At 36.2% G+C, this 62,248-nt stretch overlaps 1 protein-coding gene across 1 annotated transcript; it reads right to left on the bottom strand.

Annotated features, from left to right (window-relative positions):
* Positions 1 to 7,784: 7,784 nt before the first annotated feature.
* LOC149193844 (putative protein phosphatase 2C 44) lies at positions 7,785 to 39,000 on the bottom strand. The gene is made up of 3 exons (XM_089407451.1): positions 38,938 to 39,000; positions 8,155 to 8,428; positions 7,785 to 8,029 (listed from the first exon to the last, which is right to left on the bottom strand). Exons 1-3 carry the CDS (start codon positions 38,998 to 39,000, stop codon positions 7,785 to 7,787), a joined length of 582 nt encoding a protein of 193 aa, XP_089263577.1.
* Positions 39,001 to 62,248: the final 23,248 nt, after the last annotated feature.

Below are 62,248 nucleotides of genomic sequence, written 5' to 3'. Positions count from 1 at the left end.
GTCATAAGCATATGTGTAAGTTAAATAACATACATTGCCAATACAATAGAATTTTCTACTATATTAACATCATATGCATGAAAGCGTGCTAGCTCCCACTTTATTATTGTAAGTGAAAGTTCCATCCATACATACACCATTGACGACCAGTAGCCCCAATAGTGGAATAATACATTCAAGAAGACATGCTCCCCCAAATAAGTATACGCTCTCTACGTTATGGAGAAGCCAAGACTCTTCCCAATACTCCAAGGCCTTCTCTAAGCCTAAGCCTAGCTAAATTATGTGAAATGAGGTCAACCTAATCGAATAAATACTCTCTTTTGTAAGAGTAGTAGAGGACATAAAATATGGATTTCAGGACATTTGTCGCAGTTTCGCACCCCATCATTGAGGTAAAAATCAAAAAATGTATCCAAAAAACTTTGAACACTGAGAAATGTCTACAAAGGATACATCAAGAGCAACCTGATAAGTTGGTGAAATGAATTCTTGAATGCTCATCACACCTTCTTCTAAGTTAAGGAAACAATTTTCTTCCGACAACTTTAATGACTTATTTAACTATGGTAGCTTAAATATACTTTTGAATGCCTTGGGAGTGAGAGGAATTAGGTTCTTCTTCGCTCCTAGCACAATTCTTCTTGTTCTTGGATCAAAATTATTTTCACACAAATAAAAAATTTCTTTGAAGTAAAAAACATATGGAATGTGTGCAGTATTCACGAATCCACTTGTCTAAGTTTTGTTGTTGTTCTTCTACTCAGTGGGCAGTTTATGTTAGAAAATTATATATTACAGAGCAATGGAACACATAAAATATTGCAGAAATATAAACACAGAAAATGCATAAAACAAGAGAGACACAGATATATGTGGTTCACCCAGTTTGGGCTACGTCCATACCGAATAGCCAGTCCTTCCTTTCTATTATCCAACAAAATGAAGAGACACAATCTACAACAAATCCATTGTAATATCCTCTGTTTTCTCTCACAGTCTCACCTCTTTGCTTCTCGCTCAAAGAATATACATCTATTACAAAGCCTCAAATACAATGCCCTCATATGAGGAGAGGGGTTACCTTCTAGGGAAAAAAATCATAAACTAAACATAAGTTCTACTATCAAATCATCCACCTAATGAATGGCCCAGATTGACTAGAAATTACTATACTTTTACAAGGCAATTTTACATTTGTTTTTAGCTTCGGGGGCGCTACCCCTGAACCCCCGCTAGCCCCCAAACCCGTCAACTGGGGGGGATCAGCCCCCCCGGAACCCCCGGTGGGGGACAAGTCCCCCCCGCGTGGAGGGGTGTACAAACTTCCTAGGGTATACGTCCGGCTGAAACAATGACCTATGAACAATCATGCTCCACATCCAACAATCTCCCACTTGGAGAATGATTGTAGCAACTCCATCGTTGCTTCATTTGCTGGACAATGACTCCTCTTTCGACCTACCTGTTTCTCATCTTCATCGTCATCCTTGAAGACCAATTGAAACTAAGCATATTCTCAGTTTCTTCCGGCTTACAACTTTTGTTAGCATATCTGTAGGATTCTTGCTAGCGTGTATCTTTTCCAACTTCAACTCTCCATCTTCCAACACTGATCGTATGAAATGGTACTTGAGTTGTATTTGTTTAGTCCTGGAATGAAATGATGAGTTTTTTGCAAGATGAATGACACTTTGGCTATCACTGTATAACATACCCATATCATGCTCCTTACCCAATTCACCCATAAACCTTTGTAACCAAATCATTTCTTTACTAGCCTTTATACCAACAACGTAATATGCTTCTGTTGTTGAAAGTGCAACAACACTTTGGATTTTTGAAACCCAACTGACAGCCGTTCCACCAACAGTAAATACATATCCTGTAGTGCTCCTCATATTATCTCTGTCACCTACCATATCTGCATCAACATATCCCTATAGAGAAATGTTTTAACCACTAAAGCATAATGCTTGATTTGTGGTACCTTTCAAATATCTGAGAATCCATTTCACTTCCATCCAATGTTCCTTTCCTAGATTGTTCATGTACCTACTTACAACTTCCACTGCATGTGCAATATCAAGCCTTGTGCAGACCATTTCATACATTAAGCTTCCAATTGCTAATGCATATGGAACTTTAGACATATAATCCATGTCTTCTTAGGTCTTTGGGCACATTTCCTTAATAAGTTTGAAATGGCTAGCAAAAGGTGTACTCAACTGGTTTTTCATTGTGCATATTAAATGTTTCAACACCTTTTGTATGTACTCATTTTGAGACAATGTTAATTTGCGATTTCTCCTGTCACTAGTGATTCTCATACCAAGGATTTGTTTTGCAGCTCCAAAATCCTTCATTGCAAATGAATTTGCCAATTTTCTTTTGAGCACATTTATTTCTTGCATGTTAGACCCTGCAACAAGCATGTCATCTACATACAATAACAATATAATATAGTTGCCATCATTTTGCTTTTTTAGATAAACACAGTGATCAGAGTGACATCTAGTATAACCTTGTTCAGACATAAACTTGTCAAATTTTAGATACCACTGCCTTGGAGCCTGTTTTAAGCCATACAAGCTCTTATTCAACCTACACACTAGTTTCTCCTTCCCTTTCACCTCATATCCTTGTGGTTGCTGCATATATATCTCTTCCTCTAAATCCCCATGGAGAAAGGTTGTCTTTACATCTACTACTCAAGATGCAATATTCAACTACTACTAGACTTAAAATAGTTTTGATTGAATTCATTTTAACAATAGGAGAAAATATTTCATCAAAATCAATACCTTTCTTCTATGAAAATCCCTTCAACACAAGTCTAGCTTTGTACCTCTGTTTTTAAACATCTTCTTCCTTCAGCCCGTAAACCCATTTATTCTTCAATGTAGTTCTTCCTACAGGCAACCTGACTAAGTCCCAAGTCTAGTTATGCATTAAGGAGTCCATCTCTTCTTCCATGGCTACCTCCCAACTCTTTCTGCTTTCAACCTGCATTGCTTCTTCATAACATTCGGGTTCACCAGAATTAGTTAACAATAAATAATATAATGAAGGAGAGTATCGTTCAGGGGGTCTACTTATCCTGGTAGATCTTCTAACACCACTTTCAGGTGTTTGGGGTGCCTGTTGATGTTCTTGTGGTTGTTGATTATTATTATTTTCAGGCACCTTTACTTTTTCAGTGATTTCATCAAGAACTGCATATTCCTTGTTTTCTTTTTCTTGTTTCTTTTCCTACAACTGATTCTTATACAAGACCTTTTCATTGAACATTACATCTCTTCTCCTAATGATTTTGTGATTTTTGTAATCATATAAGCGATAACCAAAATCATTAACACCATATCCAATAAAGGTACATTTCTTTGACTTTGCCTGAAGCTTTGTTCTATTTTCTTTATCAATATGGATAAAGGCCTCACAACCAAAAGGCTTTAAAAAGGAGTAGTTTACCTTTTTACATGTCCATGCTTCCTCTGGAACACCACCATCCAAGGAACTTGAAGGCCCTCTGTTTATTAGATAAACAACGGTATCTACAACATCTGCCCAAGACTGTAAAGGCAATCCTGCATGCAATCTCATGCACCCTGCACGCTCCATGATTGTTATGTTCATCCTTTCTGGCACACCATTTTCTTGTGGTGTTCTTGGAACTGTCTTCTCTCTGTGAATTCCATGCTCTGAACGGTACCTATCAAACTCTTTGCTACAATATTCACCTCCATTGTCTGATCTAAGACACTTCAACTTCTTTCCTGTCTCAATCTCAACCAAAGCTTCCCATTTCATGAAAGTATCAGATACATCAGATTTATTCTTAATACAATAAATCCAAGCTTTTCTAGTTGCATCATCAATAAAAGTAACATAATAACGAGAGCCACCGAGAGATGATACCTGAGAAAGTCCCATACATCTGTATGCACAAGCTCTAATTTTTTTCTCTTCTTTTCTTTCCCAACTCTGAGAAATCTAACTCTCTACTGTTTTCCATAAATGCAATTCTCACAGAAGTCCAAATCAGCATTCTTCAAACCCGGCAAGAAATTCCTTGAGTGAAGAATCTTCATCCCCTTTTCACTCATGTGTCTGAGCCTATGATGCCATAATGTTGCATCTGCTCCTTTGGAAGTTAAAGCATTAATAGAGTTAGAAATACCATTGCATAAATACAATGTACCAACCTTTTCGCCTTTTGCTATTACCAGGGCTCCTTTGGTGACCTTCCAAGCTTTATCTATGAAAGTTGTCACACAACCTTCACCGCCTAACTGCCATGTTGAAATCAGATTTTTCTTTAGATCTGGAACATGCCTTACCTCCTTTAGTAGCCATTGGTTTCCATTCTGTTGTTTTACAAGAATCTTACCCATTCCAACAATTTTTCAGGGATTATCATCACCTAAACGAACTTTTCCAAAATCTCCTTGAACATAGTCACGAAAGTATTTCTTATCAGGCGTTGCATGGAATGATGCCCCTAAATCTACCACCCAGGAATCAATAATATTTTCGAAAGAAAGAATCAAAGCATCTTGTAACACCTCCCCTGTCACATTTGCTTCATGATTGTTTTCTTGCTATGCATCTCCTTCTTTCCTTCCGAGATCTACAGTCTTTCTTTAGGTATCCTTTCTTTATGCATTTCCAGCACACTATCCCTGATTTGGACTTGGATCTGCCTTTCCTTGATTTGCTGCGATATCTTGAGCTCTTTCCTCTTTCCATTTTTCTTCCCCTAGACTCTACACTCAACGCATTTTACACCATACAAAACTTTGAAAATAGCAAGTGACAACCAATACAACAAATGGCAGATCAGCTGTAAAATCATTTTACTGGATGTGCATCAGATTCAGAAATCTCATCTGATATACAATTTTTTTCTAAAGAGTCATTTGATAACCATCATATTTATATAAATGAAGGAAATTATCAAAAATGATAACGAGTTGTCGCAAATGCAATTTTTGCAATAAGGAAGCACTATTGCTTTATGCCATGACGTAATGCTACTACTGGACATTTTTTCTTTGGATAGGTGCAAAAGACACATGAATATATAAGTATAGGAAATATATGAACAGTTTAAGCTATTTGAAAAATAGTCGATTTACGCATGAAACATATTCAACTAGAAATATGATGGGAAAATCAAGAAATTCATTATGTGTGAGAAGTAAAATGTTGGAGAATCTTCACCTTTGAGGTTTGAGAAATGGACACGGTGATATATCACAACTAGAAAAATTTTGTTCATAGATGCAAATCATTGTTACAATTAACAATATATATCATATGCCAAAGATAAAACACAGGAAATTAACCCATGAATTCAATGCAAGTAGAAACACCATAATAGAACCAATAGATGAGAAAACGAAATTGTTTCACAAGTTACAATCAAGTTAGGCAACTGACATAAACATATGCAATTTGGAAAATGGAAGGAAACTTTGAACCTGCTCCAATTTAATGTATAATTTTAATTTTTGATTGACTAGCAATAGCAAAACAATACATGTCACAATACAAGCAACTATAAAATTTAAATAGATGTTGTTAAATTCACAGAGACCTTCCAAGTATTCCTTATGATTCATAGATGCTAAACCAGGTAGACCATCAGCATTGATTACAAGTATTCCCCATGATTCATAGTTGGTAAACCAGGTAGACCATCAGCATTGATTACAAGTATTCCTCATGATTCATAGATGGTAAACCAGGTAGACCATCAGCATTGATTACAGTTCATAACCCCAAAGGAATCGTAAGAGTTGAACGTGTGACATCCTTTGTTGCCCTGCCTTTCACTTTTTCCTTGTCTGTCTAGCCCTATAGCCTGAGTTTTGTGTATGTTCTAGGAAAAATCACATTGAAGACTAATAAGAGCACTGGGCCTTTTGAAGGATTACTGATTGACAAGCTCTACAGATTTCTCCAAAACAATTGCAGGTTGACTCTGTCTCCCTACAATATACCACCTATGCATTTACTTCAAGTCAGAATGGTGCAAGAAATTTAGAGTTCGTTCACACAAAACTATTAGAAGACAATGAAATTATAAGCTTTTACTCATAATACAGCTTTTAGGGCCTTAAATTTCTTGATCACTCAAAAATAAGATATAATTTTGTACTATTGTTACTATTTTAATAGATTTATAACATTTCAAAATGCAAATTTCTGTTGAGATCAGAAGAAATAAGCATTGAGTTTTTTACCATTTCTGCAATAAATCATGAATCATGTAGAGTGAACTGGTACATGCATGTTTAATGTTTTGTGACTGGCGGAATGGAAAAAATGATAACAACTCATTACTTTTCAGTTTCAATCCTTCTTTTACAGTAAGACTCTTATCTTTTAATGAAATGCAGAGGCTGGTAACTTAAAATTTTCAAGAAATCCCAAGTAGAGTTTGTTAAGAGGGAATTTTAAATTTTAATAGTAACTCCTTTTTATCCTTTGTCCTCGGAAATTTGTATTGTTGCCACTTTAGCAGCCATTGTAGCCAGTCAAGCATTGATTAAAGAAACATTCTCAATCATAAGACAGTCCATCGCTCTTAGTTGCTTCCCTTGAGTGAATATTGTGCATACCTCACAAAATTACGAGAGTTAGATCTATTCACCTGAAGTTAACTATGTTCTCGTGGTTATCTTCCTTGCAATTGTCGTAGGATTCCATATAATCCTAAATATTGAATAGTGAAATATGACAGAATGAAATTAGATGTCCAAATAATAATAAATATGACTTGGAACTCAATCCTTGAAAATATTTTTTCCTCTCGTTGGCCCATTATCAGCTCAACATTGGCACGTTTGTGGCGGTTTACAGAGATGATGGCTCGTCTTTTGACTCTCACTCTGACCTTGTTATTGCTCTTCCTCAAACTTCCCAAGTCCTAGCTACTTCCACGAAACATTTTCTGTGCAACACTACTACTGGAATGCTTTCCTCTAACTTACTTCATTGTCTAGGGGTTACACTTCTGGATTTGCCACCCTTTTGAGGCCACCCGGACCTCTTTTCCATCTTATTCTCTACTCTTCCTTTCTTTCCTTAACATAGATTTTATACTATTTCAGAGATTCTCTAGGTAGTCAATCGTTGTTATTCTCAGTCCTGTTGACCTCTTTTGGTCATTTGAGCTCATTACATATTTTAGACTGTTTCAGAGATGCTCTATGGACCTCCTTATTGCTATTGTAAATCGTTGTTCTACTTCTTCCCAATCTGTAGGTTTAATTTAGTTTGACATAACTGAACTTGCTGTCAATCTTTTTTTTCTTTTGGAGAAACCATGATCTCGATTGAAACTTTAGAATATTTGATCTATATTCTTTGATGTTTTAAAAGTATTTATGTTAATAATTACATATCATTTCCATAGAAGATTTTATTTTCCCAACAATCATTGATTCAGCGGGTGAGGTCGACGAAATGTTAAGCCAACTACCTTACCTCCATTCTCGCTATAATTTTCCGCATTCCTATAGCATAAGTTAAGGGGTGACACTACGTGAAATTCCAGGGACTGGGCAGATAAATACCCCTCGAATATGGCACCTAGGGAAAGGAAATCCTCTCTTTGCAGTGCAGTTACTTGGGGCATCTTTCTTTAAGCACTTCAAAAAAAAAACCTCTCTGGTATTCAGATGAAGTATTAGAGTAAAATTAATGACAATACAGTAATCCAAAAATTTCCTAGATGCTTTCTCCCATGAGATGAGTTTGCGAAAAAAAATATGCATCTAACAGTAACTATGAAAATAAGTCAATGATTGGAAAAAATGCCTTGCCTTCCACAATCCATCACTAGCCAAAATGAGAAATTTTGTGGTTGCATCTATGGTCATGTCTCTCACATCTGGTTCTAAACTTAAATGTTGCTTCAGACTCATGTCACCAAACGCACGAGCTACATCAAGCTGACCATTAACTCGAGGTACATCTGCTAATATATCAAAAAGAACGCCATTAAGTATACAGTTTCTCCCTGTGACCATTCAAATGTTACTCTTAAGCTAGAACATTAAGATATAATTATAAAGTTACAAATCAAAAAATTATTCAAGTATGTTCTCATTAAAATTAATCTTTGCACAACATTTGTAGTGGTACCTGGCAGGAGTGTCACAAATCCACCCTTCTCGATGTTTTGAAGTTCAATACTTGGCTCATGATCAATAGTCAGCTGAATAGTAGTGCCGTTTTTACATATAACAACCCTGGAATCCCATATATTTTCTACAAAGAGTTTTTTCCCATCAACTAAAATAGCAGTTATTGTTGTGGAGCCACCGGGCCCTAAATCAACTGCCTTTGCTAAAAATTTCCCATCAGTCCGGTTGTATGCATTCTTGATGGCATTTTCTGGGTCTGTCCAGAACTTTGGCTTCGTTATTATCAGAGATACTTGTCAGCATTAAAATACTTAATTAGCATTTTACACCATACGAAACTTTGAAAATAGCAAGTGATAACCAATACAACAAATGGAAGATCAGCTGTAAAATCATTTTACTGGATGTGCATCAGAGTCAGAAATGTCATCTGATATACAATTTTTTTCTAAAGAGTCATTTGATAACCATCATATTTATATAAATGAAGGAAATTATCAAAAATGATAACGAGTTGTCGCAAATGCAATTTTTGCAATAAGGAAGCACTATTGCTTTATGCCATGACATAATGCTACTACTGGAAATTTTTATTTGGATAGGTGCAAAAGACACATGAACATATAAGTATAGGAAATATATGAACAGTTTAAGCTATTTGAAAAATAGTGGATTTACGCATGAAACATATTCAACTAGAAATATGATGGGAAAAACAAGAAATTCATTATGTGTGAGAAGTAAAATGTTGGAGAATCTTTGCCTTTGAGGTTTGAGAAACAGACATGGTGATATATCACAACTAGAAAAATTTTGTTCATAGATGCAAATCATTGTTACAATTAACAATATATATCATATGCCAAAGATAAAACACAGGAAATTAACCCATGAAGTCAATGCAAGTAGAAACACCATAATAGAACCAATAGAGGAGAAAACGAAATTGTTTCACAAGTTACAATCAAGTTAGGCAATTGACATAAACATATGCAATTTGGAAAATGGAAAGAAACTTTGAACCTGCTCCAATTTAATGTATAATTTTAATTTTTGATTGACTAGCAATAGCAAAACAATACATGTCACAATACAAGAAACTATAAAATTTAAATAGATGTTGTTAAATTCACAGAGACCTTCCAAGTATTCCTTATGATTCATAGATGCTAAACCAAGTAGACCATCGGCATTGATTACAGTATTCCCCATGATTCATAGATGGTAAACCAGGTAGACCATCAGCATTGATTACAAGTATTCCTCATGATTCATAGATGGTAAACTAGGTAGACCATCAACATTGATTACAGTTCATAACCCCAAAGGAATCGTAAGAGTTGAACTTGTGACATCCCATTTCTGAGAAGTTCAATGTATAACTCCAAGGCCAATCAAGCCAACCCCAGGGCTCAAAAATAAGATAATAAAAAATATATGCATTTGGTAACGAGGCGTGATACCTATCATCCAGCTCAGAAAGGATATAGGTTGGTAACAATTGAAATAGACTTACAAATTAGCTAATTTAGAGAGTTTCATTGTGGGAAAAATCAAGAATCTCATTCTAGATTACGATTTAAGTTGGGAATCAAACCCTACTCAACTAATGAAAGGACTGAAATTTGCTAAACACCTTTCCAGCACTAATTTAAATATGTAGACTATAGATTGGTACTACCCAGGCACTGCGTAGGTGACATTATCAAGCAGCACATCAGTAGCTATAGAGTGATTGATACAGATGTGGATGCTTCTTCTGCCTCCTCTACTTTTTACATCTATACCTAATGACAAGTAATGGGCACTTCCACAGTATGTTGTAATTGGTGTACTTTTGAGCCCCGTTGACCTCTCTTTTGGTCACCCACTGCCATTAATAAAACTATTCTTATCTTATCTTCTGTCGTCCGTTAATAGGAAATGGTACTGTAATATAAAAACAATACTAAATAGCCAGGACTAACTCTCACCAATTTAGATCCTCATCTAGGAGTGAGCACTTAGTGTCTATACTTTCTTTTCTATATTTGAGGCCAATGTACATCGAGAAATTACACTGTAAAATACCAGTATTCAAGAGACATCTGCTATCAATTCCATTTGAGCAACGACAATCTCAGTTACATACCATGAACCACATTATCCAAATGTACATCAAGAAATTAAACTGTACAAAACAACTATTCGAGCGACACCTCCCATCAGTTCCATTTCAACAAAAGCAATCTCGGTTATTTACCCTGAACCTCAAAATTTTGATGACATGGTTCATGATATACAATTGAGATTGATGTTTGCTGAAATGGAATTAATGGAAGGTGTCACTAGAATAGTTGTTTTCTTATTATTGTTTTGATTTAATGTTTCGTTATGCATACTAAATCTTTTTTTCATATAAAACCAAATTTCAAATGTTTACTCATTTACAAATACTACAACACGTACCCCTTTTTCGGATTGATGTTTATGAGTAGTAGGCCAAAACTTGCCAAACACTTCAATTTCTTTTCAAAAATTTCAAAGATGCCCATTTGAAAAACCTTAAAATAATGTACAAAAACATGTTCACATAAACAACAACTACTACATGGATAATGGATAACCTCTACCTGACATTAACTATAACTCATTATCATCCACCCATGCTTTCAAGAATGTCCATTCACATGTTGCTATTCTTCCACAAACTACTATTACTTAAAAAATATCCATATTCAAAACACACATAACTAATAGTTTCAAGTGTAACTCAATATCATCCACCCTTGCTTTCAACAATGTCCATTCACATGTCACTATTCTTCTACACACTATTATTTACAAAATATCCATATTCATCATACAAATAACTAACAATTTCAATTGCAACTTATTATCATCCACCCTTGCTTTAACCAATGCCCATTCACATGTTGTTATTCTTCCACACTCTATGCCTTACGGCATTTCTTTTGCAACATCAGGTGCAAATGCTAGTAATTTAAATGTTAAATATAATCCTAGTGTATTATGTATGGCATAAGAAAATAATATGAAGTGTTATCAACCAATTTCCTTCCTTATATTTATTTGTAGTCATCATTATGTTTTTTACCCTTTTGTGTATATTGGGCCCTTCATTTTGAGCTTGTTGGAGCACAAACATTGGTTCAACACTAGTAATATACCTCCTCCATTCATTCTTACTGTATTGTTTGGTGTTCAAAAGATCATATTAGCCATTTCTAACCAACGTCCATATATTTTTTCTAGAATATTTCATTCCCTAGAATTTTTTGGTATTTTTTTCTCAAAAATTATATAGTAGAAAAGTTCTCGCATCACACATCAAACCAAAAGGATACAAAACAACACACACACTTCTAGTATGTACAAGGTACAATCACAACTCAATCAAAACAATCATGTCAATGTGTGTCTATTTTGGACACAAGAAAAGGATTCTTGTACATGAACTTAGGGAGGAATTGAGGTACTGGTCACATAAATCTATAAATGATAAATCTATTAAAAATTTAAATCATGATTCATAATTCATAACTGAAAGACAACTTACAACTACAGGATAGTAAGATAACACACTGACAACTGTAGTTTTCTCATTAAGTCATCAAACCAAAATGTGTTACATAGGTAGTGTTGGTGCAATGCCAATGACAAATAGAAATAGAAAATATAAAACAACTACAGGTATACAAGACTCAAGGCATCAATCAGCATCACTGTCCCCATCATCATGGTCCCCATTGCTCTCCTGTGCATCCTCCTCCTCCCCTGTATCCATAGTCACCTCTGCATCTGCTGGTATGGAGGTTGACCCCTCTAAGTCATCAAATCTAACAGGCTCTAGCACTGGATCATTGAGATCCATGTTGGCCAATGCCAACTCAACAGTGGTGTCCAGACCCATATCATCAGGAACAATGTTACTTGGGAGCGGGAGCGAAAGTAGGGGGCGGGAGCGAAAACAGGAGCGGGAACGACATATTCAGAAGCTCTTGGTTTGGTGCTCTTGATGAAATATGAGTTCCATACCCTAATACATGAAAAAATTCAATGGAAATATTGCAATCCCCCAATCCTAAAATCCTGAAAAACTGATTAGTCTGCTGGATTTTGAATGAAATCTAAAATTCTACTTTCTCCATATGAAATCCAATGAGGCCGAAACCACTCTCAAACATCCTGAGTCATTTCATGGTAATGTTAAAAATTTAAGTAAAAGGATGAAAATGACGATTAAGGAGAATGTCACTTTTACTTTAAGAATTTAACATCAGCATGAATAGCATATCAATACTAGGGCCTAGACTTGATCATGAAGCTGCCAAAATGCTCTACTCCTTGCTACAATAGCACAAATCACTTGCCAAATGAAAATATTAATGAGCAAACACGCCCTTTTCATTCCCGCACTGAGCTTAGCGAGCCCTGGAAACAGGAAATTGTGTCCCAAAATCACTACACGCTTTTAAAAATCGTGACACGACCTCGGATTCGACGTGTTGGAAATGAACACGACGTGTCATATGATTTGGACACGAATCCGGACGGAATCATGTCGGATTCGCTGGATTCGGGATTCGTAGGGGGTTTAGGATGAATCTGGTGACTTAGATTCCAAGGGATCTACCCCTCTAATAGTAGTCAATAAGGATTTGCGCTACCTGAGGCAGGACTGAAAAACCTCTAAGGAAGACATGACACATGATGCTTCAACTAACTCTTCAATAATATTATAATGTTGGGAAGCTCGCACATCAAGATTGTTTGCTAACTTTTGGAATACACTGTTAGGTGGGTGATATAGTAGTTCCATAGCCTTATCTGATCTGAGAGATCTAGTGGAAGCGAAAGGGGTGGTCAAGTCCTTAGAAGTAGAACTTGACTCAGGAGGGTCATATGATTTTTCTCTCATGGTAAAATAAATGTGAGAATTAACATGAGGACCTATGCATTGTTATTAGGACCATATTACCATTTCCCCGCATTACCCATAGGAGGAGGTGGAGAATCTTGTACAACCTTTTGTTGTTATGGCAACACTTTTGATGGATTTTACTCATTGTTAACAAGATTTATTATTTCTTTTTGACTAAAGTTGAAAAGTGGAAATACAAAATATTTGATAAATGAGTAAATATTATTTCAAGGGTGTTACCAAGCATATTGCTTGAGGTTGTATATGAGACAAGTATATATTGCTAGAAGAATAGAGATTGAAAGATAAAAAGTGTAGCAATAGGCATCAACATATAACATGAAAAATTTCAAACACTTTTCAATAGGAATCAACCACTAAAGGGAAATAAACATTGTCCATACAACATACGTGGGGAGAATATTTGCTTTGTAGTTGTTGTATTGAAGTGGCTTGGGAGCTTATACATGGACCATGACCATTATCTTACACCTCTTTTAGGCCCTCGGGGACTAGTTTTCATCCTTGAAAAATGTTCAAGGGCCTAAGAACCATCCCTTAGATGGTCTCCATGAGTACCACTAGGCCAACTATTCACCTTAGAGGCATTGGAGGGTGGTTTTCTACCATGTGCATAGTCTGTATTATTACTAAGCCTTAAAAACCACTCGTACTAGACCCTAGCATGATAATGGTGTTTCTCCTTAGATGATGTCCAAGGACCCAAGCAAAGCCATCCTTGTCGGGAAAAATTATCCTCACATTAACACCCATACACCATCTATATACCTATGGTTTATAATGATGGAAAATAGTGCTCCCCATCACTTAATTGTGCAAAAATCCCCAACTAACCTAGATTCCATGTGAAACATGTCCTCGATATTAGCATATCACCCTACATTATCCATTAGCTCATGGAGATAGAGGATTCAAGGACTCTCACTTGATGGTTGGGGACTATAGTCCATCGAGAGGTCAAATTTTGGGCTAACTGTGTTAAGGACACCTTCAGGTCAACCAACACTAATGCAATGTATTAGTTGTTGGTACATCAACCTGTCAAAATGGCACAATACTGAGTAGTAAACATTAGTAAGTAGGACACTAGTGGCCAACAAGAAACCTTGGTATCAATAGAGTAATGATGTGGTGAGTGGACGTGGATCTGGGGATACAACAGTCAACTGTGTGGCAGTTGATTTGACATGCTAACGTCTCATTATGATGTGGCACCAATGTGCGTCTAGATGACATGACATACCAATCTGGTAAGTGATGTGGCATGTTGACATGGCAATGGAAGGTTGACCAGGCACCGAGGTGATGTATAGGTGGTAACCATATAGCGATGACATGGATGTTGGGCTTTTGGATGTTAATATATCAGCTAATTAGTGTCGATGACACTCTTTAGCCTCTTCTAAGGGCATGATCGCTTGATAGCCCGACCATTGGCCTTTCAAGATATCGAGTATTGAGACATTAGGGCTTCAAGCTATAAGCTCGTCTGTATGTTAGGTGTCGAGTATCGAGATAGTAAGTATGTATAGAGCATTAAGTGTCCTGGGGGGATAGCAGCTTAGTGATCTGGCAGATGGATAAGGTAGGTGATGGAAAGGTAATTGTGTTAATTGATGACCCATTATTTGGTTATGTGAAGACCGAGTAAGCAAGTTTTAAACTAATGTGATATTTCCCAAGTGGTCGATAGTGGATATAATAGCCAAATTAATTGAATAGGTAAGCTAAAATGAACATGGCCTAATTATTCAATATCTCTTGTAATGGAACCAAAGTTATGTATCGCATGAATAGTTATAGGTAAGAATTCTTATAAATTATCTTGATTACTATGTCACATATTGAAATCTTTCATTTCACTAATAGTTTCATCATCTGTAATAGATCAAATAACTATGACTTTAGGCAACACTTTTGATGGATTTTACTCATTGTTAACTAAATTTATTATTTCTTTGTCACTGAAGTTGAAAAGTGGAAATACAAAATATTTAATAAACGAGAGTAAATATTATTTCAAGGGTGTTACCAAACTTATTGCATGAGGTTTTATACGAGACAAGTATATATTGCTAGAAAAATAGAGATAAAAAATAATTAACAAATTCCTAAATTCCTTATTTATATTAAAAAAAAAATCTCTAGTTTTAATTTTTTTAATAATTACTAAATGTGTGTTTGAAGTAATTCCTTATTTGAAATAAGGAATTTTTTTTTTTTTTTTTTTTAACAATTACTAAATTTATTATTTAACATAAATAAAAAAATTGAAAAATCTATTTTTTTTTCTTTTAATAATTACTAAATATATTATTTAACATAAAAAAAAAATAGATTTTTCATTACATGCGTATTGAACTTTTACTTATAATTTGATCAAATACTATTTTTTCCATATATAAAAATATACATGTTTTTTTAAAATTTGAAATTTTTCATTCATATACCCGATATCTATCTACATGCACGTTTTTGTCAGTAAATATAAGTGACTTGGTTAAATTAGTTAGTGAACTAGGTGAAAGTAGTTAGTAAACTAAGTGTTGATTACCACTCCATCTGATATCTAATCTGATGTCATCAGACAGTTCCCGCTGTAATGAATTAACAAATATGCAGTTCTTAGCTTTTAAATTTATTTCCATTAATGCACCCAACGATTCATTAAAAGCACAGAGATTTACAAATTCACAAGCAAGATATTTACGTACAGGATTCTGTCTGATTTTCAGAAGAACAAATCTTCAAAAGCAGCACAAGTTTTTGGTTCAGGTTTTTCCCTTTTGGAAGTGAGAGTTCATGGAAAATATAGGTTTTTTCCACTTCTGATTGTAATTTTAATTACCTGTGCACTTTTTTTAAACAATTTTTGCCATGTGTTTTTAATATACTTTCTTTTTCTGTTAATGAAAAATACCTTTACACAGAATTTGTTCATCCTGGCTGTAAGTATTTGCAATTTGCTTAGTTGATATAGGTTTGATCGCTTTCTTTAGTCCTATTAGTTGATACGCATGCAGATAGCCACCCAAATTGTGTTGGAAAGCTGTGCAGTTAAGAAAGACTGGGCAATGAGACAGGATTTGGAATCACTACGGGCTTGATTTTGTACTGTGACTTAGAATTTCTTTGTTTTCTGCTTTAATTGAATAACAAATTTTGATTTGAAACTGAGCAACAGTGGGTATTTCCTCCCTCACTTTTTTCTCATAACAATTTCAAAGAGTCCTCAAAAATATTTAGGGCATCAGCTACAGCCTCCCAGTGATCCAACTTTCCATCCTCATCCTCACTGATTATCCATCTTGCTTTAAACTATAAGATGTTGAAGCGATGTTAGATCTATTCTTCCAAGTGAAAAATTTGTCCCTACCAATGGAAAGAAATTAAAATTCTAGATATCGACTGGAAGATTTAGATTGTAGCACCAAATCCAAAAGAGATAAATCTGGTCATGTTCCTTCTTCCTGTATACAAAAATGAAAACCTAAACCTATGTCAAGGAAGAAGCATGGTAACGAGGAAAGCCTCCTGAATATTTTTGTGGGTTTGGCTTAATGAATGATATGGTGTAACACACTCATATAGCTGTTTCCTATACAAAACAAGTAGGCAACAAGGACACAATAGAGAATTAGTATATTTTTTTAAGTGTCACAAGCCTATGCCTCGTAATCTAGAAACCACATAATGGATTGACACCCATTGAGATTTGAGGACTCCCAGGCCCGAAAGGAAAAACCCTTCCGAAATTTACAAGAACACAGTTATAATTTATGCCAAGTTTAGAGATTGAAATTGAAACTTCTGTTAGTGTCCAAGAAACACCAAAATAGGTCAAAGGGATTGATGACTAAAAGTTAGCCAGTAGGAAAACAAATAGTTAACTCCTCTGTTTCACCCATAGATCCAATTTAAGGCATTGTTCTTATTGATTGGGTGAGGTATTCTAAAGAAATCTTCTCATAGCCATCAAGGAGGTAGCTGGGCTTAAAGAGTGGGGATTTGGGCGACAACAACACTCATCCAGAATACTGAAGGAAAAGATACAAGATTTAGAGATTGTAAATGTTTTACTGTCAGAAGAGATTATAATTTTGTGCTTTCTTCCTTCTCTTGATTAAAATGTCTCTCCCCTGTAGGGTTCTATACCAGAGGCTCTTCTATTTATCTAGCTAGGAAGTCGAAGTCCAGTCACAACCTTTTTATAAACCTTTCATCCGGGCAAGGAACCAATTCTGTTGTAAGGGTGGTCCATTGCTTATAGAATTTTTTGCTTTGTTGTATATGGAAATATAATGAAATCTGAGGGTAGCCGTGGTGGGCTATCTTACTACTAGCCCCTTCTTTCCAACACATAAACATAAAGCAAGCGATCAATTTACTTTTTATTTCCCCCTTGCTAGGCATACTACTGTCTCGGGTCTGTGTTGAAGGTTCCTCAACTATGTGGGGCTATGTCAGAATGTCGTATGAACCTATGGTGTCTAGAGTGAAGTTATACAAAACACATGATCACATTATCCATCTTGCTTTAAAATATAAGATGTTGAAGCGATGTTAGATATATTCTTCCAAGTGAAAAATATGTCCCTACCAATGGAAAGAAATTAAAGTTCTAGATATCGACTAGAAGATTTAGATTATTGTTAAGCTTAAGTTGATAGATACCTTACGTTAGCTTTTTTAAGTTGTAACAACATGAACCTTGAGAACATGTCCAAAAGTTTTTATGTGCTATGTTGTCTAGTTACAACTGCTTGCATATGCACCCCTCACTAGTGTCACAAAAACGCTTCGCAATTATGCACATGCAACATAAAACACATTCACAACCTATGACAGGACTCTACAAGTAATGCCTTGTTTGATTGTAGCACCAAATCCAAAAGGGATAAATCTGGTCATATTCCTTCTTCCTGTATACAGGAACGAAAACCTAAACCTATGTCAAGGAAGAAGCATGGTAATGAGGAAAGTCTCCTGAATATTTTTGTGGGTTTGGCTTTCTGAATGATATGGTGTAGCACACTCATATAGATGTTTCCTCTACAAAACAAGTACGCAACAAGGACACAATAGAGAATTAGTATATTTTTTTAAGTGTCACAGGCCTATGCCTCCTAATCTAGAAACCACATAATGGATTGACACCCATTGAGATTTGAGGACTCCCAAGCCCGAAATGCAAAACCCTTCCGAAATTGCCAAGAACAGAGTTATAATTTATTCCAAGTTTAGAGATTGAAATTGAAACTTCTGTCAGTGTCCATGAAACACCAAAATAGGTCAAAGGGATTGATGACTAAAAGTCAGCCGTAGGACAACAAATAGTTAACTCCTCTATTTCACCCATAGATCCAATTTAAGGTATTGTTCTTATTGATTGGGTGAGGTATTCTAAAGGAATCTTCTCATAGCCATCAAGGAGGTAGCTGGGCTTAAAGAGTGGGGATTTGGGCGACAACAACACTCATCCAGAATACTGAAGGAAAAGGTACGAGATTTAGAGATTATAAATGTTTTACTGTCATAAGAGATTATAATTTTGCACTTTCTTCCTTCTCTTGATTAAAATGTCTCTCCCCTGTAGGGGTCTATACCAGAGGCTCTTCTATTTATCTAGCTAGGAAGTCGAAGTCCAGTCACAACCTTTTTTATAAACCTTTCATCCGGGCAAGGAACCAATTCTGTTGTAAGGGTGGTCCATTGCTTATAGAATTTTTTGCTTTGCTGTATATGGAAATATAATGAAATCTAAGTGTAGCCGTGGTGGGCTATATTACTACTAGCCCCTTCTTTCCAACACATAAACATAAAGCAAGCGATCAATTTACTTTTTATTTCCCCCTTGCTAGGCATACTACTGTCTCGGGTCTGTGTTGAAGGTTCCTCAGCTATGTGGGGATATGTCAGAATGTCGTATGAACCTATGGTGTCTAGAGTGAAGTTATACAAAACCCATGATCACTGATTATCCATCTTGCTTTAAAATATAAGATGTTGAAGTGATGTTAGATCTATTCTTCCAAGTGAAAAATCTGTCCCTACCAATGGAACCACATAATGGATTGAAACCCATTGAGATTTGAGGACTCCCAGGCCCGAAATGCAAAACCCTTCCGAAATTGCCAAGAACACAGTTATAATTTATGCCAAGTTTAGAGATTGAAATTGAAACTTCTGTCTAAAAAGTGAGATGAAATGAAATGTAAGATGAGTACAAGATCAAAAAGAAATTAAATGACATAAAATAGACATAACAAGTATATTATTCCAAGAAGGAAAACCCGGTAAATTTAAGGAGATCAATGGAGATATATAGCCTCACCAAAGATATACCTTCCACGAGGGAGTATTACCTCCCGAAGTTTCACTTGGTGGAAAAGTCCTAACCATAAGGGTGAAGACCCCATAGGCAACTTATACAAGCTACCTATTGTTAGCTTAGTAGGCTTGCCTTTCTCATTTTAAGCTAAGGAATAAGTTCCTAAGGAAGAGTCTGAGATTTTCTATTCATAGATTCCGACTTATCAAGGTAGGTTTTGCCAGCAAATCAAGGTGAAAACTATATATGGAATGCTTTCATTTTCTTTATTGGAGTTTGGGTTAATGGGGGATGCAGAATTGGCTTCAAGGAAAGGCTTGACAATCAAAAGTGATGACCCATGGTCTCAGCATGCGGTGTCTGCCACAAAACAGCAGACACTTAGCATGCTGTATTTAAAATTTTTATCCAAGATTGATGGCTTATTTTTTGCATTGCATTTGAAAAATAGTATTTTGTTTCGGTTGGGGGCACCTTCTTTATTTGTGTTAATCATTTTACAACATGTCTTCGATCTCCATTATTTTTTCGTACAACTATGTCATGTGTTTCAACATGAATGTTGCTTTAAGGAGGCAGTCTAATCTATGAAAACATGTTTGGATTCATGGAATGCTTGTTGTTCATTCATGTGAAGTAGTATTTTCCCTCTTCTATCACTGTTCAGTGATCCATACATTACAGATGGTAGGTAGTTTGCAAAGTGGGTTCGATCATGCACTGACATATTTTAGGGTGCCAGGTATACTCACAATTGGTGGCATCTAGCGTTATGTTACTTGGAAGGCCATGCACATTTGAGTAAAGTGCTCCGTATATATGACTCCCATATCTTGGCTTCTTTGTAAAGAGAGAATTTTGATCCTTCACACGTCACGATTACTATAACCTTTCTCCATTTTTGCTAAATTGGGAGTGTGACCTGGTCTAAGATATTCTTAAGATTACTTAGCATGCGGTGTGTGCCACAAAATAGCAGACACTTAGCATGCTATATTTTAAATTTTTATCCAAGATTGATGGCTTATTTTTTGCATTGCATTTGAAAAATAGTATTTTGTTTTGGTTGGGGGCACCTACTTTATTTGTGTTAATCATTTTACAACATGTCTTTGATCTCCATTAGTTTTTCGTACAACTATGTCATGTGTTTCAGCATGAATGTTGCTTTAAGGAGGCAATCCAATTTATGAAAACATGTTTGGATTCATGGAATGCTTGCTGTTCATTCATGTGAAGTAGTATTTTCCCACTTCTATCACTGTTCAGTGATCCATACATTACAGATGGTAGGTAGTTTGCAAAGTGTGTTCGATCATGCACTGACATATTTTAGGGTGCCAGGTATACTCACAATTGGTGGCATCTAGCGTTATGTTACTTGGAAGGCCATGCACATTTGAGTAAAGAGCTCCATATATATGACTCCCATATCTTGGCTTCTTTGCAAAGAGAATGTTGATCCTTCACACGTCATGATTACTATAACCTTTCTCCATTTTTGCTAAATTGGGAGAGTGACCTGGTCTAAGATATTCTTAAGATGACTTGCTCTTGGTTTTCATTTGCAATTTGTTGTCTTTTGGGTTCTCAGGTTTACTTGAATGCTATAGGGTTGCTGTTGAATATTCATGTGCATGGACATTCTGGTATTATTGATGATAGAATGGGAGATCTTTCATATCACCTTCTGGATCAAGTGAGTACTTACAATCATGATATGCATATTGGAAATGCATGGTCCAAAAGGATTACACTGATGTCTGATAAGTTAATTGCTTCACCTTGTCCTATCTTATTCTGAATAAATGTGATTTAAAACACTAGATGAGATTATGACTATAACAGACATTTACCTATGCAGATTTGACTTCATGATTTATATATTAGACCAAAAAATCAAATTTGGATTGACATGTAAATATCAGAAAGAATTATATAGCCATACAGAACAATCACCAAAGAAAGGGGCTTTCTAGAAACATGGGAAAAAATAGATTACAAATGGATGAAAAGACTATTGTTTGAGTGAGAAGTTAAGAATGATTTAAGTGTTGCAACCCCAAAACCTCAGTCAATATTAAATTGACATCATGAAGTAAGAATAGGTAGCATAGCACATCTACAAAAGCTTAAATATTTACATAAGAAAGACATGTTATCCAAGATAAGAAAGGTTGACTCAGACCCAAAATGCAGCTTGCAATGAATTGTGATCAAGGCTGGCATCAAATCACAGTGCTGAAATTGAGATGACCAGGGAGGAAGCTCTAGTCACTGGACAATGTAAAACATGGCTAACAACCATGAATGCAACTTCTAAAGTGAATATGATCAGAATACATTTCCACAACATACGTTTATGAACCCAACTGCCAAAGTGATACTAGTATATCATGAAAAACATGAAATCTGGAGAAGTAATTGCTCTCAAAAGTTTGTGTCTATGCAATATATTAAAATACAAACACATTTAATAATAAAGGAGACTAGAAGCAACTAATAGTTTGAGTTGGTAGCAGGTAGTTCAAGTTTTTTGTTTCTTCTTCTTAGGGCGCTTGAGGGGGGATAAATCTGATTTTTGGGGTTTGTGGAAATAATAACATAAACAAGCTATTGTATTTCCCAATGCAGAATCTCGATGCAGATGGAATGAAGGGATGATTGATAAACCCTGGAAGCAGGTATACTCTACAGAAAATATTGGCCTCTGAAGGTTCATTTTGGTTTGGATACTGCACGCCTGTAGCATATAATCTCACAGAATCAGCTAACTACAGATCCCAATTAGGCTATTCCTCCTGTAATTCAGTGGAACCTTGTTGTGATTTCATTTCTTGGTATTGCTAAGGCCAATACAGATGTATAACAACGCTCGACCTGGAATTGTTGGTTAAAAATTGATGGGTTTTAGGCTTGATTGGACAAAGTTTGATGAGAATTAAGGAAATACAGGTTCCCTGCTAAGTCTTCGACAAATGTCCTAAGAATGTGAACGTAAAAATTCACTAGGGAATTAGAATTTCAAGTGTAATAAAAAAATACAGTATGGATAGCTTGATTCAATTTCATAGCCAATTTCAAAGGAAAATATTAATTATGCCTGAGAGAGCTATGGTTCGATATCACACCCCTGGTGAAGAATGATGCTATGGCTAATAATTTAGAATGATTAATTTTAATGACATATTTAATGTAATTATACATGTTCAATATATCTACAAGACCCTTTTTATAAAATATTGATGATATGGGCCTCAAGAGCTATTAAGGTCCATAGGTTGAAGTTGGGTCAAAATTGTTTTTCAAGGAGTTCAGGGCCATGAGGGCATGATGGAGTAGTAACGATGATGAAGGTTTTAGATGTGGTGTAGTGAGGCCAGGAAGGTCATGATGTCATGGAAGTTTGATCATGGTAGCATGGGGTGGTGTGGGGCCATAGAGGTGCGCTAAGCCTATGTTAATTAATGTGTTGTGGAACCATGTTGGGGTAGGGTGTTACCGTGATAGGGGACCTCCCACTATGCTATTAACAGGAGAGGGGGGGTGGTCATATTTGATATTGGCCATTGGATGACCAATGTCAAATTTCATAAACGTCGCCAGATATAATGGGAGGAACCCTGAGTTGGAACATTGATTACGAACCCCTATGACATTAGTGAGGGAGTGGGGGTCTGAATTGTGTCTTGACCATCCATTTTCAACATGTATCCACTATTGGATGTTAGGGGCCTTCTGTCAATGTGGAGTTGGAACCATGCTAAGGGAGTTTGGAACCTGGAATATTAGATTGTGAGGAGCTTGTTAATGGACCAACAATTCGATGTCCAAGGACGATTTTAGAAATTGTATAGGGTTGATATGAGCTATCAGACCTAAGATCAAACAACATAACGACTGTTTGATATTTTAAACTACCAATGGTCGATAAACCGAAGGGACCCTTGAGGTTATGTGGGGTCAACAATAATGCATTTATTAATTTATTTAAAATATTGTAAGATGGGTGATATATATATGTTGTTTTGCGTTCATGAAATATGAAAAGAGAAGTCGTGGGCTCCGTGTAATTTATTTAAAAACATAAATATGTTATATGTATGACCCTTTTGGGGTGTCACTAGAACTGTGAGCTATTGAGGGTTGGGTTTCATATTTATTTATTATTTATGAATATTTACATAGAGGGGATATACTTTGGTCCATAAGTGTTAAGTTTATATGTTATTTAAATGATTTTCATATTTATATATAGATTAATAATTGGATAATATTTATATAATCAATTAATATATAAACAAAAACATATATATTTATATATCTTAAATAAAACAATATATGAAAATATATGAAATTGTGTGTGGGGGGTCAGAAAGAAGTTAGCATGTTGGTTAGTTGGAGAAAGAGGCCAAAAATCTTGTTTACTTCCAATAAGGAACCGAGGAAATCCTAAAGAGAAGAGTGAGAATCACAAGGAATAGGTAAAAATATGGAAGTACAAGAAAATAAAAGTACTTTTGACAGGAAAATTAGTTATAGATTTTGAAATATAGTTACAACATTGAGGAAAGTAGGTAGAATTGGAATTTTCTCGGTATGGAGAATTTGACGAAAATTATGCAAACTTAAAAAGACCGTAAGTTACAGCTCACAAATAAAAATTGGGCATATAACAAATAATTAGAATGACAATTTCAGGATGATTATAACTTCCTACCCAAAAATTTGAATTGAAGGTTAAATTTTTGGAAAATTTTGAAGAAAATCTACAAGAGTCTTCACATGTTAAAATGTCATAATAGGTTACAATATTTCAAAGGTCATATATTTTAGCCTGGGGATTGGAATAACACAAGTAGATAGTCAATACAAAGAAATTGACGAAGAGGACAACCTAGAAAATCTAGAATTCTTAAGTCAATGATCAATTTCAACAAAATATTTAGGAAGCACTATAAGTAAATTTTCAGGGAAAATTTCCTAGTAACATATAGGAGTCAAAAATATGCCCAAGGACCTTAGAGTGAAGAGGAAGTAGTTAGGGTTACAAACATAAGCATGAATGATGTTAAAAAAAACTAATGATCATGTAGTGGACCAACCTAAGGGTAGGGATTTGGAAGAAAGAATAAAAAATCTAAAATTGGAATTTCTCGACTATAAAGATGACAATGAGAAGCTGATAAAAGATAAACAACATATTAGCAACCAAATATTTAAGAGTTTAAACAAAATTTACAGTGAATTGACATAGAAAACTGAGTCCAGATTAGCTTATGAGCAAAGTGCATGGTTTATGATGAGAGGTGTCGGAAGGTCAAGTCACTCCAAAATTGTTTCTTATCAACACTATCACTCAGCTAGGAAAACAAATAAAAGGGATTATTTTACTATCGAATCCGATAATATCCATAATTTTTCAACACGTAGAGAAGTTAGAAGAAGAGGAGAAAATCAAACCTAAGAAAAATTAAGGCCCCCATATTTAATGGCGAAAATAAGAAAAGGGAAGAAGAAAATACTTGGTTGCTAGTGATGAGGAAATATCTTTAATTGTTACACTATTCTTCGAATTTAGAGTCTAGAATTACCATATATCACTTGAATGGAAAGTTGAATCTCTGGTGGAAATATCTTTAATTGTTACACTATTTCTCAATACCTCTACCTTTGATCACTACCCCATCACTCTAACTTTGGAAACCCACTGTCCTCTTGGCCCTATTCCATTTAAATACAACCCTCTTTGGAATCAGATTTTTGTAGCCAGAGAAATTGTTTAGATGACCTGGAGCCAGCATGTGGAAGGTTCACCATGCTTTATTTGGGAAACCAAATTAAAAATAACCAAGAATATTTTAAAAGAATGGGCCAAAGATAATTATCAGGAGCCAGAGGAGATCAAAAAGAAAGTCAAGAATGAATTAGAAGGTGTGCAGTCAAGGATCGAAGAGCATGGATTATTGCAGCAAAATAAGGAGCAAGAAAGTGTATTATACGCACAACTAAGTCACATTAATAGGGAGGAAGAAACCAAGTGGCATTTAAAATCTAGACAATTATGGCTTCAAGGAGGAGACAAAAATGCAGGCTACTTCCACAAACAGGCCATTGCTCGAAAGCTCAGGAACGATGTAAACACAATCCTGGACAGTGAAGGAAATCGGCACAGCACTCAGGAAACCATAAGGAAGGCTGCCTCCAAGCACTACAGGGACCTCCTAACTGAAATCAAAGGGGAAGAAGACTATTCTGACTTGCTCCAACATCTGCCCAAAGGAGTCACTAAGGAGATGAACGACAACCTTAGCAAGGAAATTGAAGAAGAGGAAATTAAAAGTGCAATATGGAGTCTACACCTTGATAAGGTGGTTGGGCCTGACGGATTCGCCATCTATTTTTTCAGGGAGTTCTGGACTCTGATAAAAAAGGACCTGACGAAGATGATTCGATGGGCACAAAGAAAAGGGAAACTAGGAGGATTCACCAATTCCACCTTTCTTGCCCTCATACCTAAGGATAATCGGTGCTCTTCCTTTTCCAGATTCCGACCCATTTCCCTCTGCAATTCCTCCTACAAAATTCTATCCAAAATCTTAGCTACCAAACTCAGACCCCTCCTTCCCTCCCTGATTTCTGAAAATCAAGGAGGTTTCCTGCCCAACAGACATATCATTGATTCCATTCTCCTTGTCCAAGAAGCCATCCACTCGAGTTTATCCAGGAAAGAGAAAGGATTTGTCCTAAAACTCAATCTGGCAAATGCCTTCGATAGAGTAAGGCATTCCTTCCTTATTGCTATCCTAAAAAAGATGGGCTTCGAATCTCCCTTCATTAATATTATTGTAACTTGTATCTCTAGGCCATGGATCTCCCCCCTAATCAACGGTAGGCCAGGTGAAGCATTCCAATCTTCCCGAGGTCTCAGACAAGGTTGTATCCTCTCTCCCTACCTCTTCATCCTCATGGCAGAATCCTTTAGTCAAGCTTTGGACTACAATCGGATAGTGGGCCTTATAACCGGTATCAAATTTGGGAATGGAGCAAAAAACATTAATCACTCACAGTTTGCTAATGATACCTTATTAATTGGGGCAGCCTCCAGCACAATAGCAAGGCGATTCAAGAAACTCCTTGACCAATTTATGGGGTACTCTGGAGGCTTGGTCAATCAGCTCAAAAGTTGTATATATGAATGGAACACTTCAAATCAGGTTATCCATAGCATTGCAAACATATTTGGTGTCACATGCAAGCTGGAATGGACCCACTTTTCCTATCTGGGCATGCCAAAGAGCTTGGGCCCTTTGAAGGCTGAAACTTGGAACGGAATCATTGACAAGGTAAAGAGAAAAGTGCAGCAATGGGGAACACTGTGGCTCAACCCTGCAGGCTGGCTCATTCTCCTTAAATCAGGTATCACTTCCCTTCCCCTTTACCGTTTTTCTCTATATCAAGCTCCTGCGATTTTTCACCATAAATTGGAGGTTGCACTTTGCCACTTCCTTTGGAAAGGGGGGAAGAATGATAAACACAAGTTTAATTTAGTTAGTTGGAAGCATGTAATCCAAACCCAAGATAGAGGAGGTCTTGGTATTAGATCGCCAAAGTTCTTAAATCTGGCCTTTGGAGCGAAAATAGTATGGAGGTTAATAACGAGACCCTCATCGTGGTGGAAAAAGGTGTTGGAGATCAAATATCTAAACTTCCAAAGGCAGAAGCTCCTTGACTCCAATATCCCCAACAGAGACTCCACTAAAATCTGGAGGTTTTGCAAGAAAGCCCTACCTCTTATGATTCAAAATATTTCGAAAGTTCCAGGGGGGGGAGCCAGCATCAACTTTGGAACTGACAAAATCGAGGGACAACAACCATTGATCATGCATAAAGAGGCCATACCCGTCATCAAATTTCTTAACAATAGAGGCATCCATCATCTGGCTCAAATTTCCAGTTGGGACCCTCATTCCCATGCCTGGACTGGTTGGTCCTTCCCAGAAATTCCCAACGCTTTAGAACCCAGCCTCAGCTATCGGAAGTCTCTCCTCCACAGCAAGGCTCCCATCAAGGAAGGTGAAAGGGATGGTTTTCGCTAGGACTCAACAGGAACAAATTATACAGTCAGAGCAGGCCATCAACACCTTTGCAATAGCACCTTTCAGATGAATTTGTGGAACCACTGGAAAATTGTTTGGAGATCAGAGGCTCTCCCAAAAATATTTTTTTTTTATATGGCTCCTGCTGAAAGGTAAAATCCTAACAACAGAGAACCTAAAAAGAATAGGCATCAACGACCCATCCAGATGCCCCAACTGTTGCAATGCCCCAACTATTGCAATGCCTAAGAAATGATGCATCATCTATTCATAGAATGCCCTTTTGCTGTTGAATGCTGGGAAAAGATGTCTTCCACTGGCAATTTAATTTGGGAACCTCAGCATACCATAGTGAAGAGAATCTACAAATGGAGAAAATTTTGCCCCTGGAAGGAAAAAAGGAGCAACTTGGTGAAGAGAGTATGGAACATTCTCCCTCACACCTTGCTATGGCATATTTGGTTAGCTAGAAATTGAAAAATTTTCCAAGACAAGAGCTCAACTACACAAATAACCTGTAACAAAGCCAAAATCCTTGCTCTGGAAACTATCTCAATCAACACCACTGGAAAGATAGATGCAATAAGATATAGTGTGGAGGAGAGAGATTTCATAAGTTACATTCTGGAAAAAAATCATAATGTACAGGAAGGTAGTAGGAGGGATGCACAGAGCAAGGCAGAAGCTAGCTCATGGAAAGTTAGATTAAAAGAAGAGGAGTTCGCCAATTGGATACAAAACTGCAACTGCTTCTATCTATTCTTCGACAGGGCATCTAAATCAAATCCTGGTACAGCTGGAGCAGGGGGGATGATTATCAACGCCAATGAGGAGTGCATCCTCCATTATGAGTGGGGTCTAGGGAAGGTCTCAAATAATAGAGCTGAAGCACTAGCTTTGTTTCAGGGCCTAACTCAGTTAGGCAAACTGAGGATAAAGAAGGCAAAGGTATTCGGTGATTCCTCTGTTGTCATCAGCGTAATGGTCCATCAGCAGGACTCTCCCAACACTCTCCTTTAGCAAATTAACAGACGCAATCAAATTCTGTATCAGGCAATGGATGACATTCAATACTACCATATTCTTCGTAACCTTAACATGAGGGCTGACGGTTGCACCAACGGTGCGTGTGGAAGGCCAGTTGGCACCCTAAGTTGCAACTCTAAGGAGACTTACCAACCTTTGCCATGACTCCAAATAAACTCAACAACGTTAAGCCTAAAAGCACTAACATAATCGATTGGAATCATCTTCCTTGGGATTTCAACAGGATTGCTTACTGCAGCAGGATATTGCAAGGACAAGAAATCCACAAAATACTCGTTAAGCTTGACAATCTCATCAAATCTGCCAGCAGATGTCTCCTTAGATCTGATTCATGGATCCTCTAGGACATCTCTCTGGTCTACCCTCGGGATTCCCTCCTTCATCCCTTGACTGGTTGGTCCCTCTCCCGCCTCACCACTCTCCAGCTTCTTCCTATATCTCACCCCCTTCCTTCATTCATCAACGCTAAGTATTCCTCACTTCATCACTTGCTCCCTGTTATTGCTTCCAAGCGAACTTGTCCTCAGGTGATTTCTCATGTGATGTGTTGTCTATCGAACTGTCGCTTCTGCTTCAGAGATTGTCTCTGCCCTCTGTGTAGTGATCTGGACCTCTGGACAACTCTCTTTTTCTCTATCCGTCTGATTGTCTTCCTCACCTCCAAGCAGTTTCAAGCCATCAAGAGCCAAGCTGCGCACTGTGGTTCTCTCAATCTCTTTGCCCCCTGTGTTGTGAGTTATATTCCATATTTTGTGTGCACCCGCTCCTTATTTCTTCCACCCCCGGCAGCAAGTATGGCACACAATGAAGACTGTCTGCATTGTGCGGACCTGCAACTTGAATTAGAAGAATTCAGGGCTCAGCAGCGTATCTTGGAGAATCAACAGAGGATCTTGGAGACAAGAATTGAAGACCAGAACCGCATCATCAATGATAAATACCGAGCTGAAATTGACCTCTTCCTGCATAGAGTCGCTTCACTTCATGAGCAGTTTAGCCACTTGTCAAATAGGTGCAGTCATGCGTAAGAAACGATTTCAATCCTGCAATATATGATGGACAAGTGAAACAAAGAATCCCCAATCTCCTCAAGTGCCAAGCAAGCAGAAGTGGATCAAAAGCCGGAGGAATCCACCGCAAGGCAAATTAGTCACATAGAAATAGATTAATAATGTTCTGCAAATGTCAATTTTGGTTGTTTCAATATGTAAGAAGCTACAGTAGCTCAAGTAATTTTAGAAGCAGGACAAGGATCAAGCAGAGGTCTCTATTTTGTAAATCATTTGATCCAAGCCGCCATCGGTATCTAATGTATCTCAGGAGTCCTAACTCTCTTTTTTTTCAGCCATTAATATAGCAACCGACTGTGTTTAAAAAAAAGAAGTCTTGAACATGAATTAAATTTCTTATACTACAATTTTTGTCTAACCATGATTCAAATTTCTGGGAAAAAAAAATTGTTAACTAAAAAGTAAGACTCTTTATCAAAATTATTGATAAGAATCATATATGCCCTCAAATTAAAATCTTCTGAACTATTTTGAGCCTACAAAGGGATCAAATTTCTAAGGTGCATTCTTTTCGTTTACATCCATCCTAACTCTAGATTTAGTGAGCATAGAGGGGGATTTAATTTCTTGATGATAATGTTAGAGTTTGTTCTATTTGCAGAGTTTGTGAAATCTTACAAAGACCCGAGATTTCACACGAGTAAGAGAGACAATTTACTTGATGTGGTTTATAAACATGTATATGCATCTCCTTTATAGGGATGAGTAAGTGGAGGGATATGGACATGAGTATGAGATTGTTTTGTGTGAGAAATCCATCACAACTTGCTAGATTTCTCACTCTACAATGTTTCTATGTGCTTGAGTTTGCGCTAAAAGGAAATCTAACACATGTTAGGTTTTCTTTTACATTGAAATGTTATTAATCTAGCACACATTATACTTATTTAGTCCTAAAATTTTGTTATGTTCTTGTGTTTGTGCTAGAAGGAAATATAGCATGTGTTAGATTTCTTTCAAATTTAGATGTGTTTTTGTTTCTGTTGGAAGAAAATTTAACACAAGCTAGATTTCTTATACTCTACAATGTTGTTGTTGGCAACATGCTTGTACTTGTGGTAGGCATAAATCTATCACTTGCTAGATTTCTCAATTTACAATGTTTCTATGTGCTCAAGTTTGCGCTAAAAAGAAATCTAACACATGTTAGATTTCATTTTACATTGCAATGTTGTTAATTTAGCACACATTAGACTTATTTAGTCCTACAATGTTGTTATGTTCTTGTGTTTTTGCTTGAGGGTAATATAACATGTGTTAGATTTATTTCAAATTAGAATGTGCTTATTTGTGTTGGAAGAAAATTTAATACAATTTATAATTCTTATACTCTACAATGTTGTTGTTGGCAACTTGCTTGTATTTGTGGTATACATAAATCTAACACTTGCTAGATTTCTCATTCTACAATGTTTCTATGTGCTTGAGTTTGCGCTAAAATGAAATCTAACACATGTTAGATTTTCTTTTACATTGCAATGTTGTTAATCTAGAACACATTAGACTTGTTTAGTCCGACAAAGTTGTTATGTACTTGTGGTTGTGATAGAAGGAAATATAGCACGTGTTAGATTTCTTTCAAATTTAAATGTGCTTGTGTTTGTGTTGGAAACAAATTTAACATAAGCTAGATTTCTTATACTCTACAATGTTGTTGTTAGCAACGTGCTTGTATTTGTGGTAGACATAAATTTAGCACTTTCTAAATTTCTCACTCTACAATGTTTCTATGTGTTTGAGTTTGCTTTAAAAGGAAATCTAACACATGTTAGATTTTCTTTTACATTGCAATATTGTTAATCTAGCACACACTAGACTTATTTAGTCCTACAATGTTGTTATGTATTTTTGTTTGGGCTAGAAGGAAATATAGCATGTGTTAGATTTATTTCAAATTTAAATGTGCTTGTGTTTATGTTGGAAGAAAAATTAAACAAGCTAGATTTCTTATACTCTACAATGTTGTTGTTGGAAACGTGCTTGTATTTGTGGTAGACATAAATCTAGCACTTGCTAGATTTCTCAATCTACAATGTTTCTATGTGCTTGAGTTTGTGCCAAAAGGAAATGTAACACATGTTAGATTTTCTTTTACATTGCAATGTTGTTAATCTAGCACAAATTAGACCTATGTAGTCCTAAAATGTTGTTATGTTCTTGTGTTTGTGCTAGAAGGAAATATGACATTTGTTAGATTTCTTTCAAATTTAAATGTGCTTGTGCTTGTGTTGGAAGAAAATTTTACACAAGCCAGATTTCTTATACTCTACAATGTTGTTGTTGGAAACGTGCTTGTATTTGTGGTAGACATAAATCTAGCACTTGCTATATTTCTCAATCTACAATGTTTCTATGTCCTTCAGTTTGCACTAAAAGGAAATCTAACACATGTTAGATTTTCTTTTACATTGCAATGTTGTTAATCTAGCACACATTAAACTTATTAAGTACTACAATGTTGTTATGTTCTTGGGTTTGTGCTCGAAATATAACATGTGTTAGATTTGTTTCAAATTTAAATTTGCTTGTGTTTGTGTTGAATAAAATTTAACACAAGCCACATTTCTTATACTCTACAATGTTTTTGTTGGCAACGTGCTTGTATTTGTGGTAGAGATAAATTTAGCACTTGCTAGATTTGTCACTCTACAATGTTTCTATGTGCTTCAATTTGTACTAAAAGTAAATCTAACACATGTTAGATTTTCTTTTACATTGCAATGTTGTTAATCTAGCACACATTAGACTTATTTAGTCCTACAATGTTGTTATGTTCTTGTGTTTGTGCTAGAAGGAAATATAGCATGTGTTAGATTTATTTTCAATTTAAATGTGCTTGTGTTGGTGTTGGCAATGTGTTTGTATTTGTGGTAGACATAAATCTAGCACTTACTAGATATCTCAATCTACAATGTTTCTATGTGCTTGAGTTTGCGCTAAGAGGAAATCTAACACATGTTAGATTTTCTTTACCATTGCAATGTTGTTAATCTAGCACACATTAGACTTATTTAGTCCTAAAATGTTGTTATGTTCTTGTGTTTGTGCTAGAAGGAAATATAACATGTGTTAGATTTCTTTCAAATTTAAATGTTCTTGTGTTTGTGTTGGAAGAAAATTTAACACAAGATAGATTTCTTATACACTACAATGTTGTTGTTGGCAACATGCTTGTATTTGTGGTAGACATAAATCTAGCACTTGCTAGATTTCTCACTCTTCAATGTTTCTATGTGCTCATGTTTGCGGTAAAAGGAAATCTAACACATGTTAGATTTTATTTTACATTGCAATGTTGTTAATCTAGCACACATTAGACTGATTTAGTCCTACAATGTTGTTATGTTCTTGCGTTTGTGCTCGAAGGAAATATAACATGTGTTAGATTTCTTTCAAATTCAAATCTACTTGTCTTTGTGTTGGAAGAGAATTTAACACAACCTAGAATTCTTATACTCTACAATGTTGTTGTTGGCAATGTGGTTATATCTGTGGTAGACATAAATCTAGCACTTGATAGATTTCTCACTCTACAATGTTTCTATGCGATTGATTTTGTGCTAAAAGGAAATCTAACACATGTTAGATTTTCTTTTTACATTGCAATGTTGTTAATCTAGCACACATTATACTTATTTAGTCCTACAATGTTGTTAAGTTCTTGTGTTTGTGCTAGAAAGAAATATAACATGTGTTAGTTTTTTTTCAAATTTAAATGTGCTTGTGTTTGTCTTGGAAGAAAATTTAACACAAGCTAGATTTCTTATACTCTACAATGTTGTTGTTGGCAATGTACTTGTATTTGTGGTAGACATAAATCTAGTACTTACTAGATTTCTCACTCTACAATGTTTCTATGTGCTTGAGTTTGCGCTAAAGGGAAATATAACACATGTTACATTTTATTCTACATTGCAATGTTGTTAATCTATCACACATTAGACTTATTTAGTCCTACAATGTTGTTATGTTCTTGTGTTTATGCTTGAAGGAAATATAACATGTGTTAGATTTCTTTCAAATTAAAATGTGTTTGTTTTTGTGTTGGAAGAAAATTTAACACAATCTAGAATTCTTATACTCTACAATGTTGTTGTTAGAAACATACTTGTATTTATGGTAGACATAAATCTAGCGCTTGCTAGATTTCTCATTCTACAATGTTTCTAGGAGCTTGAGTTTGCACTAAGAGGAAATCTAACACATGTTCTACATTTGAATAGCTATTATTGTGAGTTCCACACTTGTTATTGTTCTTGTTCATTTTGTTACACATACAATGATGCGAGTAGTTATAGTATTTATAAATTCGTATTTTCTTCAATAAATCAAGAATGTGATAATAATATTTTACTTTATTTTCAGAAACCATGGACTATGAAGCTAGTGAGAATTCAAAGGAAGCATCCAAGGAAAAAGGAAGTTCAAGAAACACAACACCAAACTCTTTAAATGGTATGAGAATTTTAAATTAGTTTATACTTTGTTACAATTGTTAGACATTATGTTAATAAGTGGTTGTTGATTAATAAAACCCATGGAAATAGCCTTAGGAGTGGTTTTTTAATGAGGACAACCCATACCAACATGGGTAATTTTTTTTTCCTAGCAATTTTAGCTAGGTGATAACTATTGGCATCATATAGTAAACTTGCATAACATATGTACTTATTTATTATTGTACGTGTAAATGGAAATCATGGATTATAAGGTTTTTTAATAATATTTGGTATTTCATGTCTTCCATATTATTTTTTTTTCTAGAAACTGTGGAAACTGGTGTGCGTGAAATTCGAAGTAAAGTAGTGAAGAGAAAAAGAAAAACAAGTGATAGACAAACGATGCCTCCTTCCACTAGTATGTTCGTTTTATATTTTTTGTACTTTTTTATAAATGGTTGGATTAGGTGGTTTCTTTTCCTAGCAATTTTACCCAGGTGATAACTTTTGGTGTCATATAGTAAACTTGCATTAAAATATGTACTCATTTATTATTGTGCATGTAAATGGAAATCGTGTATTATAAGGTTGTTTAATAATATTTGGTATTTTATGTATTCCATAATTTTTTTTTTTTTAGAAACTGTGGAATCTGGTGTGCCTGAAATTTGAAGTAAAGTAGTGAAGAAGAAACAAAAAATAAGTGATATACAAACGATGCCTCCTTCAACTGGTATGTGGTTTTATATTTTATGTACACTCTCTTAGAAATGGTTAGATTATGTGATTTTTCAATATTTAAAAGAACATTATGTGACAATATTTGAAATTATATTTTCATTTTGATTCATGCAAAAAAAAATTGTTGTTATTTACAGAATTGGTCGGCCCTAAAGCAAATGAAATGTTACAACTATCACTTAAGAAAAAGAAAAGTTATTCAACTCAAATGGTCGTATCAATAACACCTTCTACTTCTACTTTTGAAATGATTAAAAAATACAATACAACTAATAAATATGAGTTTGTGCAAGACTGGTACATCCAAATAGAAGCTCCCCTGAATATGTTTCCTGATATGTATCTATTTGGATCAATAGATGGAAAAGAACTAGAGATATTAGGAATAATAATTAATTGCTATGCTTGCAATGAAAATGACATTGACTTTCAAGTGGAAATGATTAAAGAAAATGAGGTAAAATTAATTTCATGTCAAGTGGAGTATACAAATTTTAGACCAGATTTGATTGAAGCTTCAAGTACTGATTCAAAAAATACGATAAAGAATTCAATGTTCAAGTTGGATAACTATGAGAGCTTATCTAAATCTGGACTAACTAGTTGCGCAGATCTTTTAAAACGCATTGCCACCGTTCTGAGATATCGCTATGTAAGAAGTAAGAAAACATCATCTGTACTTCTTCATTTACAACAAAAAGGTAAATTTCTTGATAAAATACCAGATGATAAACTTGATTCTCAATTAATTGCTTTGAGAAGAGTATATTTATCTGATTTGGAGGAGAACATAACAGTAAGTGATTTCAAGCCCATTACAGAATTTCAAAAAACTAGGAAAGTTGAATATGAGACAACAAACCTTGAAAATCAATGTGATGAGATTCATGAAGCCTTAAAGAATTGCTATCTATTTTCAAACTCCTTTAGTAGAAAAGTGGTTGTTGAAAGATGCATAGAAGCTCCTAAGGTGTTCAAATTAAGATCACGATATGATTTAAATGTTCAAGTATTAGTGAAATCATTCTTAGAAAAATTTCAAACCTCATTACCTAATGCTCTTCTGATTCCATTTGACATCAATGAGTCTGATCCATTGGTAAACTCTATCAAAATTATAAATGAGACAGATCTAAATTCCAAGAATATCAATTTTTGGATAGTTGATGGTCAACACACCATTCAAGCAGTGAAAGAAATTTTAACAAATCCTAAATATAATGTATATACAGAAGCGAAAAAAAAATATAAAAAACGTAATGCTCGATTCTTGCATCCATCAGTTGAACCCACTGAGGTGATACACATTTGTTGTCAATTAAATTCTGCAAATAAGGTGTTCTTCAAAACTCCATTTATTGATTGTGTGCGCTCGGCAAGGCATTTCTTAATTGCCAATGACAAATTAAAGAAAAGAAGGATTGGATGTTCTGTAATTTTAATTATTTTTACATTTAGCATTTTATTATTGTATCTATTTTTATTGTAGATAAATGACTAAAGTTGATAATATAAGTCATTTTTTTTCATATTTATAATGAATTCTCATTAGTTTGTAACACCTTATTTAGTTTCACTTTTACATTGAATTCTTATTAGTTTATATTTCTTATTTTATCAGGTTGATGATAAAATGTTGTGCTCATTCTTCGACTGTCCAATTACAAATTTTTCTAATAAAAAAATTCTCTTATATCTCGAGGAACCTATTTGGGATAAATGGGACACTGTTTTTAACTGTTACCAACTAGGCACATTAAAGTGTTCTCCAAGCCAACCTGATTTTGAGAACTACAAGAGAAATAGTCTACACAGTTTGACAACAGCTACTCTTCGGCCCCTTCAGGGATTAATCATGGAAGAAATTGCTTCAGTAGCAGATAAGCTATTGGATGGAACCATTTGGTTTTCTATTCCACATAATCATCCATCAAATGCCAAAAAATTAAAAGATTATTGTTCTAAATTGAAAACCAACAGAACAATATTGGATGGAATGGTAACATATTGCCAAGTCATGATCAGAACTTGAATGAGATGACTCTTACCACATTCAACATTCTTGAGCATTATGAAATTAATGATATCATATTTACCAATTTTTGCAACACGGTGGAGGGGTCCACTTATGTCAAAGGTACATGTAATACAAAGATAGAGTCCCTTTCTCAACAAGCATGTGGAGTCCTTGACAAAATAATAAATGGATCGACAAGTGTTCAATAGGTTGACAACAATTTTGAATTTGGTTGTCATTTTGGGGGCCTTGATCTTTTTTCAACACTTTTGGACTCTTTTCCATGTCAGTTGTAACTAGTTTTACATACTGACCTTGTTGTTTTGGATACACTAGCTTTGAAAAAAGAACAATTCCACAAGGGATATTATATTGATTTTTTTCGATTTCTTATCGAAAAAAATGAGTTGAATGACTTTACTACAGTTCTCTTAGTAGAACTTATGTTTTGTAATGATGTACGCCAGTATTTGGAAATTTCCATAAAGAACTCCAAGTTCAACTATAAAATGACTAGTGGCATTTATGAATATAAGTCCCAAAACAATTATAGTTATGATATAGTTCTTACTATACATTTCTATACTTCATAATTAAAAAATTTGGAGGCTATCAAATACTCTCACACATTTGACGACACATTCGATGAAAATGAGAGAGATTATGATTTATGGATGGATTTATTAGAAAAACACCAACAATGTAGTGATGCAAAAGTGGTCATTTCTCTTTATGCGGGGACAAATTTAATCAAGGCCTGTTGTACATATGGAAGAAGAATTTCATGTGTTGTGCAAACAGAGACACAAAGGACAATCATGTTAAATACTTACAAATCTTTTCAACTATCAAATCTAGGATCCATTAACTTCTTTGAAAATTCAGGTACTACAATTCATTTTTTTTTTTTTTATAATACTTTGGATAATATTTTGTTCATATTTCTTAATTGTCAAAGTGTTTACTAAAATAATTAATGATGGAGATTCTAAAACAGAGAATGATGAAAGTGGGAAGCAAAGAAATAATCAACATAGTGCTCAGGATGTTGAAAAAAGTATAGAGATGGAAATAGGAGGACAAGGAGGAGAGGAAGAAGTTATCATACCAGGTACATAATTTTATTGGATTTTGCTCTTGATAATTTTTCAATTTATTTAATTTCATTATTCATAACATTTATGGATGGCTATTACAGGGAATTATGAGATGAATGGAATTAATCAAGACAGTGACCATGGCACGATGGAGATAGAAATGGGTATTAATCAACATAACTCTATCATTTTTATTTAATTTATTATTATGCTAAATTATTATTTCTATTATGGTGATTCATATCATCTCATATGTTGATTGTAGTAAAGAGAATGAATATAATGACCAGGGACTGTCCCACAAAACTACAATCAAGACCAAAATATTATTATGGACAATTATAGATGATTCTTTTTTTGTATAGTTGTTTAATGAATTTTGTTCATCGTCACAATTTATAACATTTTTTATGTTTATTATAGCGACAAGCAAGGAGAACCAAGACATTGATCAAATGAAATTTAAACAAAACTTTAATCAAGAACAAAATATAGCATCAGGTACTTATAATTTGTCCACTTTTTTCCTTATTATTTAATGATTCTATTTATTTTCACAATTCAAAATATTTTATATGTTTAATTTGGAGATAGCTAAAGCTAACAAAGATGATGATGACGTGCAATGTTACGAATATGAAGATAATGTCATATCAACTACTTATAACTTGTCTTATTGTTTATCTTATTATTCTTCAAACTCTAATTCTTGTAACTACCTTAACGTTGTATATTTTTATTTTTTTTTCTCGGCAAACTTAACTACTATTGTATTAATATGTACATAAAAACTATACAAGCAAGGTGTCTGGCAGCCCAAGGCTAACTGCGGCACTTGGGTGCATTTTCAAACATTTACAACTGCCCTGTTGGGCCTTAAGATGTTGCAACAGAATACTAAGACTTTCACAAAACAACCCACGCAGGGGCGAACCAAAACTGACCTCCGGCCCAATCCAACTATGAAACGTTAAGACAAAAAAACTGGAACTTACAGAAAAAAACCATGCAATCCCACAGGAGTTGCGCCCCATAGTAGTATATGTCCCCACTGCCATAGTATAAACCGCAAACTGATCCAGACATAACATAAACACTGTCCTCTGTGTGACACAGAAAAAAACGCAATTATGCTTACCCCGAAGCTCGACAAGAGTGCAGAAGACCAAAACACAGAACCACCCTCCGAAGTTATTCCTCCGACTCCACATCCATTGCTGCCAGGTTATGCACCGAATCCGCCTTCTCCATAACTTGAGGCGGGGCTGAGGCCATAGAGCGGTCCGAATTGCTTTCCTCTTTCTCTGACTCCGCCTGAGGCAGTTTCCCTTGACTGGTTGCCGACCCTTCCTCCTCAGAAGACGACACCTCCATGGGGAGTTTGCCTTTGTCAAGCACAACATTGTCCTCCGCCATGACCAGAGAGGAGTCTTCAGCATGCTCCTCCTCAGTTCGAGTGAACAACACCGAGATGTGGGCGTTAAGGCCTGGATTGTCCTCAGACCTGCCCAAAGAAAAAATAACAGAGCCAAAAGCAGGTAGCTTTTGCTCCCCACTGCTCGAGCCTCCGACTTCCATAGATTGACAGGGCTGGATAGGATTGGCTCCCATCCGCCGGTGACAATAGCAACAGCAACAGTGATGGTGCGTGTCAGCAGCTGGAGGGCGAGAGGATTCTCCACGCCAAGTTCCTCTGCGACAAGGCATTCTCTCCCGCACCATGACCACCAGCAAACGTTTTTGCCCTTCCCCGCCAGACGACGTCCGACGATGAAGCGGCCTCTTGACAAAGATAAGCTTATAAAGGCAGTGTACCAGTGCGAGGAGCTCGTCCAAATTCTGGTTCGCTGCCCAACATTCCAACCTCTGCTCCGCGCATTGAGGATTATCCCTCTGCCTGAGCCTATAACCATGATAATCTCCCGTCTCCAGGCATCCTCCCTTCTTAAACCGCCCCTCATTACCAATGAAAAGACCCACCATTAAAACCTCCCGCATGCTAACAGCACTCTCCCCCAACGCCATTAAGTTAGCACAGAGTCCGCATAGGTTGATGGGAACCGGCGGCTATGAGCATTTAAGGACGAAGGGCTATCACGTGGCAGCCCATGGCTGTCATGTGGCTCGTTGCTGCATGTCAAACTGTCACCCGCATCCGGGGAAATGCTCTCTGCAAGGATCAGACTTTGGCATTCCATGAGCTGCTGCCTATTTGCAATGAGATATATATTTCCGGAGGCATGAGCTTGGTCAGACTCAGTGCCTATGTTGGCAAGAAGATCCGCGACTTTGTTGCCTTCCCGCTTAATGTGAGTAAATGAGATGGCCCCTAAAATGCTGAGCTTCTGCGCTAGATCCCTTAATCTGGCCTCCAGCCTCCAACTGGGAGCGACTTTCCTGGCATTTGATCCATTTTGAAGTCGAATTGCTATATTAATAAGAATTTGGGAGTCTCCTTCAACTATGAGGGGCTGAAGGTGTAGAGTTTCTGCTAGTAACATGCCTTGCCAAAGCCCTTCCAACTCAGCCGAGTTGTTAGTGTCCCACCCTATGTTGCCAAAGAAGATTCTTATAGGTTTGCCCTCTGAGTTTCGTATTAACCCTCCATATCCTGCAACCCCTGGGTTTCCTTTGGATGCCCCATCGAAATTAAGCTTGAAGGAGTCTTTGGGAGGTGCAAGCCAGTGGCAGCAATCTTTGCTGCTGTAGATGGGAGCTTTACTGCAGGGGGAAACAAGGGGAAGCTTCAGCTGCCAATTGTTTAGGATGTTGTGCTCATTATCAGTAGATGGAAGGTCCTCCTTTGCCCAAACCTGAAGCGCCATGGTCTCTTGAATATTCTTGTGAATCTTGTTCCAGATTTCCTCTAAAGGAGCTTTCTTGTTTTTGAAGATGCGTTGGTTGCGTTCCTTCCATATGTTCCACAGGACAATGCCCGGAACCATGCTCCAAAGATGATTTAGGATCCTACTATTATAGGGCTGCAATGGCCAAAGCCTTAGGGAGCTGATGATGTCCTCTTTCCCCCTGCCGCTTTTCTGACATCTAAAGCTGACCTTATTCCACAATTGATTGGCCAACGGGCAGGTATCTAGGAGGTGCTGAAGCGATTCCCCATTCGTCATGCAATTGAGACAGATAGATGGGCCCTGGAAGTTCCTCTTTTGGAGCTGGTCCCAGGTAAGAATTTTTTTGTGGCTCACCAACCAGAGAAACAAGGAAATTTTTGGCCAGGGTCCGAGCTTCCAGATTTTACTCCATACCAGGTCAGGGGTTGACGGGAAGTTACATAGCACCCCGTAAGCTTCTGCTGTTGTGTAAGTTCCTTTGGGAAGGTATCCCCATCTTAAGATGTCCCTTCCATTATTCTGCCTAATAATTCTTTTCTTTAATTCGTTCGTAAGCTCTTCTTGCACCTGCCTACCTGCATTGTTGAGAATGAGGTCACTTCCTTTCCATTTTCTGAAGCCATGGTTTGTCTCTGACGACCAAAACTGGTGAACTGTCTTCTGCTGCTGATCCTGGCCTGCAGGGAGGAGCGTAGGGTGGAGAATGTCTTGAAGTTTAGGCTGTTGATTCCAGGCATCAGTCCAGAATCTTGCCGTGCTCCCACTTCTTATCTCCCAGAAGCTATGCTTCTGAATAAGCTGATGATGTTGCTTGGCTGCGTTCCAGATGGGGGAGCCGTTAACATTGGGGACAAAGCGTATCAGCTCTTCTTGAGGTCGATTGCCAGCATACTTGGCTGTCCAGATTCTACCCCAGGGCTTATCAGGACTAGTGATCCACTGCCACCAGATCTTGGCATTCATGATTGAGTTGCTATGTTCCGGATCCCTTAATCCGATACCTCCTTTCTCTTTTGGCATGCAGATTTTGGTCCATTTCACCAGGGCCCATTTGTGATTGGTGGCCGCGCTGCTCCAAAGAAAATTTCGCTGCAGATTTCTTATTCCTTTTAAAACCCATTTGGGCGCTGCAAGAATGGAGAACAAGTACAGAGGCATCGCCTGCAACACAGATTTGATGAGGATAATACGACTGGCCAGGTTGAGAGTTCTGAAGGTCCATAGATTGAGACGATTTTCTAACTTCTCCAAGAGGGCGCGCCAAGAAGGCTGTTTGAGAGCGGAAGCAGAAAGAGGGGCTCCTAGATATTTTGAAGGCAGAGAAGCAGCGGGGAAGCCCAGGATACGCGAGACAGCAGCTTTGACAGAGGGTGGCGTATGAAAAAAGAAGATCTGGGACTTGGCTCCATTGATGTACATGCCTGAGGCTTCCGAGAAGTCATTAAGGAGGGATTTCAGACACCGGGCTTCACGGGCAGAGGGGTACCCATAAAGCATCGTGTCATCCACGAATTGCTGGTGGGAGGTTGCAGGGGAGTTGTGCACAGAGATGCCATTGATCTGATTAGTGAGGAGGGCCTGTTTGATATGCCTACCCAGACCTTCAGCCATTAAGACAAAGAGAAAGGGGGAAAGGGGATCCCCTTGACGAATACCTCTGGACGGATTGAAGGGGCGAGAAGGAAAGCCATTAACGAGAATGGAAAAATGCGTAGAGGTAATTAAAGTCATTATCCAGCGGATCCAGTGAGGGCAGAAACCAAAAGCTGTGAGCATGCTATGAATGTATTTCCAGCTTAGTTTGTCAAAAGCCTTGGAAAGGTCTAGTTTAAGAAGCATACCTGATTGCTTGGATAGTTTGAGGGAATGAATAATTTCATGTGAAAGCAGGATGCCATCCATGATGTGCCGACCCTCCACATACCCTGACTGTTCCGGAGAGATGAGCCCAGGTAGCAGGGGCTTGAGCCTATTAGCTATGACCTTGGAAATTACTTTGTAGATGACGTTGCATAACGCAATGGGCCTGAACTTATCAGGGGTGATGGCCTCCTCCTCTTTGGGAATGAGAGTTAGAAATGTGGCATTGAGAGATGGTAGCAGCCAGCGCGTCGCCCTGGATTCCTCAACTATCTGCCATACTTCCTCCTTAAGCAAATCCCAAAAGGCGTGAAAGAAGGTGGTGGAAAAACCATCGGGCCCCGGGGCTTTGCCTTCTTTGAGCTGTTTCATTGCATCATCCACTTCCTGCTGAGAGATCGGGCGCATTAGGAGATCATTTTGTTCCTGCGTGATGAGCTTTGGGATGTTGCTGGTTATTTTGTTGATGGCCTGTCTCCGGTCTTCTCCAAGGTCTTGATGGATCTGCTTAAAATGGTTGAGTAGTTCCTCTTCAATCTCCTCATGGGTCTCTACCTTCACTCCTGATTGCTTTTGGATGAAGGGAATGTTATTGTGCATTCTTCTTTGAACTGTAGTTCTGTGGAAGAATTTTGTGTTGCGTTCCCCTTCTCTCAGCCACCTAATCCTTGATTTCTGCTTCCAAAGAATTTCTTCCTGCTTTCCTCTGGTTTCCATCTGGCTGTGGATGAGGCGTTCCTGGTTCAGGGTGTCTTCCGTGTAACCTTCAACAATAATCTTTTGATGAAGAGTCTCCAATTCTTGAGAAAGTTTTTGCTGCTCTTTGAAAATGTTTCCAAAGGTTTCCCTGTTCCATCTTTTCAGTTGTTCTTTGAGGAATCTTAGTTTTTGCTGAAATTGGTACATCTTTGATCCCGCCGGTGGGGTATATGATACCCATAAGGATTTCACAAATTCCCTGAAAGTGGGGTGAGTGAGCCAAAAGCCTTCAAACCGAAAGGGACGTTTAGTTAAGTTACCTGGTCGTTGCCATTGTAGTGCTATTGGCCAGTGGTCCGAACCTGAGTGAGCTAAAATGGTTGCTGAGAAGTCCCCTCCTACGTGGATCGCATTGTCAGAAAGAAGGAAGCGATCCAATTTGGAGGCTATCTGATACTTGCCTTCTCTGCGATTATTCCAGGTAAAGGTTCCGTTGCAGAACGGCATGTCGATGAGTGCAGTCGCTTGGATAAAGTCCTTGAAGTGATGATCTGCTTGCTCCAATCTGCTTCTGCCACCCAGCTTCTCTTCAGAACTAGTAATCATATTGAAATCTCCAGCTACGAGCCAGAGTGGGTATTTTCTGCTGTTGCTGAGAGTTTCAATTGTGTTTAGCAGCGCCATCTTACTGCCTGCGTCTTGAGGGAAGTAGACGTTTGACAAATTGCCATAAATATTGGTACCAAGGATATGGAAAGTGGCCTGAATTAAATGATGCGACGCATGAAAGTCCGAGAGGGAAACCACTTGGGTGTTCCATGCAACTGCCAAACCTCCTGATGCCCCAGAGGCATCAACTGCTACCGATCTACATCCTGGCCAAGCCTTCGAGAGTATATTGCCTAGCACTGTTGAGTTACACTTGGTTTCTTGAAGGAAGCACATATGGGGCTTTTCCTTTTTTAACATTTGTTTTAGCATTCTAAGTTTGCCGGGACTGTTAAGTCCTCTTATGTTCCACGATACCAGCTTCATCATTGACTATTGTTGGAGGGTTTGAAGTACTTTGTCAACTGTGCATATCTACCTGAATCCACCAGGATTTTCCCGATCTCTATAGTTCTTTGTAAGTCAGTTTTCCTACCTCTTTTCTTGGAGTCTTTAGTGCGTGGACCTCCATCCCATTGACTGCCTGGCTGTATGCCCAGCTGGCTTTGATAGTAAGCTTGAGAAATGACTAATTCGAGCTTATTGAGCTGTGTTTCTGGTATGGCGTCGAATGCTTTCTTTTTGCAGGCGGCTTCCAGCTCGAGGAGGTCTAGGCCGTGCATGTCGATACTCTCGGGTTCTTCATCCATAACTACCACCTGATTGCTTTCCTCATTGCTGGGCTCATTGATTTGGGGATGCTCCTCAGATCTGTCAACCTGCATTTCTTTGATGATGTCCGGGATCTCTTTCTGATCCCTTTTGAGAATGAAAGGGGGGGAGCCAGGAGGGGGGGGTTTGAAAGGGGGATTCAATGGAGGGGGAGGCGAGGAGGTCGACGGGATATTGAGGGAGTCATCGACGTTGAGCGGAGGATTTTCAGAGCTTTGACCAAGAACGTTGAAGTTGTTCTTGATTACTGGGCCATGGGTCTTAGGGGGTTGGGGTTTATGCCCATTTTGGGGATTTCTATGGTTACGCTTTTTACTAGCAACTCTGGTCAAGCCGTCTTGGCCCTGGGAGTCAGGGAGCCGAGTGAGCTAGCTAGGGCATTTAGGGGGCAATCCCTAAAGAGATGACCAAGGGCATGGCATTTGCGGCAGCGGAAAGGCACATGTTCGTAATCAAGAGGCTGGATCCATTCCTCATCTCGATGAGCCAGAGTAACAGAATCAGGTAGGGCTTCATTGAGACGAATAAAGACACAAATGTGGGCATAGGAGACATACTTACGAGTTAAAGTTTCTTCCGCTGCTTTAATGTAATCCCCCACACCATTTCCTATCCTTTTTAGAGCTTCTTCCTCCCAATATTCAACCGGGAGAGAGTAAAGCCGGATCCAGACTGGAGCCCATGATAGATCTTCCTTATCTGGGTTGAATCTGGGCTTCCAATCCCTCAGATACAGTCCAGCTGAGTTGAAGAAGTACGGCCCCCCCACCAATATTCGGTGCTTGTCCTCCAAGCAATAGAATATTGCTGTGAAGAAACCCTTTGGTCCGAGCTGGAGTGTGACATCCCCCTTTGGTTTCCATTTCGCAGCAATCCATCCCTTCAGAGCTTTCTCAGTGGGCCAAAACCCTATAAACTTCCCTATTAGGGCGTGATCTTTCATAAAATTGATTCTTTCGTCTATCAAATCTCCCGGAAGTTCGATACGAGGTCTTACTTTAGCAACAGGTTTGCAGGTCGAAGAGGAGACTTTCTGACCCGCTTCAGATTTGTCAGGATCCTGCTAAACCTGGCTGTCATCATCCTTGCTGTTCTCACTGTCGTTGTTGTCATTTTGTGGAGTTTTCCCTCCGTTCAGGACCTCTCCGTCCACAGACCCAAAAACGACTCCATGCGTCGCATTCGGCTGGTTCGGGGAGGGCTTTGACGCCCCCCCCATCAGTTGGGTCATTGTGAGCCCCTGGCTCCCTGCAGAACTGAGCCGCTACAGCAGTCTATCCTCTGCAGCAAAGGTCGATATAGGAGTACTGTCGGCGCCGTCGAGGAAGCGATCAGAGCACTAGCGTAACCCTCCGTCCATTCACTTGAGTTTCGTTGTATATTTTTATTATAGGAACAAATAAAAAATATAAAATTAACAATCAAAATAATGTTAAAGGTGTGTGTGTGTGTTTCTTTCTTTTTAAATGTTGCATTACTAATGTTTTTCTTGGTATTGGTATTTGATTGAAGGTTTAATAGGAAGTACAATTGGTATTTGATTGAATGTTTAATATGTTTACTCCAGGTTCTATCAAGATGATAAAAGAAATTATTGTTTCATCTATAAATAGCATGAAAACCTTTCAAGGTAAGTGTATCGTTTCAACAATTTTTTTAGTAATTTTTGTAACATGAATAAAATGGTTTGATTGGTACATCCAAAGTGTTTACTAAAATAATTAATGATGGAGATTCTAAAAGAGAAAATGATGAAAGTGGGAAGCAAAAAAATAGTCAACATAGTGCTCATGATGTTGAAAAAAGTATAGAGATGGAAATAGGAGGAGAAGTAGGAGAGGAAGAAGTTATCATACCAGGTACATAATTTTTTTGGCTTTTGCTCTTGATAATTTTTCAATTTATTTAATTTCCTTATTCATAACATTTTTGGATGACTATTACAAGGAATTATGAGATGAATGGAATTAATCAAGACAATGACCATGGAACGATGGAGATAGAAATGGGTATTAATCAACATAACTCTATCATTTTTATTTATTTTATTATTATGTTAAATTATTACTTTTATTATGGTGATTCATATCATTTCATATGTTGATTGTAGTTGGAAATAAAGAGAATGAATATAATGACCAGGGGACTGTCCCACAAAACTACAATCAAGACCAGTATATTATTATGGATGATTATAGATGATTCTTTTCTTGTATATTTGTTTAATGAATTTTGTTCATCGTCACAATTTATAACATTTTTTATTTTTATTATAGCAACAAGCAAGGAGAACAAAGACATTGATCAAATGAAAGTTAAACAAAACTTTAACCAGGAACAAAATATAACATCAGGTACTTATAATTTGTCCACTTGTTTTCCTTATTATTTAATGATTCTATTCATTTTCACAATTCAAAATATTTTATATCTTTAATTTGGAGACAGCTAAAGGTAACAAAGATGATGATGAGGTGCAATGTTACAAATATGAAGATAATGTCATATCAGATACTTATAACTTGTCTTATTGTTTATCTTATTATTCTTCAAACTCTAATTCTTGTAACTACCATAACATTGTATATTATTATTATAGGAACAAATAAAAAAGATAAAATCAATAATCAAAATAATGTTAAAGGTGTGTTTGTGTGTTTTTCTTTTTAAAGGTTGCATTACTAATGCTTTTCTTGGTATTGGTATTTGATTGAAGGTTTAATAGGAAGTACAATTGGTATTTGATTGAAGGCTTAATATGTTTACTCCAGGTTCTATCAAGATTATAAAAGAAATTACTGTTTCATCTATAAAAAGCGCAAAAACCTCTCAAGGTAAGTGTATCATTTCAACAATTGTTTAGTAATTTTTGTAACTTGAATAAAATGGTTTGGCTAGATTATTTTCCATTGTGTTGCAGCCAAAATAACTGAAAAGAAACTAGTTATTTTTGAACTAAAGGACATTTTTTTATCATAGCATCGATGATGAAGCAACAAACAAAGGGCATATTGAGAAAATGGGAGCTGATGTTGATTACACAATAGAGAAAAAATTATTTTGGATTCATCAACATGCAAAATCATTTTTTGAAATGTGTTTCAAAAATGAATCTCTTGAAATTGCAATTTGGACGACAGCTTTGAAACAAAGCACAACAAGATTTCTAAAAAAGTTGGTTTCAGAAACATTACAAGATAAACTTTTGTTTAAGTGGACTGCTTCAGACTGTAAACCACAAAAGGGACATAAGGTCATTGACAATCCAACGAAATTTATACACACTAAATCATTGAAAAAAGTGTGGGAAATGCATACCCAATATGACACAACCAATACTATTATAGTTGATTGTTTAATTGAGAGAGTTAAAGAGAGTCCAAAAGAAAATGTGATTCTTGCCCCTCCATTCATTGGATCAAATCAAGGGGATAATTGGTTGATCAATGGGCTATGGAGAATATTGCATAAACTCAACAAGGCTACGGATGTGCGAGCTATTTTGAAGGATGTTCAATTACATTAAGAAGTACCTAAAGATTATTGATGTCTATTTCATGCTATTATATGTATGGCATCATGAATTATTATTCTTATTTCACAACACTAATAAAAGAATTGTTGATTTGGTTTGTGATTACCAAAAATAAAATATTTTTTTTTTCTTTATTTTTGGTGAGATGAATGGTCATTTAATGTTTTCATATCAAAATTTCCCATGCTGTATTTTTTTTTTACAATGGATTACATTGTATGTAAAATTAATAGATCACTGGTCTATTTGTTTTAATTAGATCATTACAATTATTTACTATAAATATGGTTTAAGTTAGTGTTATACCTCTTATAAATTAGTAATGTGAAGGATGACCCATTGCATTCTTATAACCTTTTTTATTCCATATAAGTTGAAAAACTATATTAAGTTGTATGTAGCACCAACAATAAACATACAATTTGTACTAAAAGAAGCACCAAAAGAAACTAAGGTGGAAACTCTATAAATTAACATATAATAATTAGGTTTGAAATTTAGAAATTGTATTATATTGTATGTGAAAAATAATATATAATTAGTTTGTTTACTTGCACTAGACCATTTTAATTATATTTTTCAATTGCAATTAAATAAATCATTATAAGTCTTAAAATCATTGATTTATATGGTGGTTCAATGCATTCTTATAAGACTTGTATTCCATACAAATTAAATAAAGGTATTAGGTTGTATGTATAAAGAAAACATATTATTTGTTTGTTCATTTTAATGGGGCAATTGTTTTTGTATTTTGTGATACTATGAACTCATTGTAAAATAACCTTAGCATACAAATGGAAATAATTCATAATAAATATTAACATCATTTTTAAAATGATAGGTTTTGTCCTTAAGCAATGAAGTGTTGAAGTGAAGATATGTTAATATCATACATGTGGTTATAGTGCAGATGCAGATGGGCATTACTACAAGTCAGAAGATGTTGTTGATATTTGAAATGGAAGGAGTATTCTTCCAATCATACACCAAAGATGAACAAAATTTTCATATCCAAAGAGAACCAGATTGGCAGTTTGGTGATAGGTCCTTTTTTAAGGCCTTTTTAGTCAGAAGTATTAAAATATTGCTTAAGAAATTATGATGTCGCAATATGGACAATAAATGCCACTGACAAGTACATCCGAAAAGTACTTGAAAAATCAAATATTGATATAGAGGAATTTAAATTTGCATGGGACAGGTCTCATTGTCATTTGCAAACAAAATTGGAAGCAGGGAGAACAAGACAATTTTATGAGAAAAAGTTGATTGATGTGTGGTCCCAATATGGAGATAGTTATGAAGAATCAAATGTATTGCTAATAGATACAAAAAAGCATACTTCTCAATTCATCGGATATCGATCAAACCACATCTTGATAAAATCATATATAGGAAAACAGCAAGATATGTGGCTTCCACAAGTTTTATTCCCCTTTCTTAAGACACTTCATCGTATCAAACAAAAACATGAGTACATTCGAATGTTCAATAGAACATGTACTTCATTGTAGTTGATGGAGATATTTTCCTTTATAAAATTTTTGAAAAGTACATTCCAATTTTTCAATACATTTTGGACATAGTTTTTGTTGAATCAATTTGTATGATTTTATATTTTTTGAAATATATGGGATGCCAATTATATTAATATGTATATTTCTTATTATTTATAATTGTTTTTTCAATGACTTTGTTGTATCGATTTTTTTCTAAGATGTGTGTGCACGCGTGCGTGTGTTCTTAAATGAATTGTTTGCCATTCAAATTATCTTACATGAACCATCAAGGCATGTTATTGTTAATGACTTATGTTTACTTATATGTATCAATAATAATATATAAATGTGAAATATAAGTTTTTAAATAGAACTCCTTGCAAACAAAGGTGTTATTCTTACTAAAGAAATTATAATAATTTACTTGGTAAATGTTATGTGCATTATTCACTATTCACAATGCATTATTCACTATTAAGGCTAATGATAAATGTGTCATAGGTAAATGATTTGATCTTTTTGAAGCATAAGATATGTGATTTTTCAATCGATAGTTTTCATAAATGTATATGCTTAAATCAACTAATGGTTGTAACTACAATCATATCATATTGAAAATCAACAAGGCACAAAGTCAGATATTCATTGTTTACATATAAAATGCACTAATATAAGTGCATAAATGTAACATGTAATTTTTGAGATAAAAAATATATTTTAAATAATTTTGCATTTCTTAAAAAAACATATACATGATGATAATGATATATAAGTGGATTATCAAGGTTTGATTAGACACTATCACAAATGAATTATGTGTTTGAACTTTTTGAACTATAAGGCATCTAATTTCATTATTTAAAGTCATTTTTTTGTAAATTAGTATTTTAAATAAATTGAAATCATATCACTTGAGTTAGAATTATATTATTGACTTGTACTTAGTTATGTCCATCAATATGAGTATACTATGATGCAATTTTTCGAAAAATACGTCTTTTAATTTCTTGATAATAAGTATTAAGTGGACTACTTAGCCTTAATGGGTGATGGTTCATAAGTGAATACTACTCGTTAAATTGTAGAGCATTCAATTTTTAACCCATATATTTTTTCATATATTCTTAAATCACCTATTTGTATATGCAATCATCTCATCTCATTTAATTTTATAAGGAATCCATATATTGACTTTTATTTGTCTATCATGGAATTTATTAAGATTTGATTAATCTCATATTATATTGTTTTGAAACAAAACTCCATGAAAAACAAAATTCTCTTTTTAATAAAACATGGAATAATTAATTAACAATGTGTTAAGTGGACCATCTAGACCCATTAAAGAGATGGGTAAAATATGGTTGTATTTAAACTTTTTTGCACCATAAGACATTGATTTTCTAATCCATATTAGCATTTTTTCATTTTCATTTCTTAAATATTTTATTTGTGGTTTAAATAATTTCATAGAATCGAATATGAGTTGAAGAATTCTATTTGGCTATATGCATTAATAGAATTTCATAAATGTGATGCATTTTCTAAATGTAACTCTTAATGTATATATATATATATATATATATATATATATATATATATATATATATATATATATATTACAAAACAAATTATAATTAATTGATAATGAGTTTTAAGTGGTTTAAGTGTGTAAATGTGACACTTTTTTCTTAAACTAAAACTCCATGTAATATGAAATGTTTTTCCCAACAACACATGGAATAATTAATTGGTAATGAATGTTAAGTAGATTGTTAAAGTTATTTGATTTTCCCACCTTTACTAACATTTCGTAAATTTCAATTCTTAAATAAATTATTTGTAATTGAAATAATCTCATAGAAACCAACAAGATGAGTATGTATTAAATTATATTTAGTATGTATGTATGTGTAAATGGAATTTATTTTTGAAATAAAGATCTCAATGTAAGTGAATATATATATATATATATATATATATATATATATATATATATATATATATATATATATATATATATATATATAAAATTAATAATTTAAAATCAATTATTTATGATTTCTAACTGGTTTATTCTATTTTGAATTGACAATTTTTTCTAACTATGCATTATTAAATCAATTATTCCTATATGCAATCATGTCATATAAGTCAATAAGTCAAGAAACCATTAATTGATTTTTATTTAACTATCATGTGGTTTAATATGAATGCATAAATGTGAAATTGTTATTTCTAGAATAAAAAAACCACGTAAAGAAAATGAATTTTCTAATAAAACATGGATTAATGACTTCACCATGAGCATTAAGTAGGCTATTTAAGCTCATTCAAGAGATGGGCTATAAATGGATGCCTTTAAACTTTTTTCACCATATTACATGCTTTTCCCATCAATATTAACATTTTGTAGATTTCAATTCTTAAATAAACTATTTGTACTTAAAATAATCTCATAGAATCCAACAAGACTCAAAAGTTATTTATTGAATTTCATTTAGTTATATGTATTCATATAAGTTTATAATTGTAATTTATTTTTGAAATAAAGCTATTAATGTAAGTAAAGATATATCTTATACAAAACTAATTAGAATTAATTGATAATAAACTTTAAGTGGTTTATTCAGAGTACATGAAAAATCAAGTGTCATAGATGAATGCCTTTTAATACTTATTTAATATTCAAAATCAATATCTTAATGATAATTTATTTGTATTTACATTACGTATTTAATAATTAAAGAACACGGGGACTTATGTAAATTTCAACTAAAATACATGAGTTATGTTTCACACTTATTTCTTCCCCATTAAAAATGCTTCTCATTTTCTCTTCTTAGTGAAAGTAATGATCAATCATGGTTTTCCATACAGTTGGTTGACACTAAAATTACATTGAGACTATTACTGGTTTTGACACTGTTGACAAGGAGAGATCAATATCCACACTGCCATCAACTGTGCTAATATTTGAAAACCCTTGCCTCCACTACTTACAAGAAGTCACCACTAAAGTTTATTGTTTACTTCAATTTGTGACATTGTCCATCATAATGGAATGACTTGAATACCCATTTAAGAACTCTCATTTGATGTACTTGGATTTGAGTGGAGATAGATCAATGGTGCCTAACTTTCTTGAAATACCTAGATCAACAATGTATAACGTTTATAGTCGATGTCTGCATGCTATGAAGATGAATGATGACCTTGTCATTAGTGGTTCATAAAGGCACATAAGGACCGTAGGAAATTGAGCACAAGAACATTTTACTAAGGTTTTAGTAGACTAGTTTCAAAGAAATGCAAGGGACACTTATCATTGTCATTTATAATAAGATCTTCACATCACCATCATTCAATCAACAAATCCCCCATAGGTTGGGGGAACGGGGGTTAGAGTTGCCATATTAATATGATCTAGATTAAATCAATTTCTTCTAACAATTTGATTTCACACTCCTTTTGTGTATTGATACTATTGTACATAACAACCACATGTTTGACCTATTCATGATCTCTAATTGGTTTGAAATTACTAAAATTATTTTAATATTGAATCAAGTTAATATGATGATCTACAAAAGAATGACTGTTGTTGAAGGCCTTGTAATAAAATATTTGCAAACAAAGGTGCTATTCTTACTAAAGAAATTATAATAATTTACTTGATAAATGTTATGTGCAATATTCACTATTCACAATGCATAATTCACTAGTAAGGCTAATGAGAAATATGTCATAGGTAAATGATTTGATATTTTTGAAGCATAAGATATGTGATTTCTCAATCGATAGTTTTCATAAATTTATATGCTTGAATCAATTAATGGTTGTAACTGCAATCATATCATATTGAAAATCAACAATGTACAAAGTGAGTTATTCATTGTTTACATATAAAATGCACTAATATGAGTGCATAAATGTGATATGTAATTTTTGAGATAAAAATGTATTCTAAATAATTTTGCATTTCTTAAAAAAACATATATATGATGATAATAATTGATAAGTGGATTATCAAGGTTTGATTAGACACAATCATGGATGAATTATGTCATTGAACTTTTTGAATTGTAAGGCATCTAATTTCATTATTTAAAGTCATTTTTTTGTAAATTCGTATTTTAAATAAACTGAAATCATCACTTGAGCTAGAATTATATTATTGACTTGTACTTAGTTATGTCCATTAATATGAGTATATAAATGTGATTTATAATATCCATATATTATGATGCATTTTTTTCGAAAAATAAGTCTTTTAATTTCTTGATAATAAGTAGTAAATTGACTATTTAGGCTAATGGGTGATGGCTCATAAGTGGATACTACTCGTTAAGTTGTAGGGTATTCAATTTTTAACGCATAATTGTTTTTTCATATATTCTTAAATCAACTATTTGTATATGCAATCATCTCATCTCATTTAATTTAATAAGGAATCCATTTATTGACTTTTATTTGTCTATCACATAATTTATTAAGACTGTATTAATCTCATATTATATTGTTTTGAAACAAAACTCTATGCAAAACAAAATTATCTTCTTAATAAAACATGGAATAATTAATTAACAAATTATGTGTTAAGTGGACCATCTAGACTCATTAAAGAGATGGGTAAAAAATGGTTGTATTTAAACTTTTTGCACCATAGGACAATTATTTTCCAATCCATATTAGCGTTTTGTCATTTTCAATTCTTAAATAGTTTATTTGTGGTTTAAATAATTTCATTATTAGAATCCAATATGACTTGAAGACAAAATCATTGCTGATATTGGACATGAATGGGAAGTTATTTATTGAATTTAATTTAGTTATTTGTATTCATATAAGTTTATAAATGTAATTTGCCCACGGGGCTTTGGATTGACGGTGAATGGGTGCGTTGTTAAGGCACTCCTTACGATAGGTCACCGGTTCAATTCCCCGTGGGTACTTAGTTTAGTCTTAACATAGAAAAAAAAAAAAAAAAAGTTTATAAATGTAATTTATTTTTGATTTCACACTCCTATTGTGTATTGATACTATTGCACATAACAACCCCATGTTTGACCCATTCACGATTTCTAATTGGTTTGAGATTACTAAAATTATTTCAATGTTGAATCAAGTTAATATGGCAATTTACAAAAGAATGAATGTAGTTGAAGGCCTTGTAATAAAAAACTTCCAAATTTAATGAAATATGTGTTCTTAGAGAGTTTTGAAATTCCTGGGACAAATGTGCTTATACATTTTACATGCATACTATGGGTGTAAGCGGGGATAACCCTGGCTTCATTTGTGGTATCAAAGAAGAATTGTAATAAGAGTGAGTTTAAAATCTTTTGATTAAAGCAGAATTGTGCATAATACAAGAGTGATTGCAGAAGAAGAAGAGACTGCATAAGCATAAAAAACACAATGATGTTTGTTTTCTTTAGGAGAATGGAGATTCACTAAAATGTGAATGAATGATAGAGACTAAAAAATAAGATTATAGGGGAAATTTTGAAGTTCTTGGGAGATTGTAGTAGTTCCAGTAGAGGCTTGGAGTAGACAGGAACATAGGATTCCTTGAAGAAAAGTGAGAGAAAGATTGCTTAGTAAAAGTTCTGAAGGGAAGAGGACTTGTAGACCAAACAGAGGACAATCCATTTAAGTGCAGAAGAATGGGAGAATAAGATCATACATAGATCTTGAGGTAAAAATAAGATGATACATAGATCTTGGGAGAATAAGATCATACATAGATAGTGTGTTTTGTTTCGAATTGAAATTGAAGATTTTGGTTGCAGATGAAACATCTCAGCAAAGGATAGCAAGAGAAGCTATGAGAGGAGAACCAGATGTGTTCTTGAAGGCAGGGTAAGGAAAACACTCTAAAGGAGAAGTGGCAGTGAACCTAAAGAATCCAATAAGAGATTGGATAGAGAGGACAATTGAAGTGTTCTCAAGAGATAGTGAAAGATTGCAGAAGCCTAGAAGGACCAAAGGTGTTGCTGAAGAGGAGGTTTGTTATCGGGAAAAGTGTCTATCTAGATCTGCTCTATCCCACTAAGGTGTGACAACGACCTTAGAAGCAAACAGAGAAAACTACTTTTGTATTCTTCTTTATGAACTATAAACAAAGGGAAATAGGATGAACTAACCTGTGTCTTGCGCTAGTCCTTTGATCCACTCTCTCTCCTCTTTGACAGCTTCCACCTACCTGCTCTCTCACTTGCCCATCATCACCAAGTTCTTGTAAGATCACAGAAGAAAGAAACTATACAAAGACATGGGTTTATATTCATAAATAACTTAGGATCAGATTTAAGTTAACCATACAAATGTAACAAGCATCAATGAAACACAAGCATGGAGAAGAAACTCAAATAGTTTTATTAATATACAAGAAGATCCAGGAGGAGTTACAACCGATGATTCCTGACCCAGCATCAACCCCCCAGCAAAGAAGTCCCTTCTTCAACCCCAACAAAGCATAGATCACCCAATTCTCTGATATGTATCTCAAAACCAACAGAAATTCCTTACAATGTGCAATATTCTAGCCTCTGGATCTCTGGGATGAGGGATCCATATATAGATGTATGCAAGGAGGATGAGTCAGCTCATGAATTGATTAGTGGCTTCTCTCTGTCAGTTCTTGCTTCCACTTGGAGACTGAGAGCCTCTTACTCATTCTTGGTCGAATTCAGTGAGGCAAGTGTCATTGGAGAAGATTCTGGAAGCTTCCATTGTCTCTCCACCTCGTGGAATGACTCTGCCACTTGTCATTTCCCGCTCAACGCACCCTGGTAGTGCATTTAGGTGTGTTGCAACGCACCTAGCTAGTGGACTTAGGTGCTATGCAACGCACTTGGCTAGTGGAGCAGCTGAAATGATCCTGATTTGACTTATTCTGAGCAGTTTCTGGTGGAGAAATTCTGGGAGAAGCCGTATTTTGTTGACCTTGTTCCTTTAGGATTTAGAACAACGCTTCTAGGGACTTAGGATCCCTTGTTTTATGGACATTTTATGCTTAGAGCTGTAAGGCACAAAAATGTCTATAACAGTTGCCCCCTAAAGTATGGGTCGTTTATCGGGTGAAATGCTTTATTAGGAGGATCCGAAGTTCTTTTGATGTTGGGAGGAGACCTGTAATAAGATACAATACAATACATTATCTTCATATTGTTTTCATGATCTAGCTGAGGCAGGCATTCCCATACTAAGCTTTATAAATTCATTTTCATGTACATAGGACAGAAAACCGTCTAATGGTAGACTGATGATTCTGATAGAGCCATCATCCTTTTGGTAGGATGATTATCTGTGCTGTAATGCTATACATTTCAATGTCTTTATTTTCCTGAATATATATCGCAACCCAGATGGATGAAACTAGATCCGAGGCCTTCAAGCTCGTCCGATCTTCACTCGAAGTACAGGTCATTCCTTGTGATAAATGTTTTGAAGTCGAACATGGAAAGACATCGCTTGATTACCAGTCAATGATGTAAACTGTTAACAAGCACGAGAGGAATCATCGATAATGATAATGACCCTCAAGGTACTGCAGTACAATTCACGTGGTGTGAATAAAGGACTTGGCATCGAACACCATGCAAAATCTTTTGGTCAAAGGTCATTGATGTATACTTGTCTCTGGAAGTGAGAAACTTGCCATTGAGGCATGCAAGCTTCAAAGTACTGAATGGGGTGTTCCTAGTTCAAATTCTTGGATAATGAGCTGATGTCGACAAGAAGTGATCCGTCATAGGAGGGCCTTAATGAATCCCACATCAATGACATGGAACGGAGCAAATGATTTTGATGGAGGTGAAAATGATCTGATGATATATGGTTTAGGGTGGCGGTCATGAAAGAATGGAGTATAATGTATGGTAGTGGGTGGGACACAGGTGGCCGTTTTGGATGACTTCTCTTGAACATGTCGGCGAAACTTATGTGATGGATTGATAGAATTAACCCCAAATGTGGATGGTATGGCGAGACCATGGCGATGTGACCGGTGAATGAAACAACCCAACCCGACTTGGGCATGGAGTGGAAGTGTCATGTTCAAGAGAGACTTGCTATCAATAAAGATTCTTTGAGTTTTCTTCCCAATTTTCCCCAGTCATTGCTGACCAATACCTCTTTATTTTCGTCAAGCTTGAGGAGGATAACATATGCTTGTTCTATAATTTGCCCTTCGGGCAAACCCATCGCTATGTTTTAACAAGCCTAGCGATAGTGAAACTCGTTCTCGTCTAAAGACAAGTTTGTCGCTATTAATCTTTTTAACGAGTCTAACAACAAAGATAACTCGGTCCTTTTCATTTTTAGAGAGTCTGAAAAGGTACGTAAAGGTAACTCCAAAATTCCTTTTTCGTCATCTTATCCCTTAAGTCCGAAAAAGTATAAAACAATACAGAAGGGATGAATTTTCGATTAGCTTTAACGAGCCGAACAAAACCAGCGCTCGATCTTTTTGTGCAATAATCTCTCAGGTCCAAAAAGATTAAAATCTAGACGAGGGATGGCACTTCCGGTTGCTTTAACGAGCTGGAAGGCCAAAACTCGGTAATCTTTTCATATTTCACGAGTCAGTTGAAAAGAGCTTAAAGAAGACTCGTCTTTTGAGGAACGAGTGATAAAATGGGTAGCAGCTGATTCTAGGTAAGGTTTGGAATTTTCCAATCACGGCAGTGTCACAAGGATGGCTAGTGAAATCACTCTTCGCAGCTGTTCCTCAAAATGGGTAAACAATCAAATGGAGGTGAATGATCGGCCAATGGAAAAGTGGAGGTGACGGTGCAAACACGACCAAGGCTTTAATGGCTGAAATGCTTCATTCACGGTGGTTATTTACCAGGGAATAGTTCATTTTTTAATGAGCTTAAACGCGGGTGGAAACATTTGCTCATGTCTTATGTTTATTTTTTAACGAGCTTGAACTATGTGCTAAAACTGCTCGATCAGATGGTCTTGTTTTGATTTTTACCATAAATAGCTTTGTCCTTCCAAAGATCGTACTGTATTTTCAACTACTTCATCAAACTAGGTAGAAATGAACAATATTTTCTTGAAAACGAGATTAAAATGCTAATATTTTACTTTGAACTACGTAAAAGTAAACAAAAAGTGTTTTTTACCTCTCATTTTACCATTTCATTTGAACTTGGTTTGTTGGAGCTTTGGAGGTGCTTTCCCCCTCGATTTTCGTCAGTTGATTTTGGGAGATTCTGTGGACGATCCTCGGCGCCATTTGGACCAGGTAGGAGCTAAACCCAAGCTCTTTCATTTCATGGTTTCCATTTTGCATTTTCAGCCTTATTCCCTGCTTTTCTGAGCCCCTGGGGTTTGAGGGATTCATTCTGCCATCAACGCACCCTCAGTGCATCGAAACCTGCGTTGAATGCTGGCTTGTATGAAGGTAGTTTGACATTCAACGGACCTGGAACACTGCTGCAGGTGCGTTGGGGCGCAGAAAGGGAATTTGTTGTACAATTTTTGATGGAATTTTTGCCTGTTTCTCATCAAAATTAGTATCTAACTCCTCTCTTGTTTGTTTTTCAGAGATCTTGGAGCAGGATGGCCATTACATGACGAGAACGTGAGCATGAAGAAGAGGACGTGATTGCCCTACATGATCTAGTTACAGTGAACGCGCTGCGGAATTGTGGCTTACTGAAGTTCTTCCGCATTTCTAGCATGAGACAACATATCAACTTACTGCAGTATTTGCTCGATGCTTGGGATCCTATCAATCAAGTTTTCCAGATTAGGGGAAAATCTATCCCCTTGAATGCAGTAGACATCTATTTCTTGACTGGCTTGTCGAGGCGGGGTGCCCCCATCTCTTTGTCAGGTTCGGCCCGAGGAGGCGATTCTGTGAGAGATTATGTCCGCCGGTATTGGAGAGGAGGATCTCAGCCGAGTAAAGACGGCAAGATCATCATCCGTGATGTTACTGACAGGTCTCTTAGGACTATCCTGTTTACTTTTGGTAGGATGGCTTGTAGTGCGTCTCTTCATTTGGCCAACAGGTCCTATATGCAGCATGCCTTGGAAAACCTCCAACCGAAGGTGTTCAACTGGTGCGACGCAGTACTACTTGTGATGAAGGAACAGTTGACCAAGATAAAGAACGGGAGGTTGAAGAACTTTGGGTACGGTTCTATTTTGACCGCCTTTTCCTTGGAGAAGATACCACTGATGCAGCCGCAGTACATTACACTCGACTTACCTTCTCCTATTGAACCACTTATGCAGAGATGGGTTGACCATATGTCTAGGCATGCTGGTCAATCTCAGATTTCATTTTCTGATACCTTCTTCAGGTGGTTTGATCGTCAGGAGATGGTTTATGTCGAGTATCCATATGCTGGCATGGACTTCCGGGGTGATCCAGATTTAGTGCTACCGGATGGCGAGCAGTGGGGTGCTATTGGTAAAATATCTGACCATATTACTGTTTACTGTTTTTGTTTATAATGTCCTTGTGCTTTATTCTATCAAGACTCTGATCAAACTCATGTGTACATGCAGATGTTGGTCCTGTTCGTCCAGTAGTTCGCCTGAGAGTACCAGCTGTTGCCCCAGCAGGAGAGGCCGCCGAAAGGGCTATTCTTCGCAACCTCGATGTGGCCGAGACTCTCACAGCTTTGCAGGAGCAGGTTGAGGGCCTCACTCTTGGTATACCAGATGTGAGGACTGACGAGCTACCTTTGCGGTTACAGCGGCATACTACTGGTGTGCCCAGATGATGGACTCATCTCCTATGCATGATCGCACAGGCTGTGACTTGCTATCACAAGCATCATTAGACTAGGGTGCCCCCTAGCATTTTGATTTTTTGGGTCGTGTGACCGATTTTGTCTTGGTTACAGAACATTATATGTAAACCATAAACAGCTATATATATTTTTGATTTTCGGAGTTTTATTCTGGTTGAGTTATATGATCCACATGTAAAACATTGATGATGTGTTTCCTTTTATAAATGTTTCAAATGTCTATCTAACACATAGTTTGCTAATGAGTCGGTTAAAAGGTTTAAGTTTCTGGAAATATGTTGGTATTGAATAAGATCAAATTGTCTTTCCAATAATCTTAACCCTTAGGAACATGCGATAAATAGCTGGCTTTCGGACGGAATATATACCATTGAGTTGTAGTATTACGAGCTGTGAGTCTAGCCTGACAATTAGTCGGCGTATACCATGAGTGATGGCATCAGAGAGAAGTTCTATCAACGCGCTATACTCAGCGATATTATTCCTTGATTGACCAATACATACACTTCTGAAACTTACTAACTCACCGCTTGGATAAAAAATGGCCCAGGCTGCGGAGGAAAGGTTCCGCGATCTACGACTCGCTCCGTCGGCATATCCAACACATGGCTCCAATGGGTTTGACATCTGCAATAAATGTAAAAAGGTGGATTACTCGACCAAAACAAACACTTTAGCGAAAACAAAAATATAAAAAAAGCATACTAGTTACTACTATGCGTAGTAACGCTTTAGGTACAACCCATTGCGAGGTTGCGCTAGTGGAACTCCGTCATAATCCATTAACTCGTAGGCTCCCTTTGCTAACAACCGCTTAACAATATAGGGGCCTATCCATAAAGACTTAAATTTACCTACTCCCAATTTATCGGATTCTTGGTTGTAAAGCAAGACCATGTCACCTTCTGAGAAGACACGGGGTTTGACATTTTTGTCAAACTGCGCCTTGACTCGTTTCTTATGGGCTTCGTTAGCCAAAGCGGCATCACGACGGGTTTCATCCAATTGGATTAATTCCAAGAAACGAGCCTCTTCTTCTGAAGTTCCGGGGAGGAGATCAATTGCGAGTTTGAGAGACGAGATTTCACACTGGACTGGTAAGACTGCTTCCAGGCCATATACCAGTTGCAAGGGCGTGAACCCGGTTTCATTCCTTACCGATGTTCGGTAAGCCCACAAAGCTGAGTACATGATTAGATGCCATCTTCTTTTGTGAACTCCGATCATCCTTTGCAGCATGCGTTTCAGGACCTTGTTGATCACTTCAACTTGTCCGTTGGCCTGCGGATAATATGGAGTAGAGCTGTCGTGAGACAACCCTAGTTTGGCAGCTAATTCAACCATCATGTGATTTTGAAAATGCGATCCATGATCTGTGACTATAGCCTTTGGTACGCCGAATCTGGCGACTACATGATTGAAAAAGAAAAGGGCAGCTGTTTCACCAGTATTATCTAATGTAGGCATCGCCTCGGCCCATTTGGTAAAATAGTCAACTGCGACTATGATATACCCATGCCCCCCGGTCGAGGTGGGGTTACATGTCATGAAATCGATGCCCCATTTGGCGAATGGCCCAACAACAAATATTGGCCATATAGGTGCGGGTGGTCTTTTGGTTTTGCTATCAAAAATTTGACAAGCATGGCAACTTCTGACTGCGATTATGCAATCTTTGAACATTGTTGGCCAGAAGT

The sequence above is a fragment of the Pinus tabuliformis genome, chromosome 2_2 (genome assembly GCF_031772625.1).
Source record: "Pinus tabuliformis cultivar Carrire ecotype Pingquan chromosome 2_2, CPIR1, whole genome shotgun sequence".
NCBI lineage: Eukaryota > Viridiplantae > Streptophyta > Pinopsida > Pinales > Pinaceae > Pinus > Pinus tabuliformis.
The sequence above is the reverse complement of the archived record's forward strand: the minus strand, read 5'-3'. Positions and strand labels throughout refer to the sequence as shown.

Excerpts from the sequence above, each read along its gene's own strand:
- LOC149193844 (XM_089407451.1), bottom strand. The coding sequence starts at position 39,000 with ATGGCAGTGGGGACATATACTACTATGGGGCGCAACTCCTGTGGGATT. Across the intron at positions 8,429-38,937 it reads GGATTGCATGGTTTTTTTCT|CCAAAGTTCTGGACAGACCC; the intron begins GTAAGTTCCAGT and ends ATAATAACGAAG. Across the intron at positions 8,030-8,154 it reads ATTTGTGACACTCCTGCCAG|GGAGAAACTGTATACTTAAT; the intron begins GTACCACTACAA and ends GAATGGTCACAG.